Genomic DNA, 72089 nt, shown 5'->3' with positions numbered 1-72089 from the left:
AGAGAAAAATGAGACCTATCTGGAACGGAAAAGATTTTGACTTTAGAACACAATTGAATTTTAAGGGTTTAGACTGATATGCAGAAGCAGCAACATCTGTTATAGTAGCAAGAAGAAAAAAAAGGCAAGATAGGCTAGGGAGTATTATGGTCCCTTAATGGCTCGGCCACGACATAGGTGGTAGTATGCCTGTGAAATCTAGTTCCGAGATTTTACTATTATAACCTACGTATTCGTATTATTGAGATTTTATATTATTTTTCGAGAAATTATTTGAATTTAGATTTTAATTCAACTAGTTACGAAGTTTGAAGTTTGAAAATTAATTATCTGAAATTCGTAGACCTTTTGAGGTCACGATTTATATTTTTGAATTGAGCTCAACCCTATGAGTGTGTAGGCAAAAACCATTCGCGAATCGGAGTTGAAACGAATGAATTAGAGACGTTTTAATTGTTTAAAAAAAAGTAAAAAAAAAAAAGAGAAAAGACTAAAGGCTGCCAGATGGCAGCGGAAGAGAGGGGGAAAAGGAGAGAAGCAGGAGAGAAGAAATGGGAGAGGGCCAATCAGAAGGAAGGACAATGAGGGAAAGGAGGGAAGAGAGAATGAGAGGAACCCGGACCATCCCTTCGGCCCGTTTCCCTTTTCCAAACCGACTTGGTCCTCTTCATCACCTCCAGCGATTTTTCTTCAATTTTTCCGGCGAACCACGTTATCTAACCATCTGGAAAACATTCCACGACCTTCCCTCTATCAATCTCACCCAAAAATTAACAAAATTTGGCTCGACTTCACAAAGAATCGTATCGATGGGTGTAGTGGTACCACGCCAGTGATCGGGCATTTCCGAAGGCAATCACATCAATCTCCATCACCATTAAACTTTCATTGAGGCGGAGAACAAAGCCCAAACAAACTTGGAGGTGGCGGAGCATCGGAGAAATCGAATCGAAGCCACCCATTTCTAGGGTTTCCGGTAAGTTCGTGGCAATTTGAGGCCTTTCCCGGCCAAATTGACCTTAGTCATAGGTATGAAACTTGCTCCACTCATCGAGATCTTCAATTCTATAAAATTTGATAATTTTTAGACTTGGTTGAATTTTCCTGCGTGGGCCGAGGCACCCCCTGACATTCCTAGCTAAATTTGATACCCCAATTCCATATGTGAAGTCAAATTGATAAAATCTCATCGTTTGAACATAGTTTTGATAAAGACCGCCACTTAATCATTATATAAATTGACGATCCAACCATTGGATCGCCACCAAAATTTAATGTGTTATAGAGTGTAATATTTAAGGATATTAGGAACTGAAGGATTGGGAATCTGACGTACGGATCTTCCCGGATTGGATTTCTAAGTTTGTAAAATAAATTGTTGACCGCCACCTAATCCTAGTAATTGGTAGAGATCCGACAGTTGGATCACGATGAAATTTTAGTATGTTGTTCTTTAAGCACAATGTGAATCTTAGGAAGTTACGGGTCCAAAATACGATGTGTGGATCTTCCGGATTGAATTGCTAGGGTTGTGGACCCCACTGTTGACTGAGAGTTGACTTTTGGTCAACATGTCACGAACCATTTGAATTACTAAAATTAGTATTACTAGAAACTCAGTGAAGCTTTGCGAACTTGTCTCTAATTCATAGACCTTTCGAGGTCACGATTTATATTTTCGAATGGAGCTCAACCCTATGAGTGTGTAGGCGAAAACCATTCGCGAATCGGAGGTTAAACAAAGGAATTAGAGACGTTTTAATTGTTTAAAAAAAAAGTAAAAAAAAAATAAAAAAATATTAGAGGCTGCCAGATAGCAGCGGAAGAGAGGGGGGAAAATGAGAGAAGCAAGAGAGAAGAAATGGGAGAGGGCCAATCAAAAGGAAGGAAAATGAGGGAAAGGAGGGAAGAGAGAATGAGAGGAACCCGGACCCTCCCTTCGGCCCGTTTCCCTTTTCCAACCCGATTTGGTCCTCTTCATCACCTCCTCTTTAATTTTTCCGGCGAACCACGTTATCTAACCACCTGGAAAATGTTCCACAACCTTCCCTCTATCAATCTCACCCAAAAATTGACAAAATTTGGCTCGAGTTCACGAAGAACCGCATCGATGGGTGTAGTCGTACCACGCCAGTGATCGGGCATTTCCGAAGGCAATCACATCAATCTCCATCACCATTAGACTCTCATTGAGGCAGAGAACAAAGCCCAAACAAACTTGGAGGCGGTGGAGCACCGGAGAAGTCGAATCGAAGCCACCCATTTCTAGGGTTTCCGGTAAGTTCGTGGCAATTTGAGGCCTTTCCCGGCCAAATTGGCCTTAGTCATAGGTATGAAACTTGCTCCACTCATCGAGATCTTCAATTCTGTAAAATTTGATAATTTTTAGACTTAGTTGAATTTTCCTGTGTGGGCCGAGGCACCCCCTGACCTTCCTGGCTAAATTTGATACCCCAATTCCATATGTGAAGTCAAATTGACAAAATCTCATCGTTTGAACATAGTTTTGATAGAGACCGTCACTTAATCATTATATAAATTGACAATCCAACCATTGGATCGCCACCAAAATTTAATGTGTTATAGTGTAATATTTGAGGATATTAGGAATTGTTGGATTAGGAATCTGACGTACGGATCTTCCCGAATTGGATTTCTAAGTTTGTAAAATAAATTGTTGACCGCCACCTAATCCTAGTAATTGGCAGAGATCCGACAGTTGGATCACGATGAAATTTTAGTATGTTGTTCTTTGAGCACAATGTGAATCTTAGGAAGTTACGGGTCCAAAATACGATGTGTGGATCTTCCGAATTGAATTTCTAGGGTTGTGGACCCCACTGTTGACTGAGAGTTGACTTTTGGTCAACATGTCTTGAACCATTTGAATTACTAAAATTAGTATTACTAGAGACTCAGTGAAGCTTTGCGGACTTGTCTCGGAGAGTGACTTTAATATATGTGATATGGTTCTTACCCTGATTTCTTATATTGTATCCTTTGTGGATATGAGTTGGTTTTATAAATGTGTTTTATATCAAAATGTGATTTTTCTTCATTTGGCCATCAATCTATTTTTAATAAATGTGATTGGACTTATGGATTTGAAATATTTGTGAAATGTGATTTGAAGTGCATATAGAAATGTTTGATAAACGTGAGGGCTAGTAGAGGATCGTTACCTAGTGTCACGGGGTTAGGTGACACCGAGTCTGCACCATGTAGCAGTGGTATATTGATGGTCCTGCTTGGTTAATCTGCGTTGGGGGACCATACTTTTTATGGATTGCGCTTGGTTAATCTGCGTTGGGTGATCCTTATGGCCATGTATACTTAGGAGTGATCATGTTTGGTTAATCCGTGATGGGTGATCATTGCCTAATAGTTCTACAGGTGTAACTTTGCTTGGTTAATCCACGTTGAAGGGTCACTACCTACTTGGTTATCTTCGTCCTGTTTGGTTAATCCGCGTTGGGGAACCATACTATTTATGGATTGTGCTTGGTTAATCTACTTTGGGCAATCCTTATATTTTAGGTATGGCCATACACATTTAGGGGTGATCATACTTGGTTAATCTGCGTAGAGTGATCAATTCCTAACAGTTGTAGGAGTGACTCTGCTTGGTTACTCCGCGTTGGGAGTCACTGAAGGTTGGCTCTGCTTGGTTAATCTGTTTTGGGGGGCCACTTCCTGCTTGGTTACTTATGTAGGCTTCGGCCGAACCGCGTCCCTCTAGCCCTAGTTTTTAATATATATATATATATATATATATGAACGATGCTTTTTGAGAATCTTGTGGTTTGAATTAGAAAAGCCGTTGAATGTCTGGGTGACTCCTTCGTAGTTTTCAACGACTTGATTATGATTTCATAAATGATTTCATAAAGCATGATTTTATACTTGATGTTTATAGATTGTGATCAATGGTCTGTTGTTATTGAATATCACATACTTGTATTATTGTCACTCACCCGAGCTTCGTAGCTTATCAAAGTTCTGGTTTGCCTAGTACACCATTCCCATAATGTAGGCACTGATTATACATGTGATAGGTCTGGGTAGATTACGAGAAACCGCTTGAGATTTTGTTTCATTGAATGGTCTAGAACCCGTTGAGTGGTCCGGAATCCTTGCTCTTGCTCATTTCCATAAGGTTAGTCTAGAACAATAGATTCGATTGAGTGGGAACTACCCACAATAGACCTTGTGAATATAAATTAGAATTACCATGTTTATTATTTATAATTCAAATAGATAATTATGTACAGTTCCTTAATTGAATTTGGGAAATGATATGTTATCGCATTGATTGATTAACGTAGTTAAATGCTAAGATCATGCATCTTTCATTCATGAATTGATTAATTGACGGGGTTGTGGAATGACATTGGATATGATTTTATTCTTTTGATTATTTTAGTTGATCAATGTGGCTTGAGAATAATATTGTGCTTCGTTGGTTATTTGATATGTTACATGTTGTGGATGGAGGTATCATGTTGAAAACATAGTGATTTATGTGATGGATGAAGTGGAAATATTAATTGTCATGTGGGATTGTTATGTAGCCTGAACCTAGTAATTTCATACATGTCAAGTTCTAATAATTGATTGATGAGTGCTATGATTTTCCACTTAAAAGTACTATGATAAAAGTTGAGGGTAGTGTTTGGTGAACTACGAATGGCTTTATCCCTATTTAGGGTACGTAGGCAATATAACGAGGATGTTAGATGCAGCCATAAAGCATACGAAAATTACTACGAAATTGGGACTTGAGTTGTGTTTTGTTCATAGCCCGGAGGCGAGGTGCTATAGATATACGGATACTTGGTGACATCACATGTCGATCTGGACGTATGTCGGGATCGGAGCGTGACAATGCTCGCATGCCAAACAGGGTTGATTTTGCGGTTTTGGGTTTGGTTGGTTTGCGAGATCCCGTATTTTAAAAATGTGTTTAGTATTTATTATTTTACAAGAGCTGTTTTATATAATATTTATTTTATATTTATATATATGGTTATTTTCTATATATCTGTATTTTGTAAAAGCTTAGGTTTGCATGATTTGCATGAATTATGGCATGAGGTGGATTTAGTTTGGCTTTGGCATGTGCTAGGATTAGAGGAAGAAATAAGCTGGTTTTCGAACACTCTATTTGCTGAGTGTTGGCAGCTATGTTTTGTAGGTGGCATATATGTATATCACTACTAGAAATTTCCACTTTGCCGACAAAATTAGTTTGTCGGTAAAAGTCAAAATTCGTCGGCAAAGAGTCGTTCCCAATGAAAAATTTTGTCGGCAATTTTGTTGCTAAAAGCATGTCGCGCAAGATCTTTCTCGACGAATCTTTGATATTTCATCGGCTCATTTTTAAGGCGACAAATCTCAGCCGTCAAATTGTGCCCGTCACCAAAACAACATTGCGACAAAAAAATTTGTCAGCATAGGTTGTTTTTTTGCGATAAAGTTATTTGTTAGCTTAGTGATCTTGTCACGACAAAACCTTTTGTCGACTGAGTAATCTTGTCGCGACAAAATGGTTTTTCGGCTACGTAGTCCTATGCCAACAAATTGGTTTGTCGGCTCAAATTACTTGTGTAGACAAAATAATTAGTTGGTTGAATCTTTTGTGAACAAAAACATTTGTGGGCTAATTATTTTTGTGCCGACAAAACATGTCAAGTCCAATATTTTCTAATTTTTAATCGCATTTATTTTTAATAATATTTTTAACCATCACAAACAAGCAAGCTTAAGAGATCAAGAAGGGGCGTGAATGAAGAATTAATGTAAGAACAACACAAAATTCATGTAATATAAACTAATGTAAGGTTCACAATTCGGTTTAGTTACAAAATAAAAAAATATCTATGTTTTCATTTCGACATTACTATAATATAGATAAAATATCCTTAAGTATCACCATTCTCACTATAGTCCAGTATCAAACAACTGTAGAAGAAAAACAAATTAAAAAACTTGATTAGCAAACGTTAAGGGTGCTAAATATTATTGACATTAAGGAACGCAAGGCCACACTAGAGTGGTATTTCTAAACCAATAACTTATGAAACCATAAATGTGTAAACAACAAGATAAAGATATCTACTAATCAAATTAACTTACCAACGCCATGCAACATCACAACCTAGCAAAATTACATGTTTAATAGATACCAGGTAATAATCAAGTTAGCATCAACTACTTATATGTCATCCATCACTGTAAACAACAAGATAAACATTATAAACAGCAAGGCAACATGATTCTCACACTCTGTAAACAAGGCAGCATGATAAGTAGATGATATAAATCCTTGAATGGTCTATAATTTATATAAACATAACAATACCAATCACCTAGCTAAGTAGGTTATAACTCTAGAACATATGCACCTGGAAACATAAATAAACTATACTAAAGCATCCAAATTCATCACTGTTTATAATCTTTATCAGTGTAAACAAGAAGATATAGACATCTACTAATCAAGTTAATCCTCAAATATCAAAATTACCTAGCATGAATGATCCTCACATTGGTCTCCATGTCATGCTGATACTAGTTGTAAGCTATCTAGCCCATAATTCCACTTAGCCATAGACAACCTGCAAGTGTTATACAAAGGAAAAACAAATATGTCAAACCTAAACCACAATATTGAAAAATTACATTGGAAATCTAGAATTAAAGTCAAAGGACATTGTTTTCACCAATATTATACAAATGGATACCCAAATCAACCAAAAATTGGAAACCTAGATCATAAAACTCGAAACCAAATGAAATAGTTCAATTAAGAACATGTTTTTCATCCATATATGTGATTCAATCAAAGCAAATACAATTATTTCATTTTCCAATAAAAACATGGAAAACGAATACAAAAACAAACAAACAAGTTAGCAAATTAATGTGGTAAGGAAAATGCATATACAAAATGACGAAATTATTTAGACAAAAACACAATGAGCAAACTAAATACTGACTTACTAATAATCCAAATCACTATCGTCATCAGTAGTACTGCTTGAACTATCATCACCATGAGTACTATTTTCCTCATTGCTTATGTAGTCACCAGTATCTATACTACTTTCTTCATTATAATTGTAAATGAATTCATTTTCATCAATTCTAGGAAGAGCCCCAAGATCTATAATGATGGAGTCAATCTCAACTGCAACTGGAGGAACGTTTTCCAAGCAGTATGGAGTCAGAGTTTCATCAATGTGTTGTACTTTTGCCATATCGGGAATGTCTGATGAAGAGTTCTCTTGGTATGTCACATCATCATCACTACTATCACCCTCGGAGTTCCCCTTTTCCAGAATATCCCATACATTTCTATGTTGAATTCTTTGAATTACTTTCCAACCAGTACCTGCTTTAGGATCAGCCACATAAAACACTCACTTGAGTGGCAAGAATATAAGGATCATTATCATACCAACGAGTGTTTGTGTTGACTGATATTAAGCGTAGTCGCGCTTTATACTCCCTTGTCTAGAAGGGTCTGTATTGAACCAGTGGCACTTAAATAACACCACTTTATACCCCTGTCTATATAACAATTCAATGACACTAGTCAACTTTCCATAAAATTCTAGCTCTCTAGTATCAACATCTCCAGGCACATACACCCCACAAAATTCTAGTCATAAAAATGGCAAAAATTAAGCAGTCATAAAAATGGATCATGCTAGCAACTAAATTCTTAAAAAAAAAAAACAAAACCTTATATTTAGTCAAAAGTCCTTATCCCTCAAACCCAGAACGTATACGCCAAATTCTAATTTGCTACAAACATAGCATTAAAACATTCATTGCTTAACCTGTGTACACTCTTCCACTATGTATGCGAGTGAGCGTGAACCAACATGATGCTCATACTTCTTTTGGGCTCGATTTTTTTTGTTAGCCTCTAACTGTTTCTATATTTCACAACACAATAACAGTTTCTTAGCTAGTGCCATATACTTAACAAAAAATTAAGACTAAATGCATGCATGAATCAACTAAAACAATACTAGAAACTTCTCTGATTGAAAATGTTCGCATAAAAACTCCCACTGTCCAGGTTCCCCAGGTCTTGATTCCATCTCTATCGGAGGATTGGCCAACGCCTCCTCAGTCGAAGCCCACTCTAAAGGGTATGCATGTAACTCATACTTGAACTCCTTGTATCGTCTAGACATGAGTCTATCAACATAGTCATAATGTTCTTTAATATTGGTGTCCAAGTCGAATTTCACCTAAGATAATTAAAAATGAGTTGTGATTTATTCCAATAAATTCAAACCAAAACTAGAACAAAATACATTATGTTCAAGTCATTATAGAGATTATTATAAAATATATGTCTTAAATTAGTGGTTCTACTCACAGTGATCTCCAAGACGAGGTCTGACTTCAACTCGTCAGACATTCTTTTCCAATATGTTATGTTCATTGGGTAATGTTGGTGAACAATAGCCCTGGTATCATGTTCTAACAAGCTATGAACAACTTTATCAGTTGTTTGCCTATGCACTGGGTCTATGACGACCTTGATCTTTGCTAGTGTAATACGAACAAGACGATTGGTTTTAACCAACCGACATGCCCCGCACACTGGTCTTTCATCTGGTAAGTTTGGTACAAAACCATTAACACCTACAATAGAAAAGCAAAAAGGCATTAATATGCGATAAAGAAATGCTTAATTATGACTTGCCACAATATGTAATGCCAGAAACTCCATATTCGTATCTTCTGCATCAAAGAACTCAGTCCTTTCTGTCAGATTTATTCCATATTCGTATCTTCTGCAACAAAAAATAATCCTCGTAGTTATACTACTCCTTTAGTTTATGGATTACATGCAGCGATGTATAGATAAGGACTTTTAGTTTGTAGTTGGAATTAGAACCCCTATTCCATGTCGGACTCGGCTGAAACTTAAAGGGGTGTTTGATCATCATGGTATATAACATTAATTTTTTTTAAATTTCTTACTCCCGTGTCGACGACGAACTGCACTCCTCTTTCTAGCAGGTGCTTCAATAGGTAAATCGTTATGAGTATCATCAAGCTGGGATCCTGCTGCACCTTGGGATTGAGTGCGATGAAGAGAGGGCCCACTCGCACCACTCATGGTCTGGGAACAAGTACAGGGCGAAGAAGGTATGGTGTTTTCCTGCCAAGGTCGTAGAGGATCAATGTTTCTTGGCTCTAGCTAAGGAGCATCACTCCTGGTCGCACCACCTATAAAATGAGATTGTGTGCGAGAAAGATAAGTTTGCCTCAAAATATCAGGCCTATTCCTCTCTTGACGAAAAGTAGGAGGAGGAGCTCCAATAGCAAATGTAGACCGTGATTGGGATGACAGAGGCGGGATTCTTGTTGACACAACAGGTCGTTTCCTTTTTTGGCCAATCATTGGCATCTACAAAAAAACAAAAAAACAAAAAAAAAAACAAAGTTTAAGTTAAATGTAAATACATATATGTAGTGCATTAGAATTCGTTGGTAAGAATAAACCTGGTTGCTTGTGGTGCAGCTTCCGCAAAATTATGGAGACGATCGTGAGAGTGAGAAAAGGGAGAGAGATGATAGAGGCAGAGACGTGGATGAGAATCAATTAAGAGTGCAAGAACCCTAATAAATAAACCTAGGGATAGAAATCCTCAAAATTGTTTCTGAGCGGGAAAGACCCCGCTAAATTGTTACAAGATAAATAAGAATTCTTATCAAACTGAAATCGGATGGCGCGAGTGAAGAATATGGGAAGGAAGTCATGAGCAATTAGGATTAGCATGCAATTGGGAGGGAGATCATAAGGCGACAAAATAGGATTAGCATGCAATTGGGAGGGAGATCATGCAATTGGGGGATGTGAACCGACAATTGGAATAATAGAAATATTATGGGAGGGAAATCATGAAGCGGCAAAATAGGATTAGGCAGAAAATGGGAGGGAGATCATGCAATTGGGGGATGTGAACCGACAAAATAGGTTTGGATTGCCTTGGGAAATTTATAAGTTTGTTCTTATAATTATATGTTATGTTTTTAGAAAACTTGGCATGATTGTCGAATTAGAATGGATGATTACATACAACTGTATTCAAATTTACAAGTAATTGACTAATTGACTAATAATTGATCATAACCTAAACCAAGTTATCTATTGCTAGAAAGTAATTTGGAGTTATAATTGATAGGAAGAACTTTTTCAAACACTCACATATTATGAAATCAAATTGTCAATATAGATTATTGATGGCATAAAACTACAATACAGAAATATGAAATGCTAGATATCTCTTTATCTATGCTCCCGTTCGTATAGAGAAACAAGAAAGAGAGAATGAGAGCATAAATAGTCGCCAAGAGCTTTGATTGCATTCCCCGGAAAAAAATGGAAAGGTGCACTGGTGAAAACCTCTCATGTAGAGTTATTATTACCTTGCCGATGACATACTTTATTGCCTCTCTAATCAATTTGCCGATAAAATACTTTGTTGCCTCACATCATCGGCTAATATTTCAATACAACGGGAAAAGTTCCCGCCAAAGTTTACCTGTCAAAACAAAATTTGTCAGGGCATCGAATTTACGCCTACAAAATGATCGTCGGCTAACGTTTCAATTTTCTCAGCTAAGATAGGCACTTTAAATTGGTTCTAGCGTGAGTATTCAACCGACAAATTAAAATTTTCGTCGAGAATGGACTCTTGTGCCGACAAAATTTTGCTTTGTCGGCTTATAATTTGTCGGCAAAATTATAATTTCTAGTAGTGTGTGTATGTGTGTGTGTGTTGTGGAGCCAAAAAAATTCACAAGACGACAAGTGGATTTTTGGATAAAAGAAGACAAAAATATCCTTGAGGCATACCGGGATTCCTACACACGAGCAGCGGGCAATCATCCGTTAACCAAGTCAAAAATGCCCAAAGAAGGTAACAAATAAAAGTTATTTCATCCATATACTCCACAAGGTAACCATTCCAAACATTCCATTTAAATTAGATTAATTGGTGAGTTAATGGATTTATTTCCTAATTAATCCATTAAATCACCAATTAAATGACCCATTATGCCAATTAATCCCCCATTACATAACCCATTACCCAAAAAATCCCAAATGGCCGGCCACCCTAGTTGATCTCATCATATTCACCTATTTTATCACATTAGTTAGTTAGTTAATTTGGCAATAATTTTATTTGCTAAATTAATTAGTCAATTATTCCCATAACTCCTAAATTTAACCTAAATCAAGAACCCTATCCCTATAAATAGGCTCTTATTCTCACCAAAAACCAAATTCCAACACTTTGGCAAAAATCCCAAAATTCTCTAAACACTCTTTCTCTCTAAATTCTAACTTTGGCATCGGAGGTTCTTCAGCCAAAGCCCCCCCCCATTCATCGTGGGCGCGTAAGGCTCTTGGCCTTAACCTAAAGTGTTAATTGTTTTGTAGGTGCAAAATTGTCCAAGATCAAGGAGGAAGAAATTTGCATCCACAAATTGGTGCTTTCATTGAGAGTTGAAATCCATACTCGTAGAAGACTCTCGCACAAAAAGGTTTTTTCTTTATTTTCTAGTCCATTTGAATATTTTTCATACGTTCTTATTATTAGAATTTTTTACTTGCAAAGGTTCTTTGATAAAACGTATAAGCAAAATATAATGGCTAGAAATTTAGAAAATTCCACAAGTGAAAATTCTAATGTTCAAGAAATGGGATTGCGGAGATCCGTGAGGCTAAATGCGACAATAAGTGGAGCAGCACTACCACCACGAGTTTCCACCATGGGAACCACCACGGTGGCTACCTCGGTAGCCATCCGTGGCGAGGTCCATGGTGCCTTCACCACGGCTCGAGCCGTGCCATCCAAGGCTCACGGCACCAAAGCCACGGCCCAAGTCGTGCCATCCAAGTTTGCACGGGCCCGAGCCCAAGCCTCGCATTTGCTTGCATCACATACTAAGCAGCATGCTCCCGCCAAGCAACCTGCTCTCCCGGCCCAGCCTGCTCCCGCCAAGCAACCTGCTCTCGTGGCCCAGCCTGCTCCTGCCAAGCAGCCTGCTCTCGTGACCCAACCTGCTCCCAACGAGCAGCCTACTTCCGTGGCCCAGCCTACTCCTGCCAAGCAACCTGCTCTCGCGGCCCAGCCTGCTCCTGCCAAACAGCCTGCTCTTGTGACCAAGCCTGCTTCTGTCGAGCAGCCCACTCCCGTGGCCCAACCTGTTCCTGCCACCCAGCCTGCTCCTGCCAAGCAGCCTGCTCTTATGACCCAGCCTGCTCCAAACAAGCAGCCCACTCCCGTGGTCCAGCCTACTCCTGCTCTCGTGACCCAGCCTGCTCCCAACGAACAGCCTACTCCCTTGGTCCAGCCTGCTCCTGCCAAGCAGCCTGCTCTCATGACCTAGCCTGCTCCCCACAAGCAGCCAACTCCCGTGGCCCAGCCTGCTTCCGTCGAGCAGCCCACTCTCGTGGCCCAACCTGCTCCTGCAAAGCAGCCTGCTCTCGTTACCCAACCTGCTCCCGACGAGCAGCCCATTCCCGTGGTCCAGCCAGCTCCAGTCGAGCAGCCTGTTCTCGTGACCTAGCCTGCTCCCCACAAGCAGCCAACTTCCGTGGCCCAGCCTGCTTCCGTCGAGCAGCCCACTCTCGTGGCCCAACCTGCTCTTGCAAAGCAGCCTGCTCTCGTTACCCAACCTGCTCCCGACGAGCAGTCCATTCCCGTGGTCCAGCCAGCTCCAGTCGAGCAGCCCACTCCCGTGGCCCAGCCAGCTCCAGTCAAGCAGCCCACTCTCACGGCCTAGCTTGCTCTCGTGGCTTTCGAAGCAGCCCAAGTCGGCCCAAGACTATCTCAACCATCCGGACCTACCATCGAGCCGGGGGCATTCTCACCATATTTTTTCACGGATTTGACATTTCCCAACTCAAATCTCGCGCCCAGAGTCTACCACCCTTCCACTGCCCAATGAGGCGCATTCCTTCCAAGCTCTTCCAATCCAAATGGCGAACAACACTTGTCTCGACAAGTCATAAAGTTGACGAGCGCCCTTGCACAACAGACAACCTTGGTGAATCAACTTTTGCAACGCATCGGGATCCAACGTGCCCCGGACGAGGTATCCCGAAGTAGGACAATGGCAGACACCTTTCCAGCAGCGTCCCAGCAAGCAGCCACTCGACTAGTCACAAGCTGAACGTTCGGGAAGTGTACATTCCCGTCTTAGTGCACAGAGGAGTATGCACTCTCGACTAGGCCCACGGATGAGCATACATTCACGGTTGGGGTCATACTCTGATAGTCAACATGAGAAACCTTCCGGGTAAAGTGTCCATTCGTAGCTAAGCCCACAAAGAGCATCATCCACCTCACATCAGAGTAGGCAGCACGACGAACGGAGAGAAGTAGTCACTCAATCCAGCTCAAGTTCAACCAGCAGCCTGCGAAGAACTCGCTCGCCTGCTAGGAACACACCACATGCACTGCATCCGCGGCATAGAGGAGCCAAACACCTGGAAGAGCAGCCTAGACCAGCAAGTCATGGCTGGGAGCAACCGAGAGCTCAGCTACCTCAACAAAGGTAAATTCAAGAAGAAGTAGAGAGACTCTTGACCATGCGATTACATGATTTCCAACGTAACGAGGTCACCGACGAGGCACTTCAACCGAACATGACCAACATAAGAAAGTCACCCTTCACGGACGAGATCGAGCAGGCAGAGCCTCCACGCGAGTTAAGCATGCCACCTTTCACATCTTTCAAAAGGGATGAAGACCCGGAGAGACACATAAAGCGTTACCGAAGCGCAATGATCCTTTATCGAAACAACGACGATCTCATGTGCAAGATATTCGCCATTACTTTACAAGGCGAGGCACAAGATTGGTTTTACACCCTGCCGCCACAATTCATCTGGAATTTCTACGAACTTTCTTTGGTTTTCACCAAAGAATATTCATCCTATCGCTCGATCAAAAAGAAGTCTGACCATTTGTTCGACGTCAAGAAGAACCCAAAGGAGTCGCTTCGCGACTATGTGAGGGGATTCAAAGTAGAGAAGGCAAAAATAGTCGGATGCAATGACTCGATAGCTAGAGCAGCCTTCCAAAAAGGACTTCCAGCAGACCACCTGCTATTCAGAAAATTGATCATGAAAGAAGATCTAACTCTGGCAGACTCTTTTGCTTTGGCAGATAAACATGCACTTTGGAATGAAGCTCGCCAATGCATATTCAAGGACTTGAAGAAGTACCCGACATCACCTCCATAGAAGCAGCGGAGGACTTATTCACATGTTTAATGGTATCTAAAGTAGCAATAAGCTCTACCATCATGCGAGAAGAGATGAGGGCCCGACTACCTGTATTCTACAGTTCAAAAGCTCTCCTCGATGTTATTAAAAATTCAAAAGCTAACTTTGGCGATAGTTGTTGCAACCCGGAAGCACAAGTTTTACTTTCAAACGCATGCAGTCATCCTCATGACGTACTATTCTGCCCAATCTAAACGCGCGACGATAAAGGCATAGACCCCGGCGGATGTAAAGTTTTCTGATTAACACAACACTGGAAGGACACACTCAGAAGCAAGTTTTGTCCTCGTCACCCTAAAAGATTCTACATAGGAGCAACATGTACCGGCTGTTGAGTACCACTTCTTGCTGCACACCACACGGCCCTAGCCGACCCTTGTTCAATGATTCAACTCTAGAGTAGCCCAATACCGACAGTTGAGCATCTCCTGCTGCGTATGACATGGCCCCATCTCCACAGCTCCCTACTGCGCCTTCACGCCGAGCCTAGGTGACGCAACAGAGCGGCCCAACGATGCCTCAGAAGTAGCCAAGCACACTCTAGCCGCGCCTACTCCACCCGATGGAGACTTCTGGCATTTGCATGTCGACGGCGCAGAAAAGCCCTCATCACTGCCTGCAGAGAAGGATCCAAAAAGACGAATCTCATCTGGGAAAGTCTGTACAAGATCAGCAGAGTAGGCGGCAAGAGTAATTACACCATCGCCACCATGAAACGGTAAAAAGATCGAAAAGCAATGGATGGCCTACAATCTGAAGAAGTACCATGTGTGACCTCCCGCTACATCAAAACCCGAAGACTCAAGAAGCTCGACGGGCACCACCTCACAAGCTGAGGACTATCCAGTTGTTATGCAGTTCCTACCTTACAGCTAAAGTTCTCGTTCGTTTCACTCGTTTTTCAATGAGGAATTTAGAAGTAATCATAACTTGGTTTGGCTGCATGCTTACAACAACTAATCACTCATGCACTTCAAAAGAAGACTGCGCCCTTCTTAGGGACTCATCGCAGGAATTGCGCCCCCCGAGGGACCAACCATGTTCTCCAGTGCGAGAGGGTAAACCAATTCCCCGACACCCATATGGGTTAGCTCTCCAAGATGGGAGGATAAACTTTACACTCCGAATATCCAGACGTGGATGAGCCTGACTGCCCTAGTATAACTAGATGCACGATGGCTTGCGCCGGGATTCCTAGAAGTAGCCATAATGGTCTTTTCAAGGCTTAGCTAACTGAAGGGTTTTGGGTCTCTTGGCCTAATCCGTGGGAAACCGGGCCCTAGATACGAAGGGGGCACATTATGCAGTACGCCCTACAGACGGCTACCCTGGAACCCTAAAGCTGCTACCGAGTGCACTAAGGTAGCCTACGGATTCCGGAAGACTGCCTACAGCTTGCCCTTTGAGCAGTAAAGCCACACTAGACTTATACAGCCGCACATTCTTGTGAAAGGTTAAACAAGCTAGCACGCATATACGAAGTTTTATCCACTGCCGACATGCTACGTAGTCGATAAGCTTCACTTCTGCCAAGCGCGGAACAACCTACACCAAGTCCTAAAGTGTTGTGATACTTGCTACGCAATCTACGGAATTGGAGAAAGTCAAGTTAACAGCCTAGTGGTTACGCGGACTTGTCTGCTTCTGTAAGTAAGGCATCCGGCTGCCAACCCTATGGCTAACAACTTTGCAAAGTTTTACACCAACACCTACGGCTGCATAGGCTACGCGGGCTTGTCTTCTTATAAAAAAGTAGCATGCCTGCCACTGGTCTATCAAGTCTAAAGGTTAGGGTATGAACAAAAAAAGCGAAGATGAAGAAAAGTGAAGGAAAACATGTTTATAAACAACTAGCAAAGGCCGAAAGAGTTCAAGCAAAACAAGAGCTACAAGGAAAAACAAATAAAATCCTAAAGGCTACCTAGAAGACTATAGCAGCTTGGACATCCCACGACTACTCGGTCGTCACACCTTCAGCAGCCGCGACACTTTTAGCAGCGGTATCATCCGGCGTTTCACCCCCGGTTGCCCCAGCCTGGGTACTAACTTCTCCAACTACTTCACCAATGGAAGCCTCAAAAGTAAAATCAAGCAAGTCTTCCGGAGAAATAGAGAAGGTCTCGAAACCCCAAGCCCAGCCTTTTCACCTTTCAGCTGCTCATCCTCCTCGAGCAGACCAACATGGATGTTCTGCAGCTCATCCACTTCCTTCTTCAGACTTTCGTTGATCTTCAGTACGCCTTGAAGTTCCAACACTTGGGGTTCAAGCCTATCGATGATTCTCTTGAAGTGGATCACTTGGTTATAAACAGCAATCAACTCTTCATCCTTTGCAGCAAAACGAAGCTAAAAAATGACATGCTTAAGATCTTGAATCTAAGGTATGTGACATCCAATCTCCTTCTCTGCACTTTCATGCTTAACTTGGATCGCATCAAGCCTAGTCTTCAAGTCAACGATCTCTTGGCGACCGGTCTCAAGCTGCAAAAAAGTGGGGGCAGAAATATTAGACCCTTTCAAAGCAACGAGCTCAGAATCTGCCATAGTATTTGTCATCTCCTTAGCAGCCTTGCTATATCCGCATCATAGCAAGCAGAGCAGTTCCTCTATATTGGGTCGTATGCTTCGCAAACGAGCTTGGGCAAACAACCTTTCTGACGCCATCAACAAACTTGGCACAAACATCCATATTTTCAAGAGATCTGGTTTCAAAAGCACATAGATCTCAGCAGCTTCCCCAGAAGCAGGCTTAGTGGATTTCTCATAGCTGCCTACGCGAGCTGTCTCCTCATTCCCAGCAGACGAATCAGTCTCAGCAGCATAAGGAATGGGCCTTGGCACCACTTTAGCAACAGAGTCCACCTTATCGTTCTTCATAATAGCAAGCATCTCCAAAGGTGAATCGGACTTAGCTCCCAACAGACGTCTTGGTACAAAATTCGGCACTAGGGGCATGATAGGACCTTTATGCCGAACAATCCTATCAGCAATCATACTAGCCATTCTTGACATTACAGGCGCCACATGCTCAGATCTAGCAGCCTCATTTTTCGTCCCCTTGGAAAAAGTCAAGTCAATCACAAGCCTGAAGGCAGTCGGCGAACCTACGCGAGCAGTGAAATAAGTCTTTGGTTTTTTCTCAGCCGGCATCTCTTGAGCAGGCAGGGAAGATCCATTTTCCCACCTTCACTTGCAGCAGGATCCACAACAGTGATTGGACGAGCCAATGCATCCGCCTTGATCCTATTCACCTCATCTTTTAGGAGCAACCCACGTTTCTCCTGACGAAGAGAGTTAAAGTAGCCAACACCATTCGTGGTACCTAGCAGGGGAGTTTCAACCCAACATTCCAAAAGCTCATGAGGCCCGCAACCTCTTTATTTCTCTTAATCACCGGCCTAGCTCGCGTCATGTCCAAAAGCCTAAAAGGACATGAGCCATGTGACTCGCTTAGTATTGCGCCCCATCGCCACAATCCGCTACCCCAGCCTCACAAGCTGCCCTTGGTTCTAGCCAAGTCAAGCAGCTTAAAGCAGTGGTCCCTGCCACAATACCTCCTCGGCCCACGCCGAGCCGACTCCTGGCCCATGCTAGCCGACGTGCCACACCACCCCGACGGCTGCCCCACAGTAGCACCATCCAAGAAAAAGACAAGGAAAATTAATTTTTTCTTACCTCAGTGCGGCACGAAGAAGACAAAGAAAGCAACGAAAGACGGTCATTTGCACGGGCAAGATGTAGAAGATTGCTAGAGGAGGGGGAACAAATATCTTCTAAGCTATTTCTCTCTTGTAGGGTAGAATAAATCGCTCTCCAAAGTTGATTTAATAACCCACTTAAGGTGGACTTAAATAGGCTTTGAGAGAAATTTATTTCCCTTTTCTAGAATGACCTAATTTCCTATTAAAGAGAGAATCTACATCAAAATAGGAAGCAGTCCTACGTTTCCTAAAGCAAGATGATCTCTACACCTGCTGCCCTTTTCTGCGAGCAGCCCAACAGGTGTGGGGCATTTGTGGAGTCAAAAATATTCACAAGGCGACACGTGGATTTTTGGATAAAAGAAGACAAAAATATCCTTGAGGCATACCGGGATTCCTACACACGAGCAGCGGGCAATCATCCGTTAACCAAGTCAAAAATGCCCAAAGAAGGTAACAAATAAAAGTTATTTCATCCATATACTCCACAAGGTAACCATTCCAAACATTCCATTTAAATTAGATTAATTGGTGAGTTAATGGATTTATTTCCTAATTAATCCATTAAATCATCAATTAAATGACCCATTATGCCAATTAATCCCCCATTACATAACCCATTACCCAAAAAATCCCAAATGGTCGGCCACCCTAGTTGATCTCATCATATTCACCTATTTTATCACATTAGTTAGTTAGTTAATTTGGCAATAATTTTATTTGCTAAATTAATTAGTCAATTATTCCCATAACTCCTAAATTTAACCTAAATCAAGAACCATATCCCTATAAATAGGCTCTCATTCTCACCAAAAACCTAATTCCAACACTTTGGCAAAAATCCCAAAATTCTCTAAACACTCTTTCTCTCTAAATTCTAACTTTGGCATCGGAGGTTCTTCGGCCAAAGCCCCCCCATTCATCGTGGGCGCGTGAGGCTCTTGGCCTTAACCTAAGGTGTTAATTGTTTTGTAGGTGCAAAATTGTCCAAGATCAAGGAGGAAGAAATTTGCATCCACATGTGTGTATATGTATATGTATATGTATGGTTCATAGCTATCTCGTGGAGGTGCTTGTAAGCACTCTAGCTGGTGCATATTCTTTGAGGCTATAAATTTAATATAGGTTTGGGCTGCTTGTAAGCAGCCTAGCAGTTGGACGTATCTCCTCAATCCAAACCTTTCATGCAGGTGATGTTGCGAGTTATACATTAGTTAAAATGTAAATAGTAGTTTATTGTCCCACATTGGTGAAGTACATATGTAATACCAATTGTAACTCCTATATATACTCCACTTTGGAGATTAATATATATATAAGAAATTCCCAAATATTATCATATATTATTGGTATTTACCATGTTTAGTTCAATATGGCATCAGAGCAGTTCGCTCTTGGTGACCTGTGTGCTTTAAATTTTGTGCCCACATTTTTCGTGATTTCCTCCGCGTGAGAAAAAAAAAAAAAAAAAAAAAAAAAAAAAAAGAAAAAAAAAAGGGCCGCGCTACAGTGCCGTGAACAGTGGTCTTCTACATTACGTGAACAGTGATTGCTACAGTACCGTGAATGGTATTGCTACAGTGCCGTGAACAGTAATTGCTACAGTACTCTGGTAAATTGTTTTCATTCCGCTGCGTATCTTTTGTGCCTTTATTGTTCGTGATTTTGTTCAATGGCTCAATATAATCATAGTGTTGTTATGCATCTTGGTGGAACAAATAAATGGATAATTGATACTGGGGCCACTGATCATGTGACGAGTGACCCTAGAGTGTTTGATGAGTTATGTGATTATGTACGTGATCCGTATATTACTAGTGCAAATGGAGCACTTTCCCCTGTGAAGGGTGAAGGCACTATCTCTTTGACTCCAACCTTATCACTGGTCCGTGCTTTACTTGTTCCTGATGTTAAGTGCAATCTTTTGTCGGTAGGAAAACTTCTTGATACTTTATATTGTTCTGCTCACTTCTATCCTACGTATTGTTATTTTCGAGATATTCAAACTCAGAAGATAATTGGTTATGGTAAAATGATAGGGGGTTTGTACATCTTGACTATGGAGGATACTGTTGTTTCCGGTTCAAATAATCATCAAGTTTTAAGTGCTAAAGTGGATAACAGACATCAAATTTGGTTGTGGCATCGACGATTGGGACATCCATCATTCAGTTATATGAAGCATCTATTTCCTTCTTTGTTTCGCACTTGTAGTGATTCAGAGTTCAAGTGTGAAACATGTGTCATGGCTAAGAGTCATCGTGCTTCCTTTCCTGTAAGTGATTCTAAAGCTACTTTACCATTTGATTTGATACATTCTGATGTGTGGGGTCCTGCAAAAGTTACTTCTAATGGATTCCGTTGGTTTGTTACTTTTATTGATGATTGTACTCGGGTAACTTGGGTGTTCTTGATGAAAAATAAGAGTGATGTTCCGTTACTTCTTCAAGAATTTTGTACAATGGTATCTACTCAGTTTCAGACCAAAGTTAAGGTCTTCAGGTCTGATAACGGAGGAGAATATGTGAATCACACTTTGGCATGTTTTTTCCGTGATCATGGTATTATTCACCAGACGACTACTCCGTTTACACCCCAACAAAATGGTGTGTCCGAACGGAAGAATCGTCAAATAATGGAGGTTACTCGCTCCTTGATGTTAGATAAATGTGTTCCTAATCATTTGTGGGGTCATGCTGTTTTGGCTGCTGTGTATTTGATCAATCGTGTTCCAAGTCGGGTTCTTGATTTCCAGACACCGTTTGATGTGCTACAAAAACATGTTTCTCTTGTTTCTGTCTCAAAGCTTCCTCCGAAAGTGTTCGGGTGTATTGCGTATGTGCATGTCTACTCTCATCAGCGGAGTAAACTTGATGCATGTGCTCTCCGGTGTGTCTTTATTGGGTATGCTAACAATCAAAAAGGCTATAAGTGTTATCATCCTCCGACTCAAAAAACTTATATTACCATGGATGTCACCTTCCATGAGGAAGTTTCGTATTTTGTGAAGCCCTCTTCCGACTCTCCACTTCAGGGGGAGAGGGGGAGTGAAGTGCAGATTCGAAGAGATGATATGGATGATGTGTTACAGACAGAGTTGGGAACAGAACCTATTATTTTACGTGATACTAATCAGTCGGCTACAGATGATGATCGGTTGCCTGCTGCGGATATATCTGATGAATTACCTTCTGATGATCGGTTGCCTGCTGCTGATATGTCTAACGAGTTGCCTGATGATGGTTCGTCCAGTGATGATTCTTCTAACTGTTTGGTACAAGATGGTGGCATACATGAGGTAAATTCTGACGATTCTTCTACTTATCAGTTGCCTCCACGAGCTAATCGTGGAAAACCTAAAGTACAATATGAGCCTGATATGCATGCCAAAGCCAAATATCCTATCAACAATTATGTGTCTTCTCATCGTTTGTCCCAACCATATGCATCTTACATATGTCAGCTATCTAGTGTATCAATTCCAACAAAATTGCAGGATGCTTTGTCTGACCCTAAGTGGGTTAATGCTATGAAAGTTGAGATGGAAGCTTTGGAAAAGAATTCTACTTGGGATTTGATTCCGTTACCAAACGGGAAGAAAGCCGTTGGATGTAGATGGGTGTTTACTATTAAGCACAAAGCAGATGGTTCTATTGATCGGTATAAAGCCAGATTAGTTGCTAAGGGTTATACTCAAACCTATGGGGTGGACTATCAGGAGACCTTTGCTCCTGTTGCCAAACTTAATACTGTGCGTGTTCTTCTGTCCTTGGCAGCAAACCAGGATTGGCCTCTGTTGCAGTTTGATGTTAAGAATGCTTTCCTTCATGGTGATCTTAAGGAGGAAGTGTATATGGATCTCCCACCTGGTATTGGAACATCTCCCGGAAAAGGTATTGTATGCAGGTTACGAAAGGCCTTGTATGGTTTGAAATAATCTCCTAGAGCATGGTTTGGGAGGTTTACAAGTTCAATGAAGAAGTTTGGGTATATCCAGAGTCATTCAGATCATACTTTGTTTCTAAAGCGACAAAATGGTAAGCTAACTGCATTGATTATTTATGTTGATGACATGATAGTGACTGGTGATGATCAAAATGAGATACAGCACCTTCAAAAGTACCTAGCTACTGAGTTTGAGATGAAAGATTTGGGTGAATTGAAGTATTTTCTTGGAATCGAGGTTGCACGATCCAAGCATGGTATTTTTCTATCTCAAAGGAAGTATGTTCTTGATTTGTTAGCTGAAACAGGTATGTTAGATTGCAAACCTGTTGATACTCCGATTGAGCAGAATCATCGTCTGGGCTTATTTCCAGATCAAGTTCCAACTCATAAGGAACGGTATCAGAGGCTTGTGGGGAGATTAATTTATTTGTCTCACACTCGCCCTGACATTGCTTATGCAGTTAGTGTGGTAAGTCAATTTATGCACTCACCTAGTGAAGCTCATATGGATGCAGTAACTCGTATTTTGAGGTACTTGAAGATGGCTCCTGGCAGAGGCCTGATTTTCTCCAAGAATGATCATTTGAATGTCGAAGGGTACACAGATGCAGATTGGGCTGGTTCTATCACTGATCGACGATCTACATCTGGATACTTTATGTTTGTGGGTGGTAATTTAGTTACTTGGAGAAGCAAGAAACAAAAAGTGGTGGCTAGGTCAAGTGCAGAAGCTGAGTTTCGTGGTATGTCTCATGGTGTATGTGAGTTGTTGTGGTTGGAAAAATTGTTGAGAGATCTTGGGTTTAAACACAAAGGTGCTATGAAACTTCATTGTGATAACAAGGCTGCTATTGAGATTGCTCAGAATCCAGTGCAACATGATCGAACAAAACATGTGGAGATTGATCGACATTTCATTAAGGAAAAATTGGATGCTGGAATTATTATGTTTCCGTTTGTGAGATCTGAAGATCAACTGGCTGATGCTCTTACTAAGGCTGTGTCTAATAGTGCGTTTTCCGACTCGCTTGACAAGTTGGGCATGCGTGACATCTTTGCACCAACTTGAGGGGGAGTGTTGCGAGTTATACATTAGTTAAAATGTAAATAGTAGTTTATTGTCCCACATTGATGAAGTACATATGTAATACCAATTGTAACTCCTATATATACTCCACTTTGGAGATTAATATATATATAAGAAATTCCCAAATATTATCATATATTATTGGTATTTACCATGTTTAGTTCAATAGGTGACACTTCTTGCTTGCCCTCCATTAAACTAGAAGGTTTCACATAGATGCCATCTTCTCATGACACAGTAACATGCTAATTGACACTTCAAATGCCACCACCACCTAGCCGCAATTATCATCGAATTACAGATTTCATGTAGCCGCCTCATTCTTCTATAAATAGGAGCAATGCTCTTGTCTAAGAACGTCCTGCAAAAGAATTAGTTTGCATGAAGTGCCTGCATTGTGAGTTACGTAAATAAAGAGAGAGATGGTTGAAATCAAGGAGCTTCCTCAAGTTCTTGGAGCTTGGCACGTGGGATGGGATGGAACACACGTTAGGCTCTAACTTTGGCTAGTTTGATTATTGCTTTTGTATATGTCAATTTGGTGTGTGTGTGTGTGTATGTATATTGTTAGAGTAATGCTAGGGATACTAAATTTGTAGACTAAATTTTGTAAACTAAATGACATGGAAGTTAATGATTTGATTATTATTTAAACGTTGATAAACGTGCTCATTTCTTATTAGTGACACTGACACATCATTTAGTTTGCAAATTTAGTCTACAAATTTAATCTCCCTAGCATTACTCATATTATTATGAATGTGATTTGGTTTTGAGAATTGGTTTATTATGATTATAATTATCGTCTGAAGAAAAAAAAAAGTTTTGATAATTATTGATAATGTGAATTTTTTATTGCTATGTGGAAAAGGAAATAAAATCATTTGACAACTACATATCTCCTCAGATGAGAAGGAAAATCTGAAAATTATGGTAGTGGTTAGGATCTTTGTGTAGTTGTGCTTGAGGTAGGTATTAGGTCTCAGGTCAGTTCAAAATGCACATGGTCTTCATTGAGTACGTAATTCGAGACTGACGATAAAGAATCAAACAAAATGACTAATAAAAAAATGAAAACTTTGGATGACTAAGTAACGGGTGTTAATTTATATAATAAAACTTCTAAACCACCACTGCAGTGGTAAAATATATAGTATGAGACCTGCATATCTACTTGTTCTATTATATGAATTAATAGAAATAAAAAAAAGTTATGCATTGTATTCAAGACATTTTGGCTATGCTCTTAAATGAATTGTTTGTCAATTTAATTTATTTTGTAAGTCCATGTGAATATCAAGATCGGGATGTGTTACTCAGGGAATATTTATTTGTGATAAATCAAATTTCATCATATAATTGTATACTTTAAGATGTATAATCCAATTTATGAAATCCATCAATTAATGATCAAAATAATTTAATACTTTTTAATTGTTCAATCATAGCGGCTGTCAAATCAAAATTCTTTTAGTTTTCACGAATCATCGAATTGGCCGCTCTAATTCCACTTTCTTCTTCAGCATTCGTGCTTTATAGCATATTTCTACTTTAGAGAGTCACAATGATTATATCAATAATTAGCCAATAAGAATTATTTATTTAAAATAATATTAAAGCAATTAGCATTAATTATAAAAAGTCATTGGAGCTCATTTCTCGGTTCTTATTTAAGAGCTTCTACATGAATTCTTATCTTACGAGGTGGCTATGGAGCATGATTGGATTGTTTATTTTTATAAATCCTCCCAAAATCCTAGTTAGGAGGTCATTTAGGCCAACTCCAACTCATTGCCTAAAACTTATAATTTCCCTTCCATTCCTCTCCCCCTCCCCCCCAAAAAAAAAAAAAATCCATTCCAACCCAAGTTCTAACTGGGACCTAAAACCTTAAAATAAAATTAAAAAGCCATATTTAGGCCAAGATTAGTGGTGGAGCCCCCACCCACATGGGTATGTCTCTCACTTGTTTGCCAATAAAATTGAGATCAACAACTCTTTTGGTTGATCAACGACTCACGTTCAAATGGGTTATTGGTTATCCAACGGTTCACATTTAATTTAGTTAATATTTTTGTTTTGTATTTATAAATTTATTAAATCCAACGATTGAGACCGAATATGATCAAATCTAACAATAAAAAAATGATCTAAATGTTCAAATTTAAATTCAACGGTTAAAATCATTATAAAAAATTATTTAACTCAAAATTCACCCATAAAATATATATATGTTGAAACATCCATACAAAATTCGCTTTTCTCTTACAATTCTTCCAATTTTTCTTTCTACCATCTTCGAAAACCATGTGTTTGCTCATGTGTCTTGTGTTTATACACCTCTATCATGTGTTTCATATTCTTCTATAGTGTTTCACGATTTTTATGTGTCGATTTAGTGATTTTTCAATGTTTATCGGAATTTATATATTTTTAGGTTAAAATGTTCATAAAATTAATTTAGGATACTCTACATAATTATTTTTCAAAGTTAATTTTTAAAAAAAAATAGCCTAACATCATTCTTTACTAATCTGGAGCTAAAATTTTAGGCCAAAATGGTTAGAGTAGAAAAGTTATTTTTTGATTAAAACATAAATTTTATGGACTAAAAATTTTAAATTTTAGGCCAAGGGTTGGAGATAGTCTTAGATATTCAATTAAAGATGCTCTTAATGGGTCAACAGAAGCATGCCACGTTGAAGGAGAATTTTTTTTACATGTCATATAAACTTATAGACTTTTTTTTTAATTTATCAGATGAACTAAAATTTTAACCTATTTGTCATATCATTTTGCTGAAACCAATAGTTGTTATCTCAAAATAAGTCTTGTGTTCCGAATTATTTCAGACTTTTGAGCACCTTTCACAGTTGTTTTTGTTTATAGAAGATATATTTGCACCAGGGGGAAAATTAATGTATGTTGCAGTCCTATTAAATTAGGAATGTGATTATGTAAATCCTAGTGAATCTAGGAATATCTCTTATATTCCTATTAGAAGTTGATTACCTATTAAGAGTTGTAACCCTAAAAGGGTAAGGAATTAACATTCCCTACTACTATAAATGAAGGCACAATGGGATGGAGTAGAACACACCCACAATTGCACATCTCTTTCTTTCTCTCTTTATGCCGCACCTTTGCTCTCTCTCTAGCCTCCATAATTGTTCAGTAAATTATGCCTACAACAGGGTAGGACTTTTGACATTCTTGTTACAAATTTTTTTTTCTTTTGGTACGAATCAACAAATTTTGGTTGGTAAAATTAACATGCCTAGTTCGTTTCAAAATCTTATTGTTAACTACTAAAAAAGACATTAGACTTACTAACATGAATTTAACTAATTACTAATTTTGAGAATGTCGATAAAAACAAGAAAGTTGAAATATAATAACTTTTAGGGTAAATTACACAAAACTAGCTTAACTATTGGGCCAATCACAATTTCATACCTCATTTTTAAGTCAATGTCATACCTCATCTATGAATTTATTACAATTTCATACCTTCCGTCAGTTGTCTATCAATTCCTCCTTTAAATGCTGACGTGGCTTGAGGTGGGATCCGCTTTTTATTAAAAAAATTAATTAAATATTTAAAAAAAACCAAAAAACCTAACCCACCTTCTTCCTATCCCACTTCCCTTCACTCCAGAACCCCACCGCCGCCTTTCTTCCTCCATCTCCTCCTTCTCCAACCATCAAACCTCAAAATCACCATCAGAACCAAACCACTCCATCCCACCATCAGAACCAAACCACTCCATCCCACCATCAGAACCAAACTATCTCCTTCCCCATTCATCAACCGTTTGACGGCACCGATCCCATCAGACCTCAAACAAAAAATCAAACCCAATCCAAAATCAAATCTCATCATCCCACCCCCAGAACCCCAAAAATCAAATCCAAAACCAAAATTTCATCACCTCCAAACCCATCAAGAATCAAATCGCATCCCACTTTCCCGAGCAGTTGCCGTTCTGGGCTATCAACAAAACAAATCACATTTTGGGTCGTCAACGCTGACGTCGTCTACATCGCCCTCCTCGAACCCAAACCTGGTCGCGTCCGCATTGGCCTCTCGCTCTTCCATTCTTTGCTATGGGTGTGGAGAGTCGAAGAGGATAGAGAAGACTAGAATAGAAGGAGAGAGACCAAGAGAGAAAAGGGGAGAGGTGTGGGGAGGTTAGTGGAGGAGGAGATGGAGGAAGAAAGGCGGTGGTGGGGTTCTTGAGGAACGGTGGGTGGGGTTTTGGATTGAAGGAGGAAGGGTGGGGGGGGGGGGGACGGGTGGGATAGGAAGAAGGTGGGTTTGGTTTTTTTTATTTTAAATTTTTTTAAGTTAATATTTAATTAATTTTTTTAATAAAAAGTAGGTCTCACCTCAAGCCATATCAGCATTTAACGGAAGAATTGACAGACAACTGAAGGAATATATGAAATTGTAATAAATTTGTAGATGAGGTATGACATTGACATTTTTTAAAGGTATGAAACTGTGACTTGCCCAATAAATAAGGTAGTATTGTGTAATTTACCCTAACTTTTAACATTTCTGGAATAATCTTGAAGGAAGGAAGGTGGGGAATCAAAATGTTCAAATATAAGTTGATATTATTAGCAGTCAATTGTACGGAAATTGAATCAGATAAATAGAGAGTAGAATCATCTGAAAGAAAGAGAGAGCGAGATGGGAAGCGTACAACCAGCCCAGATACCGACGAGCTTCGGCCACGAGCTTAGGGCTTGCCTCCGTTGCCGCCTCGTCAAGACCTACGATCAGGTTAGGGTTTCGCTTTTTGCTTTCCCACGGATTCGATTTACGAATTTAAGAAACAAATGCAATTAAAGATACAAATACAAAGTACAAAATGTAGTTCAGAGAATCAGGATGCGAGAACTGCCCCTTCTTCAAGATGGAGGAAGATTTCGATCGTGTTGCCGATTGCACCACCCCCAATTTCAATGGGTTCGTCCTCCCTCCCTCCGTACTACGTTTCTCTCGCATTTTTCTGTTTAATCTTCTCTATTTTTTCTCTATTTCTTTAATTTGATCAATGCATTGCTTGGATTGCAGGATTATTTCAGTTACGGATCCAACTAGGAGTTGGGCTGCAAAATGGCTTCGACTTGGTATGTTTTTTTCCTTTCAGCTCCCATTTATGCATAAAAACTCGTTACGAAGTTATTTAGTTCTTTCTAAACTATTGGGTTCGTGTGAAATGTTGGGTTCATACAAATATTTTCTGCTCTCCTTTCGTTGCCCGTTTTACGTTTCTTTAGGTTCTGTTTTGTTTTTCATGGGCATATGTCATCTTGTTATGTCTCTTATTTGCTTTCTTTTAACACGATATCTGATTCACCCTTAAGCTTCTAAATCCGACTCCACTTTGTTTGCTTTTGAGCATTTTCAATGCTCTAGATTATGCATACAACTTGCCATTTTATATGTATTTGTCAGTAATTCGGTACGGATTTTAATCTTTTACAGGAAGATTTGTACCTGGTGTTTACACTCTTGCCGTTTCAGAGGTTCTTTCAGAGGATTTGCGGGTAATTCTATATCTTTCCGATGTTAATCATACAAAGTTCCATTATATTCCATAGTGGACAATCATACTTTTACAATTGCTATGTTAATTATATGGTCGATCAATAAATCTATGCCATTCAAAATTCGATCTATGATAGCTTTTGGGTTGGCATCCTGTCCAATAGCTAGTTAGCTACCATATCGTTCAAACGAATGTAAAAGTCTGCCATACAAGACATTAGGAGTAAGGGAATTGAAGTGTACTTAGCAAATCAGTCAAATACGACTAGCTTTTGTAATATGTTCTTTCAATCACTGGTTGAAGTTGAAAACATAGGAAAATAAAATACCCTGAAGAGACACTATGATTTGGGTTTTGGACATTGAGCTGTTGTTCGAGCTCACGTTTGTTCTTTTATTTGGCAGTCTGTGGGTCTTAAAGCATATAAAAAAGGCTCTCTTTTGTTCTCTGTTTTTTAATATCATGGATTCTCTGCAGTTTATACTCAATGGCCCCATTCATAGTGATGGTTTCATTGATAGAATTACCAATAAAGCAGAATTGGGGTAACCCTAGGACATAAGATCATATAAGTAGTGTAGTGGAAGATATAAATCCTTCTCTAGTTCCTTCCAATCTCGTTACTTTGGGAATAGGAGCTTCAACGGAATAACTGCTGATTCTTATCATTTTTTGCCTATGTGTTATGGTTCCTTTCTGCCTGTTCTTTTTCATTGATCAATCACATTATGTCTCAGCTGATTTGATTAATTTTTCTTTTCTCGTTATGCAGAATTTATGCGAAGATGAACAGGTGCAATACGTACCACCCAAACGTGTATGAATTTGACCAAAAGAAAAGAAGGTGCATGCGTGTTCTTTTGTCAGACCAAAACGAAGCTGTGGAAAAATATGTAGAAGCATATACCTTGGTATGAAAACTGTTGGTGGTTTAAAGTGAAAGTTTCGTACGAATTTCTGTTATAGTATTGAAGCAGCTTGCAACATATTGTTAGCATAAGAAATTATAATTTAGTCCCAAATTTTCAACATTTCTCTTCTTTTTTTGGTATGTGATCAAGGTCCTTAGTAAGTAGGGTAAATATGTTTCTGGTTATTGTATTTTGACTTAAAATCGTTTTCTGTTCACCATGATTCCCAATCACCCTTCTCTTACCCTCTCCTCCATCTGTTGCACCACTGTCGCCACACTGGCTGACCAGCCACCAATAGTTATTAGCTTCAACCACCACCAGCCACGGGTTACCTAAGCTCTCGCTGCCCTTCCTTTTAACATGTCATAGTGTGTTTTGGTCGTTTTTTTATATTATTTCTTAGTATTATACTGGAGAGAGGACCATGAAGAAATAGTGTGGCAGACAGATCCAGTGGCTGTTTGATTGCCCAGCTTGTTGCTGTTGGTGATCTTCGGTTCATATATGATGTTTGCCTTACTCATCTGAGTGTCCTTGTTACAGAGTTGTTTTTTAGGCAGTGAGAAAACAAACATGGGTAAACGATTGACAAATATTTTTGGGAAATTAGCTATAATGGAAAATTTTCAAGCTTTGGTTGTTGAAATAGAAAGAACGATGTGAAAGACACTAATGACGGGCGAAAGGATGAAAATGCCGAAGTACACATGTGAGAAATGTTAGATATTGTTGATACGTGTGGATAGACGATTGAGATAGTGTAGATATTATTGATACGATGTTCATATTGATGTCTGTATAGATATAATATTAAGATATCGTAGATATTGAGTATGTGTTCTCGGTGTTCTAACAATATTGTTGATATTGTTGTAATATAGCTAAAGATAGATGTCATTATGGGTTGGTTATGTCGTAGATAATTTCCCTTTATCTTCTCATCTTCACACTCATCTCTGCAACCAAAATGAAAATCCAGTTTCCCAACATATTTTCTTGGAACAGATCTTCACCCTTTGAAACGCAGGGTTGTATGTATGCCTGGCCAATGACATGAGTTGTCCAGTTATGGTGTCGGGATTGAAATGGAGAAGATAAAGGTTGATACTTTGGTCCCCATAAATATTTCGGCAAACAAAGAAGACACAAGCATATATAAGTTATAACAGAGACCAACTCGCCACTTAGTATTATGGTCTAACCAACTTGCCTCTTAGTATTCCGATCTAGAGTTGTATTTCTCTTCATTTATAAGTAAGATGTCTTAGGTTAGATTCTTGCTAAAGGCAAATTTAAACTACATTATTGCTAACTCATTGTTAAAAAACAAAAACAAACAAACAAATAGAGACCAACTCATGTTGTCTAGAGCGTCATTTTATAAAAGTTTATATTTAGGTTTGAATCTTGTAATGGCGAGTTCAATATTGCTTTATTCTTCTCACTCATTAGTGTAAATATATTGAAATGGTGATTCGAAATTATGTGTAGGAGGAGGACTGTGGCCAACTTGACTATATTTAGATCTACAACTCACGCCTATACTTACACTTTAAGCCGGCGTAGCAGGCATCCTGTTTGAAGACCTGAATTTGCTCTAATTACTTGCATATATTGATTTAGTTGTTTGGGAATTTTAACGAAAAACTTTCGTTACTATTCACTTTAACGAAAAACCATATTTTTACATTAAAAAAATCAATCATAGTACTATTCACTTTACTCTTTATTTTTTCATTATCGTTAAAACTCAAAGTTTTCACGTTATTTTCATTAGTTTTTCTTTAATTTTAATCATGTCTTAGACTGTCTACATAGCTACCGAGTCCCAACTACGATAGGCCAGATCATGGTCCAAACTGCACTTACAAAACTACGAGCCACCCGCAGCCACAGGAAACAAGTGGTCCAGCTATGCACTGTATTTATAGTTGTTATAGGTCAATTTATTACGACAGAATCTTTCATTCTTAATGTAAATATATAATTGTATTAATAAAAAAAGGAAATATTTTTCGACATCAGAAAGATTACTAACAGATGAATAAAAGGTAGTTGATGGGTTTATTGATGCATGTTTGGACGAGTTTTTATAATGACTAAAAATATTTTTAGTGAAAGTGTTTTTAAGTTCTAAAAGTACTTCAACTGCATTTGAGAAGAAGCATCAATTATATACTTCTTGCATGAAGTACTTCAAGGTCTTTTCCAGAATTCTTTTGTATTTTAACCAGGAATTGGTTCTAAAAATCCTTCGTTAAAAGTGCACTCAATCATTTTTGAAGTACTTAAAAACACACTCTTATACACTTGGAGCATCTCCAATCATTTTTTTTTATATACATTTTAGTTAAAAAAAATAATAATAACATGTTTTAGGAGCTCTTTATAAACCACTTGAAGATGCCCTTGTATATCAGTCATTATTGTTAGGAGCTTTTAAGAATATCCATCGTGCAAAACTTATATTCTTAGAATATCCATATTGTCCTTTTATATTAGTCATTATTGTTATAGACCCAAAATGGTAAATAATCATGGCTTACAACTAGTTGTCTTTTTTTTAAAAAAGGAAATACCACCCATCTAAGTTCGCTCCACCACATAATCTTAATTTTGTCTTAATGTTTCATTGTGTGAAAAGACAACATAGAACATATTATTTCAACTTTTCAACTTATGATAATATTTTTATTGAAAACTAGATTATAATCCTTAAATAAGATGAAGTTTAGAAAAATGTCTTATACAAGATTAAAAATTGATTTTAGTCCCTAGACTCTATTTAATGTCAGCATATGTATTAAATGTCTCTCTTTTTTATTTATAATTTTATGGTGTTCAAATTAAATTTTATGAAAATATTATAAATTTTAATTCTTATTATGGTAAGTAACTTGTACAAGAAAATATTCTCGTAGAGATTTTTCGGTACACTTATGTTTTTGCATATTTTCTTATGCGCCACTAATTCATTACAATATATTTAGGTACAAACATTTTGGTACACTAAGCTAGTATAATTACGGACATTTCGGTATACTAGTTTAGTATAATATATTTAGGTATCGACATTTCGGTACACTATTTTAATATCATATATTTAGGTATGGAATTTTTCGGTACACTTATGTTTTTGCATATTTTCTTATTTGCCACTAATTCACTAGAAGATATTTAGGTACGGACATTTCGGTACACTAATTCCTGTTTTTAGAATTGCATTTAGCATGGATGCATTGGTGGGAGCAATAACTTTCTAGAAAGAAAAAAAAATACACTTGAAAACGCTTGCTTGTAGTGTTGAATCAAATTTAAAACAATTAGATTTCAAGTTAAAGTTTAGGGTTTGTGGGTGTGGCGTGTTGGTGTTTAAGGGCATTTGGGTAACAAATGTGTTGTTCTCAGAAAAAGTTAAAATTCAAAGTTTTTAACTAAGTGTAAATAAAATTTGGGGCGAACTAAAGTAAATTATGGTGTTTAAATAGAAAAATTCAAAAGCGTGGTGGCTTTGACCATTTTGGTGTGATTATTTGTATTGGAGAAAAAACAATTGGAGTCAAAACTCGAATGTTGAGTTTTGACAATTTGTCATGTGCATTGGCTTGTTGGAGTAAACTCTCAAATCTTATTGTTGAATAACAGTTTATATAAATCAAAGAAATGGGGATGTTTATGATATGTGTTGATGCACAAAATTGATATCTTCAGTGACTCCCAATTAGTGGTCAACCAAGTCACGAACAACTTTGATGCTAAGGATAGCTCTATGGCAGCATATCTTGCGCAAACACGACTTTTGCTCAAGCACTTCCACTACCAGATCACCCAAGTTCCTCGAGCGGCAAACAGTCATGCAGACGCTTTGGCTCGCCTCGCCTCAACAGTGGAAGACAAGATTGGGAGAAAAATTCATGTCGAATTGTTGGCAGCACCAAGCACCATGGTCGCGGAGGTGTGTAATTTACAACAAGGAGATAGTTGGATCACCCCAATTTATAAATTCCTTGCCCATGGCACCCTCCCAAATGACAAAGTCCAAGCTAAGCAGATTCGATACAAGTCTGCCCGCTACCTGATCATTAATGACCAACTCTACAAGCGCGGTTTTACCCTGCCATACCTAAGATGCCTTACACCTGCGGAGGCGGAAATTGTCCTTCGGGAAATACATGAAGGAGTATGCGGAGATCATGCTGGGTCTCGATCCCTAGCACACAAGACTTTTCGCCAAGGATACTATTGGCCAACACTCCACCAAGATGCCATCAGAATATCTCGCTCATGTGATAAGTGTCAACGCTACGCAACTATCCCTCACTCCCCTCCCGAGCCGCTCACTCCTATGATCAGCCCTTGGCCCTTCGCCCAATGGGGACTTGATTTGATCGGCCCAATGCCTGCAGGGAAGGGCAAGGTCCGCTATGCAATCGTTGCAGTTGACTACTTCACAAAGTGGGCTGAAGGAGAACCCTTGACAACCATTACTGAGGCAAAAATAGAAGACTTCGTATGGAAGAACATCCTCTGCAGATTCGGCATTCCCAATGCGATAGTCACGGACAATGGGCGGCAGTTCGACAACAAGAACTTCAGGATGTTTTGCTCTAAGTTCAACATCAACTTATGTTTTGCCTCTCCAACCCATCCCCAGTCTAATGGACAAGTCGAGGCCGTTAACAAAATAATCAAGCGCACTCTGAAAACTAGCTTGGACAAAGCTAAAGATTGTTGGCCAGAATTCGTACCCCAAGTTCTTTGGTCATACCGCACTTCATATCGGACTTTCACAGGAGAAACTCCATTCTCACTTGCTTTTGGTACAGAAGCAGTTGTCCCGGTTGAGCTTGAGCAAGCAACATACCGAATCCAGAACTACATGCTGAGTGAAAATGACAAACAACTCACCCTCAACCTGGATCTAGTCGAGGAACACATAAATCAGGCTCACCTGAGGAATGTCGCCTACAAGCAGCGCATCTCCAACTACTACGACTCAAGGGTCAAACCTCGCTCCTTCAAAGTGGGAGACTGGGTACTGAAGAAAAGATTACTCTGTGATAGAGTCCCGAGTGAAGGAACACTCAGTCCTAACTGGGATGGACCGTTCGAGGTCGTCGGCATCAGCCGCCTTGGCTCCTACAAGCTCAGAAGCTCCGACGGCAAGACCCTTGGCCATCCATGGAATGCTGACCACTTGAAGTACTATTACAAATAGACTCACATTGTACAAGTGTTAAGCTACAGCCGTTCGGCATCCTATGTAACAAAGACCATTTGGTATGAATTCAATAAAGAGGTGATTTAGCCAACTCGGCCCTAAACTCTTTTACATTCTGAGCAATGAAACACTCAAGTGTTGAAGCTTCAACGCAAATGTTTCCAATACAAAACAAAATCTAAGTATGTGTCAACAAGACTATACAAAAGATCTACATCATACATTCCAACACATTCATACATAAACATCATACATTCCAACACATTCATACATAAACATCATACATTCCAATACATTCATACATAAACATCATACATTCCAACACATTCATACATAAACATCATACATTCCAACACATCCATACATAAGCCAACTGTGCTTCGAAAGGGTTCAACACACTTTGTGTCATTCGACATTTGCCACAATGTGCCTCGACACCTTGCCCTTATTCTCACCAACTAGGTGATGAAGGAACTCACCTTCGTGCCACCAACTAGGTGATGAAATGTACAACCCGTACTCAAATATTATTTGGAAACTTGCCACCCTTATCACCAATCAGGTGAAGAAGGAACTCATCTTCATGCCACCAACCAGGTGATACAATGTACAACGCGTACTCTCTTTCATGCCACCAACCAGGTGATGAAATGTACAACGCGTACTCTCTTTCATGTCACCAACCAGGTGATGAAATGTGATGAAAGGTGATTAAGGAATTCACATTCGTACCACCAACCAAGTGATGAAAGCAACCCACCATTCATTCCACTAACCAGAAGACGAGTGGTACAACTTGTACATGTGAACTCCTAGCATTCACAAATAATAAAAAACCCTCAAGCTTTACAACTCAACTAGGGGAGCACGTATGCCTAACAAGAGTTATAGTCACCAACAAAGTCTTATTGCAAGCCAACAATGGCTTCAGTGCATGGTATATGAAGATCAAGCTCTTCAGCCCTCTTGCATCTGCTTCAGACATTTCTCCTCTGTAACAATGCAAACACTACAACTCATAGAAAGCTTCACATGCTCTTGATCAAGACTGTTCGAAGCAAATTCAATTTATATGGTTCATCCAAACCTTCGACTACTACAAGATGTGGCTTGCATCACAATCTCTCGCTCAACAGTGTGGAAGCAAAATTTGTATACGTTGTCTCTCCCACATTTTCAAATTTCTAGTTTTCCCAAAAAAAAAAAAAAAAAAAAAAGAGGAAATTGGAAATTGGGAAATTCAACAAAGCTTCATCAATGGAACACAACTACAATCCTCAAAAGCTTCGCACTATCTTCATCAAGATAGTGTGAAGCAAAATCAATTTATGGTGCCAACAAAAGCTTCATCAATGGAGGACAAATATCAACTCAAAAGCTTCGCACTATCTTCATCAAGATAGTGTGAAGCAAGATCAATTTATGATGCCAACAAAAGCTTCACCTATAAAGCTTCAACCCCAAAGCTTCACCTATAAAGCTTTAACACCAAAAGCTTCACCTATAAAGCTTCAACCCTTCAACACCAAAGCTTCACCTATAAAGCTTTAACACCAAAGTTTCACATATAAAGCTTCAACACCAAAGCTTCACCTATAAAGCTTCAACACCAAAGCTTCACCTACAATACAAAATTTCAACACCAAAACATATAAAAGCTTCACACACTCTTCATCAAGATAGTGTGAAGCAAAATCAATTCATGGTGCCCAACAAAGGTTCAACCTCAAAGCTTCACCTACAAAGTTTCAACACCAAAGCTTCACCTACAAAGCTTTAAAATATATATATATTTTTTTTTTTTTTTTTTTTTTTCTTTCGGAAATTCGAAAATTCAAAAATCCGAAAATTTGAAAATTCGAAAAAAAAAAATATTTGCCTAGGCCTCCTCTTCTTTGGGGCTAACAACTTTCATAACAAATATATATGAAGAAGGAGTTTTGGGCTACCACTTAGAAAGGAAATGCCTCATTCGTCAACTCCCTCGACCAGAGACTTGGGGGACTCCTACCATATGTTACTGCACCTTGATACTCGGAAGTCTCACGACCACTCAGTGACTTGGATTTTTCAAGTCTCCAAACGAGAAGTTTTCCTCACTCGGGAAATTAAGGGAGCACTACCTCAACCTACATGCTTCACTCACAAAGTTTCAACATACAAGCTTCAACAAAAGGAAAAATTCAAAGAACTTAGTGAAGAAGGCCTTGGTGTATTTAACACAATACGTTGAAATGAAGCAAATCTTGTTTATTAATATTTCCGATAAGTTACAAATATGTACATATACATGAATCAAAATAAACAAACAAGAGGGAGCCTTCACAAAGGTTGCTCAGGGGAAGTCTCAGCAGTCGGTAGAGCCCCAGAAAGAGAAAGCACCGGAGGGTGGTTATCCGGAGCCTCAGTACTGGACAGAACCCCAGAAGGATGAGGCATCAGAGGTTGATCATTTGGAGCTTCATTACGCGGTACAGCCCTAGAAGACGACGGCAATAAATGTCTTTGGAACAAACCCACAAACCGCTGATGATTAAGTTAAACCTGACCATCAGATTCCTTCATCTGGTCAAGCTTCCTCTTCATGTTTGTAGCATAGTCATGTGTGAGCCGGTGCAACTGTTTATTCTCATGCTTGAGCCCTCTAATATCCTGTTTGAGACTCATCACTTCAGCAGCCAATGATTCAACTTGGCGGGTTCTAGCAAATAGGCGTTGGGCCATATTAGACACAGAACCTGCACACTGAACACTAAGAGCCAGAGAATCCTTAACAGCCAACTCATCAGACCGTTTGGAAAGTAGTATGTTATCTTTGGGAGTGAGAAGGTTCCTGGCCACCACCGCAGTGGTCATATCATTCTTCATCACAGAATCCCCAACGGTAAGAGAACCAGTAGGGGATATGAAGGATGGGCGCCATATGTTGTCTGGAGAAGGAGTGGCTGTCTCTTCTCCAAGGTTCAAGTCAAAACGACGGTCGGAGGGGCCAGACATTTTCAAAGGTGTTGAAGAGGGAAGAGGTCAGACAAATCAAGATCTTAGAAGTGCAAGAATGGAGCTTCTACTGGTGGAGATTCAAGTGTGCTGTGGAACTTAATGCCAACCTCTATAAAAATCTGCACTTGACGGAGCTTCAGAAATCGAAGAGGCGTTTGCTTTCTCAAAAGCTGAGCTGCTCAGAGACCAAGAGGGCCGATCTCAGAAATCGAAGAAGCACCTGCTTTTTCAGCCTCGTCAACACCTGTCACATGCACACTCAGCTTTGCGGAAATTACGGGCAATCTATCGAATATTTCTGGTGAAGTAGAAAGCACGTGAATCTTAATGTTCAATCACCACTCTCCACACGCACCATCAACTCCTCGGGTACCACATATAACTTTGCCAAAGATCTCTGACAAAGTTTAGGCACGAGAATTTCGAAGTTCCAGCTACCCTACTATTACCCATAAGGGTAAAGGAACAGCACCACTGCTTAACAACTGGAAAGTCCCTATGCGTGTCGACCTCCGTGTTCCGTGGCAAGACAGGCTGGCAAGAACGTCCAACCTTTACTCACATTCGAGAAAAGACTCTCAACATAATTACTTTCTCAAAAATCGAAGCGGCACCGCTTTCCGAATCTCGAGAGCCAGATCCCCGACGGGATTGCTTGTTCGAAAACCGAAGAGGCACAGCTCTCAGAACTTCGAGAGCCAGATTTCCTTAGATAAAGCTTGTCTGTAATCTTCACACGCAACATCAGCTTTCCATATACCACATACCACTTTTTCAAAGTGCTCTGACAAAGTTAAAACACGTGAAGCTGGCAGCTCCCAGTACATTGCTGTAACCAGGAAGGGTAAAGGAATAGCATTACTACTTGCTATTGGGAAATCCCTATATACGTCGACAAAAATGCTCAACCCTTTCTCGCATTCGAGAAGACACCCTCAACATAACCTCTCGAAATACTCAGCTTTATTTCCCCCCGATAATACCTCAGCAAATAAGCCACGCCAAGAACAAGAGTATCTCATATCATCAGGGTCGAAAGCAAGAGTATCCCATATCATGTTTTCTCCTTGTCCTTGTCTTTGTCCTTGTCCACACCTGCAGGACAAGGAGAAAGAGAGTAGTCAGTCGGAACCTGAAATCAAACCTCCAATCTGGAACTGACTGCCTGAAACCTTTGCCTGGTTGCTTACTTAGCATTGTTCTCGAGTACTCATCCTCAACTGCTGTCAAGGTCATGAATTCCACCGACAAATACCTCATGGCAGTTGATCAGATATTGGCTCTTTACACTGAAGCTGCCAAGCGTGGATGAGTCACTATGAAGGAATGTTCTGAAGGACCATTTAAATGCAAAGGTTGCACACCACTTATGCCATGCAAAAGATTGAAGCAGGAGGTTCAACGGTGAGCTGAAACAGATCACTACAGCACGACACCTTTCCATACCACATTCACTATTCCGTCAACAGCAAAAGTATCCCATATCATCAAGGTCGAACGTACTCTAGATTTGATGGACTTGTTTTGACCCTCAAATTCTGGAGTCGACCTTATACTCTGGAGGGAACCAGAAAACCCTCCAGCACAGTTCAAGAATAAGCTTGTGGAAAGTTACTTCTTCAAAAGCAAAAGTATCTCATATCATCTCTTCTCCATTTGCTTCTCCTTATCCTGGCAGCTGAATGAGAGACAAGGAGAAGGAGAACAATCAACCGGAAGCCGAAGTCGAACCTCCGATCCTGGGTTGCTTGCTTGGAAGTTTGATTGCTTACCTTGTCTGTCACCTCTTTCGGCAGATCTCCTAGCTCGGCGACTTGGGGGACTCCTACTATAGGGTTTGTATCGCACTTGACCAAGCCCGAAACTACAAGTAAGCTTCAAGTGAAATTGATACATTACCTTGTGCATCTTCATCGGTTAAAGATATCACCCCTGGATGGATGAAAAGTACTTCCAGAGAAGATGCCACATCTACATATGAGACAAATAAGGTAAGTGAAAATGATACCACACTTCGATACTTAGAAGTTTCGTGATTACTCGATGGCTTGGATCTTGCAAGTCCCCAACCGAGGAGCTTCCCTCACTCGAGAACTTAAGGGAGCACTGTTTGTACCATACTTGACCAATCCTGAAACTACTGAGCACCGGTCAACGTTATACCGTCAAAGACCCAGAAGAGCTTCCCTTCAACCAGGAGGCCAATCACAATGCGACACGTGTCAACATCAGAAGCCAATCACAGCGCGACACGTGTCAGCATCAGAAGCCAATCACAACACGACACGTGTCAATGTTAGAACAAAACTAGAAACTCTCTTCTATAAATAGGGATCATTCTCCCACAATAATCTCTAATGTCATTTTGTACTAAACTATTCACTAGAACTCACAAAATGAGAGCTTGAACCTATGTATTTGTGTAAACCCTTCACAATTAATGAGAACTCCTCTACTCCGTGGACGTAGCCGATCTGGGTGAACCACGTACATCTTGTGTTTGCTTCCCTGTCCCTATTCATTTACGTACTTATCTTCACTAGTGATCGAAGCAACCAAGCGAAGGTCACAAACCTGACACTTTCTGTTGTACCAAAGTCCTCGCTGATTTTGTGCATCAACAATATGAATTAATTGCAATGGAATGGTTGATTCTCAGGCATAAAAAGAATTAATTATAGGATTACATTTCAATTAGATCATATCTGAAAGTGGCCAACCTTCTGAGCACTATGATCTTTATTTTTGTAATTTATTTGGTGGACTACGCAACAGGAGGTAGCCCTCTCCTTAATTATTCCACGGGGCTTGGAATTTATTCGTATTCTTTTAGGGTGCATTATTTATTCGTTCGAAGCATACAATTAAGCTAATAATTATAATTATAATTTAGCAAGAGAGATTAGTGCCAGGATCAACACCAAACTGGGAGCAATAATCAGTGTAATAGTTGACGCGGGCTTGAACTTGGTCAGGCTTCTTACCATCACATTCCACAGCACCATTAATGGCTCGAATTGTGGCTCCAAATCCTTGACTTATAACAGGACGGACATTGGTTATCCAAAACCACAATGCAGTCTTGAATGCAAGGACGGGATCGGAGGCCACGGATTCAGGTGAGTTTAAGCCGTCAAAACCAATGCTGTTTCCAGCAGCTCCATAGTTGTAGTTCCATGTTAGTTGGAGAGGTCCACGTCCGTAGTACTGTTTGTTAGGGTTGCATGGATAATCTGTTCGACTTGTATCGCAGTATGTGTCACGATTTATCTCTTCTATGTAGCAGAAGTCTGATAATATTTAAAGAAGAATACAAAACAAAGATTTAGTATAATTGCACGTTAATTAGGACGTTAACTACTTAATTAATTCAACTGTATCTTTTTTGTTTTGCTTTTATAAATATTATATAGTTGGAGGTAAAAAGAATAAATAGGAATATCTTACGGCCAGTCTCATGGGTGACATGAGCAAAGAAAGCTGCAATTTCACGTTTGGAGTCATCCGCCGAACCGGTACTGCCAAAGTCGGAATACGAGTTCACAGCATCAAGAAAAGATTGCCGTGTGTAGAAGCTCTTGCCAGCACAATCTGCAGCAGCCTGGTTGATGATCCCATCGAAGAATGCCTGAGTGACAATATCACTCACAGAAGTTTGCGCTGTTACACTTGTGGGCAACAGGGCTCCTGCTGCTACAAATGCCACTGCAATGAGGCTTGGGAGGTAATTGTTTCTAGGATAGATAGCCATTTTTTCTGTAAGGAACTAAGGACCAATGAAGAAGCGAGCGATGATATGATAAATGAAAGTTGAGATAGTTGGACATATTTATAGGCAATGAAATTTGCAGCTAGGGTTTCTAGAAATTCATATTGTACTATAAATGATTCTCTTGAGGACACGTATGGTTTGAAATTTCAATGGACCGCCATGGTCATGATTTCCAAATTGGCTTCTGTTCTGATGATCGTAAACCACTATTATCTTATCTGGTTAGGTATTTTAATCCTAAGTTTTTGACTTTGTTAAAATGAATTAAAGACTATATGATGACAAAAAGGCTTTTTTAACCTTAATCTACCTACAAAGGGTACGATTATCTGGTACTATAGAAAGAAGTATCTGTAGTAGATAATCGTGTACAATACAATATAATTATATCAAGAGTACTGTATTTAGTGGTGGAGTCAGCATGTGATCATTGGTTGTTCATGATCCCCCAACAACTTCAAAAACCTACTAATTACAACCTCCTCCTCCTATTGTGCACATTAATTAAATGCTTGATGAAATTCCTCAATTGACAAGTCTTGACAATCTTTAACATTACCATACAGTTTCCTGTAGCCACCCTTGAGAAGTTTCGACATATTTTAGTAGTTGTTGACATATAGCAAGAATTGGTATGTTCCTATATAATGTTCATCGAAATGGTCCAAAGAAGTTTTTTTAGTTGGAATTACGTGAGACTGAGCCCTTCTAGAATATACTTGGCTAACACCTTGGCAAACTGGACAACCCTTTGTCGAAAGCTGAGTTTGGCTTCAATTTCAATACTCATTAATACGTACTATGAGAGCCTTTGGATAAATCAAGAAGTTGAAAGCAGAGATTCGCTCCATAAGTAACGTATCATTGAGGAAAGTGCTTTTGGAGACAATCACACATCCCTTGGAAGTATCACATGAGCCATCAACAAACTTCCCAAGATCATGACCCGGGTTTAATCTGACAAAGCTGGAGAAGATAGTTGGATTCAATAAGTTCGATAATGTTCAAATATAAAATTTAGAAGCACTTATGCATGTATGGGTGTAAGTTGGATTGGAATTTTCAATTAAGCCGTTTAAATTTTAACTCCAAATTGGATCATTTTCGGAAAAAATTGGATGCAATTTAGAATGCATTTTGAGATTTTGAATTTCGATCTGATTTTTTCTGAAATGTTCTAATTTTTTATAGTTATTTACTAAACTTATGTACCTTTGTATTTTTATCATGTTCATTTTTAGTTAATTTATAGGTTTTAGTCATTGTTTTTATATTGATTATACATTTGTATATTAAAAATGGTAAACATATTATTATACTAAAAATGAATTGGATTTATACACAAGTATATACCAAATGTACGAATGAACAGTAAATTACATATTTATCCCTATAATAGACAGTGAGTGAATAGGACTCACACGCTTTGAATGTGTTAGAATGAAGATGTATAATAGTTGACTTTTTTTTTATAAGCATATACAAAGTTCTTAACGTTCCACGTCTTGTTGTAGAGGAGTTGGATTTTCTCTTTTTCAAATTCTCCTTCACTCCAGCCTCTTTTTATTTGAACGATCATTATTAAATCACGTCAACATCTTGTATTCATATATTTATAAAAAAAGAGGAAAGTAAAGAGTCCAAATGCCTTTTTTTGTTGCGTCCTAATGCCCTTTTTTTATAACCGTTAATAACGGAATACAGCTCCTTAATCTATGTTTTTTTTTTTTTTTTTTTTTTGACAAACTTCTTTAGCTATTAAACTTAACGAAACGGTGAAAAGTAGTTCCACATAATATTCTAATAGTTAAAGGTATTGAACTGGCATATAATTATGAAAAGAGTGAGGATCCTCGCCGGATCCTTTTTGTGAGGATCTTGGGGATTCTCAAATCACATTCCTTTATCGTACATTGTGTAATCAGAAATCATTGTAAATTTTTTTATTTAAAATTGAATATAAACAATACCTGACGAAAACTGACCGCAAGATACACGATAAATGGATGTGATTGGAGGATCCCAAGATCCTCACAACCAGATCCTCTCTCTTATGAAAATTTCAAACAGGTGTAGTTTTGTAATATTTAAAGATGATGCTAACCACACCTTCCTTTTTATTAGTTCGGTCGGAAATTAAAAATTTGTGCGGGAAGTAAATAGAGTATTTAAATAGCACCACCCAATTTAAATTATCTTTCTCTTATTAGATTTCAGAAAGTAACAAAAAAAATTTTAAAAATTTCACGTAGTAAGAATGTTAATGATCACGAGATTATTTTTCAAAATATCTAAAGTTAAAAAAATAATAAAACAAAGTAAATCGTCACACGGCTACGTGTATAGTAAGAGGCTAATTATTTTATAACATAACATATGAAGTTAAGATTTGTTGTGTATCTATTAAGGTTCACGACCTAATAAATTTGGACATTTGTATTAAGCTTGGCGGCACCACTAATTAAGGAGCAAACAAGTTGTCCATATCAAGTGTATTCCATTGAGTGCCTAACTTTTAAAGTTATCAATGCATGCATTCTTCCCTTTCCTTCATGATGAAATCGGTCCATGTGTATCAAATACGTCGTGCCGTCGAGGAGAAGAAAGACAGCTTAGTGAAATGGTCAATCATCATGACCAGCACACAGAATGTACCAAATTTTATAACTTAGGAAAGTAGAATTTATTAATGTTTGATTTATTTTCAGCTACGCTTTATTAGGTCTCACTTTATTTTATGTGTTTCTTTTTTGTATTTCATTTTTTTCATTCCGCTAACGCAGTTACTGATGTGATGTGATATGTGGTCTGGAGGATTGTTTGCCCTCCCACTTCCAATGCCCTTCCATGCCCTCCTGTTTATGTGGTCACGGTTAAGCCATATCAACATTTTATATTACTATTCATTTTTTATTTTATTATCTCTATAAAAAAAACAATATAAAATGTTAACGTAGCTTAACCGTGACCACACAAAACAGGAGGGCACCGGAAATGGGAGGGCAGACAATCCTTGTCCATCAACTTATATGTGAGAGGTTCATTTCTCAATACATAGTCACTTACTTCTCGGAACTATCTCAAGTTCGTAGTTTCTACTTTTTTTTTAATTAAGCATCAAAGTCCTTTTGAGGACACCCTCCTCTTTTTTCAGTGTTCATGAATAGGTTAGCAGATGTTTCTGCTTAATGTAGGTAGAATTTTGTCAATTCAACTATGTACTTAATTTTCATCCACGCTTATGTTTTAATATAACGAACAAAATTATTGTTTATTATTCTTTATTATTAACATGTGATAATAGATTTGGGAATGCAACTTAAGTAAGTTAGGTTGATTTTGTCAATTCAACTGCACACAAAACATTTAGTACTACAGTCTAATGGTATTCCTCTTAACTTATACATCAGAGGTCTTAGGCTCGATTCTCACCAAAGACAAATTTGAACCACATTATTGCTAGCCCATAATGAGACTAAGCCTATCATCTCTCCCTTAGTGTAAATAATATTGTTTGTTCGAGAAAAAAAATATTGTGTACACTATTTGTATCGACACTTTTGTTTTAAGGGTTTTAATCACAAATGGTTCTTGAAATTGATTTCTTATTAAGACGTTCTCTGAAATTGAAAATCCTCAATGCGGTGCCAGTGTCGCAGATCAACGTGGTTCTTCTGATACAATTCTGTCAAAAATTCTGTTATATACTAATGTGATACAAAACTGAGTCTCACAAGTCCAATTAAATATTGCCCTATAAGTTAAAAAGATTTAATAATAAAAATAAATTTTAGTTTTGTATAATTAATAACTTCAAAAAAAAAAAAAAAAAAATATGAACAGTTCATCTTCTTCCTCCCGCTCCCATCCGAGCAACCGTTACAGCCCCAACTCCACCCACCCAGTCGCACATGTAACCGCAGCCAATAAGAAGGCATTTGGGCTTTCGAGAAAAGCACTTGTGGCAGAAGCTTAAGCTAAAAGCCGTCGTCTTTAAGTATCAGAAATCTCAGATTTCTACAGATAGTGGAAGGGGAAGCAGCTGCGTCGTTTTTTCGGTCGCTTTGATCTGAATTTCCTTGGAATCAAAATTCAAACATGTTGAATTTTTCTTATGGTCAATGACTCGAAAAAAAAAACAACTAATACTTGGAAATAATAATAATAATCCTGCGAATTGAAAACAAAATCAGCTGATTAGGAGATGACCAAATGGGAGACTTTTGAGGTTATCGATCGTCGGTGGTGTTGGAGATGTTTTTAGGAAGGAGGACCAAGAAAGTTAAAAGATGTCGACAGAAGTTAGGATACGCCGTGTGCGTAGGAGGACTTGAGTTGAGTTTGAGGGGCTGAGGAGAGGAGGACTTTGTCAATGGATTTGACAAGGCTAGGATACGCAGTTGTCGGGTCGGATGGGAACAGATATATATATATATATATATTTTTTTTTTTTAAGTTTTTAATTAAACTTGAGGGACTCGGTTACGTGCCATATCAGGATACCCAGAATTTTTGACAAATTATGATAGAATGATCATATTAATTTTGCGACACTTATTTTTCGGAACCACATTGATCGATTTTCAATTTCAATTATCATCTCGATATGGTGAGTCAAATGCAGACCTTGTTTTAGTATAATGAACAAAATTGTTGTTTATTATTCTTTATTACTAACATGTGAAAATAATTTGGGAATGCAACCTAAATAAGATAATAAGATAGGTTGATGAGATCATTTCCGAATAATACGTTATAAACGTTCTTAATTATAGAATCGTCGTCAATTGGGCATCAATTCTGCAAAAACTAGTATGTAAGTATTGTGTTTATAACGCCACGTCTCTAATCATTGTGTTAATAATTATTAGTTCATAGCTGCTAGAAGAAAATTTATAGTCAGGCATCTTTGCTTTTTTAAATCGCGACTGCATTGCTGAGTCTTTCCTGACCGTTCCATGCCAAAATTGTGTCATAAGTGTAGGGTCATTGGTTGGTGTTTGGTTAAATCAAAGTGTAAAGTCATTGGTTGATGTTTGATTAAATCAAACGTCTGTAACATCAAAATAAATGGTATGCGTCGAAAATGATCACTGGATCCTGATAACCAGCAAGGTGGAGCTCATGGACATGACCGGTTAAATTATCACAGGCAACACCAGTCCAGTTGCAACAACAATCGCCTTCACCAACCCAAGAGGAAAGCATATTTGAAGAATCAATAAGATCTTGTTGAGAATTAAGCTGCATACTAAGCTTAAATCAACTTGCAGATGACAATCCTGCAGGTTGAAAGTGAAGAGAATGAAGAATTCGAAAAGATGAAGAACTGCTATTTTTAGAAATAGCCATTAGCTTTTTAAACTTGTAACGGCTAGTTTTAATTCTTGTTTTAGAAACCTTACAGCTGTTATTCTTATCTGTCTTGGGATGTACTGTGTTACCCGATCCTTCTCCAAGTGGAAGGATCGTGGCCTCCGATGGTATGTATGGCTGGAGATGAGTCCTTGCTACCTGAAAAATAGGATCTTAGCATTTGACTGATTAAAGGAATATAAGATTGTATTCTCTGCTTTTTCAGATATATAGAAAAATATACAGAAACATTCTCTTACTCTCTGTGCTCTTCCTTCTTAGATTTTCTGGTTTTAAAGCTTCAATCTTTGTGTATTAATCAACCTAAAGTATAAAGCCTGATACCATTTTAACATGGTATCAGAGCACTAGGTCTGATTCCAGAGAGGGGCGTGAAACTGTGAGAGAGGTTCTTCCTGAAAAATTCCCAAAAGGGGATAAAGGTGGTTCCTTTATTGTTGGTTCACTGGTATTCACCAAGAAAATGGTGGGATCAGGTTCTTCAGGTGGAGATTTACGAACTCCACAGTTTGATGGTGCAAACTATGATTTTTGGGCAGTCAAAATGGAGACTATCCTCATAGCGCATGACCTATGGGATGTAGTAGAGATTGGAGTACAACCACAGCCGATTCTCGAGGAGGAAGAAGATTCTGGAGATGAAGGTAGTGAGGCTGAGCAAGTTCCAGTGGAAGCACCTACCATCTCTAGAGAAGACAGAATAAAGAATGCCAAGGCGCTGAGTCTCATACAAAGAGCCATAACCGATGAGCTTTTCCCTCGCATCAGAAATGAGAAGACTGCAAAAGGGGCATGGGACATTCTGAGAAGAGAGTTCAGAGGAGATAAAAAGGTAAGAGCTGTAAAACTTCAAGCAGTTAAGGCTGATTTTGAGTATATGAGAATGATAGATAGTGAAAACCTAGATGACTATTTGGGTAGGTTTTTTGGAATTGTGAACAATCTGAAATCCCTTGGTGAAGATGTGACTGAACAAAGAATTGTGCAGAAATTGTTAATGAGTCTAAGTAGGCGGTATAAATCCATTGTGTCCATTATCGAGGAAACTCGAGACCTAGATGCTATTAGAGTTGAAGAAGTCATTGCATCTGTCAAAGTCTATGATAAAAGGGAAGATCTGCATGATGAAAGGGATAAATTGATAGGAACTGAGAGAGCCTTTAGTAGCCTAAGAGTTGGAAATAACCAAGCTTCGGGTACCTACAAGGGGTCACAGAGTAGACCAAATCAAAAGTGGCAGGGACAATACAAAAAGGGATCAAATTGGTCTCAAAGTGGAAACTTGAGCAACAACAATGGCTCAAACTGGAACAACAATTCTGGAGGAAATTGGAACAATAGATTCAACTCTCAGAACAAGCAAGGAAGTAGTAGTCAAAGTTGTGTGAAACCACAGTGTCAAGTTTGTCAGAAATACCATTTCGGTGTGTGCAGATACAAAGGAAAAGCCAAGTGTGGAAAATGCAACCGATTTGGACATATTGCAAAAGACTGTGATAGTCACAAGCAAGTAGCTAACTGTGCAAAAGAAGAAGAGGTAACCATAGGAACCATGTTCTATGCTTGTCACTCTTCAATTATGCAAGATAGAAGTGTATGGTTTGTGGACAGTGCCTGCAGTAATCACATGACATCTCAAGAGTCTGTGTTAATCAACATTGACAGATCTGTATCTTGTAAAGTCAAAATGGGCACTGGAGACCTTGTACAAGCAACTGGAAAAGGCACTCTGGTGGTTGAAACACAGCATGGGAAAAGATACATAAATGAAGTATTGCTGGTTCCAGGTTTGGATGAGAATTTACTAAGTGTAGGCCAGATGATGGAGCATGGATACTATGTTCTATTTGGAGGTAATATGGCAGTTATCTTTGATGATAGGAGCCTCAACAATGTTGTAGCAAAGGTGATCATGACAGGAAATCGATGTTTCCCTCTGTCACTAGAATCTATGACACCTGCAGCAAGAAAAGCATCAGTAATTGAAGACTCTTGGACCTGGCACAGAAGGTTTGGACACTTGAACTTTGCTAGCATGAAGAAGATGCAACAGAAGGAAATGGTACTTGGATTACCTGCTTTGACAGAAATGGAAGATTTGTGTGAAGGTTGTGTTTCAGGGAAACATCACAGAGAGTCATTTGACAAAGGAAAAGTGTGGAGAGCAAGCTATCCACTTGAGTTGGTACACACAGATTTGTGTGGACCAATGCAAAATGAGTCCATTGGAGGGAATAGGTATTTCATCACATTCATTGATGATTTCTCAAGAATGTGTTGGGTTTACTTTCTCAGAAATAAATCTGATACCTTCAATGTGTTCAAAAAATTCAAAGCTTTTGTTGAACTGCAAAGTGGCTTTAGTTTGAAGAAATTAAGGAGTGATAGAGGTGGTGAATACACCTCACATGAGTTCCTGGATTACTGTACAAGCATGGGAATGGAGAGACAACTAACCATTGCCTATTCTCCTCAGCAAAATGGAGTTGCTGAGAGAAGGAACAGAACAATTTGTGAGATGGCAAGATCTATGATGACTGAGAAAGGAGTCCCTGTGATTTTCTGGGCAGAAGCTGTGAGTACAGCTGTATATCTCCAAAATAGATGCTTCACAACATCTGTGATAGATAAAACACCTTTCGAAGCTTTCACAGGTAGGAAGCCTGGAATTAAGCATCTGAAAGTATTTGGTTGTATCTGTTATACTCATGTCCCATCACCCTTGAGGCAGAAATTTGATGACAAAACCAGAAAGGGGATCTTCATGGGATATGGAAGCTGTGAAAAGGGATATAGAGTGTATGATCTGCAATCTAAGAAAATTGTACTCTCAAGGAGTGTGATTTTCAGTGAAGACAAATCATGGAAGTGGGAAAGTAACCAAGGGGAGTCTATCTCAATACCTTTCAATCTTGAAGGGAATGGAGCAGAAAATGAAGTTAGTGAAGAACAAACTGATGTAAATCAGTTTAATAATGCTGGAGATACTCATTCAAACACCACTGTTAATGAATCAGTTGAGGAGATGAGTGGAAGTCACAGCCAAGGCTCAACACCTAGCTCCACTCCAGTAAAGATCAGAACTCTGGAAGATATATATGCAAGATGTCACATGTGTATTATAGAACCAGAGAACTACCAAGAAGCAGTAGGTGATAAAGCCTGGCAAGAAGCTATGAATGCAGAGTTGGAGATGATTGAAAAGAACAATACTTGGGAACTTGTTGAGAGACCAGTTGATAAACCAGTTATAGGTGTGAAATGGGTGTTTAAAACTAAGCTTAACTTGGATGGAACGGTTCAAAAACACAAGGCTAGGCTTGTAGCAAAAGGGTATGCACAGAAACCTGGGATTGACTACAATGAAACCTTTGCACCAGTGGCAAGGTTAGACACAATTCGAACTCTCATTGCTCTTGCAGCACAAAAAGGTTGGAAGTTATTTCAGTTGGATGTTAAGTCAGCATTTTTAAATGGTGTACTTGAGGAAGAAGTGTATGTTGAGCAGCCTGAGGGCTTTGAGTTGGCAAATGCAGGTCACAAGGTCTATAAGTTAAGGAAGGCCTTATATGGACTTAAACAGGCACCTAGAGCCTGGTACAGTGAGATTGATGCATATCTCTCACTGTGCAAGTTCAAAAGGAGCAAAAGTGAAGCCACACTATATACAAGATCTGATGATGAAGGAGGATTGATAATTGTGTCAATCTATGTTGATGACATTATATATACTGGAAGTAGTGACAAGATGCTCAGTGAATTCAAAAAGGAAATGATGGAAAGATATGAAATGTCTGATCTCGGCCTTCTACATCACTTCTTAGGCATGGGAATATTGCAAACTGATCAAGGTGTGTTCATACACCAAAGTAAGTATGCTAAGTCCTTACTTGTGAAATTTGGGCTCGAAGATTGCAAACCAGTGTCTATTCCTTTGCCTACTGGTGAAAAGCTAAAGAAAGTGGATGGGAGTGAATTAGCTGATGAAGGACTTTACAGGAAAATAGTGGGAAGTCTATTGTATTTGACAGCAACTAGACCTGACCTGATGTATGCTGCAAGTTTGTTATCAAGGTTCATGAATAGTCCCACCAAGAAGCATTTGGGAATTGCACGAAGAGTACTAAGATACGTGCAAGGAACCCTTAACTATGGCATTGAGTATGTGAAGGACAAATCTGCAATTCTCATTGGATTTTGTGATGCAGATTGGGCAAGAAGTGAAGATGATAGCAGAAGCACCTCTGGTTATGCATTTAGTTTTGGCAGTGGAGTGTTTTCTTGGGCATCTGTAAAACAAAACACAGTTGCTCTATCAACTGCTGAAGCTGAGTATGTCTCAGCATCTGAGGCAACAGCACAGTCCATTTGGTTAAGGTTTGTTCTTGATGATTTTGGAGAGATGCAAACTGAGGCAACACCTTTGTTCTGTGATAATATGTCGGCTATATCTATGGCAAAGAACCCTGTTTTTCATCAGAGGACTAGACATATCAACAGAAGGTATCACTTCATAAGAGAAACCCTGCAAGAAGGTGTGATTGATTTGAAATTCTGCAGAAGTGAAGAACAACTTGCAGACATTTTTACAAAGGCTTTGCCAAAAGACAGGTTTAATCATTTGAGATTGAGGCTTGGAGTTAAGCCAGTAAGCAGCTTAGGAGAGGCTGTTGAGAATTAAGTTGCATACTAAGCTTAAATCAACTTGCAGATGACAATCCTGCAGGTTGAAAGTGAAGAGAATGAAGAATTCGAAAAGATGAAGAACTGCTATTTTTAGAAATAGCCATTAGCTTTTTAAACTTGTAACGGCTAGTTTTAATTCTTGTTTTAGAAACCTTACAGCTGTTATTCTTATCTGTCTTGGGATGTACTGTGTTACCCGATCCTTCTCCAAGTGGAAGGATCGTGGCCTCCGATGGTATGTATGGCTGGAGATGAGTCCTTGCTACCTGAAAAATAGGATCTTAGCATTTGACTGATTAGAGGAATATAAGATTGTATTCTCTGCTTTTTCAGATATATAGAAAAATATACAGAAACATTCTCTTACTCTCTGTGCTCTTCCTTCTTAGATTTTCTGGTTTTAAAGCTTCAATCTTTGTGTATTAATCAACCTAAAGTATAAAGCCTGATACCATTTTAACAGATCTTTCTTGAACAGAAGAAGTGCTTGTCTCTCATTTTCTTTGCAAGGTACATTCAGGCTTCCATTGCATAAGCTAACTGTAATAGACGCAATGCATAGAAGAAAGCTGATTGGTGAAACAACTCTCATGACTCTCGCCATATAGATATCAAGTAGGTGATGGATGTGAAGAACGAGTAATTTAGAGTGCTATATATTCACACATTAGTAAAGAGTACAGGTCCAATCAAAAATAGCATAACTGGTTGAATCTGCCAACAAATTGCAATCATTTTTCTACATCCTAACCTACAAATACGGTAGTCAAAGTCATTATGTAAATATTTCTCACTTTCAATAGATATAAGACAAAACAATTACAGGCAGTGAGAGTTCAACTTCATCCCCAAAGAAACGTCAAGCACATCAGCAATAATTTCTCTACTTAATTAGTTTTAAAAATCATTTTCCAGAAGAGAATTGAAATATATATTGACTGACAAACCATCCCGAGATCGAAGGACTTATTTGTTTCCAGCAGACAGAATTATCTTGATAGTAAAAGGTTTAAACTGGAAGAAATGTCTATTCTATATAAAGCAACATAAAAGAAGAAGAAAAGGGCACTCTACTCACAACTCAAAAAGACTTTGAAGCCGTGCAGCCTACTTTCTTTCAAATTCCTTTTGTAATCTAGCATCTTTGTACTTGTATTTATGTTTAACGCTCTGCTGCATTGCATGTAAGATTGATTCCCTGTAAGAAAAATTCTTTTCAAATCACTTCAACGACCTGCACGAAGTTGCCCAACTAGCAAGCAAGTTTGCCCGAATGGGTTTAAACTTGCCCGATCTCTTGTATTTTGCATTTCTTTCAAGTTATTACTTCGTAGTTGGATTTTTCTAAGTATTTAACGTCATTTCCTTTCTGTTCTTTCATTTTCGTATAGTGTTTCATACATTTCTATAAACAAATCCATGTGAGAATTGCAAACTGAGTTGAACTAAGAGCTAATCAGTTTGTGGTTATCGTTTGTCATACATAAAGAAAATATTTGAAGTACTTTGTAAAACAAGGCATATAAAAGAACTTAACATGGATCATAACCCCATCTATGGAACAATCTTTTGATCAGAATCTCAGTTTACTTGTGATGCAAACTTACACGTCACTAACAATATTATTCAACTTTCAGCTGGTGTTAACGAACAGTAGCATGCTTGATATAACGAATAATTCACTTAAAAGAGCTTGATAACTCCTTAAGGTGTTTAAAGGCATTTTACACCGACAAGAGTTACAAACACTCACAGGGAGAATTGTTTCACCAACAAAAGAAGACGTTAATGGGTACGTACGAGGGTGACTTTTCTTAACACAACATACGAGTTCATCATTTGTCACAATTTAAATTAAAGGAAAACTAATGAAAAAGACTTGAAAACTTTGAGTTTTAATGATAAAGACAAAATAAAGGGTAAAATGAAGGGAACTTTAACGAAAAGCACCTGGTACTGTTCACTTTAACGAAAAACCACATTTTTACACTAAAAAGTCAATCCTGGTACTATTCATTTTACCCTTTATTTTGTCCTTATCATTAAAACTCAAAGTTTTCAAGCCCTTTTCATTAGTTTTCCTTAAAATGAATAGTACCAGTTTGACTTTTTAGTGTAAAAATGTGGTTTTTCGTTAAAGTGAACAATACCGCGGACTTTTTGTTAAAACTCCCTTAAATTAAATCTTACCCAAACTCTTGACAGCAAGTCATACTCGCCGGAAAGTGCCGAGAAGGCCAAAACCAACCCTACTTAACGGAAAATTTCGAACTTCAATCAATGGGCAATAATAATCAATTTTCATTATTTGATTCATAACAATAATTGACAACTCAACATTAGTCTTACATAATATTCTATAGCTCTTTTTTTTTTCTTTTTTTTTTTCCATAAGATGGTTTTTTTTTTTTCCAATGAAACATATAATTGGAGGAGAAGTTTTAGCTCAGCCTTGGAATCTTATGAAGAGCTTCCGTTTTCTACATCCAACCCCACAAAGACGTTTGACAAAGTCGTTATGGAAAAATTTATCAGTCATTCAAACAGAAATAAGACAAAAGTGATGGTCAATCCCCAAAATAAATTCCGGGCAGTGATGGTTCAAACTTGATCCCCAAAGAAAAGTCATGTGGTTGCAATCAGGCATGCAGTTAGCAACACTTGTCCTACTTGAGTGGGCTAAGAAACCCAAACAATAACTCTGTTTCTAATATTTCATTGAAGAACATACCTTGATCCATCCAAACCATAACAAATGAGACCAAAACTTAGATAAGGTTCTCTGGAATACACCCAAATTCCTTTACATAGCGGATGGTAATTTGAGAGGCGCTTAGTAACCTGAGAAACACAACAACTTTGATAAGGTTCTCTGAAATACACTTGCGATGAATGAGTAGTCATCTAAAAGATAAATTATGTATCAAAGAAAAGAGAGCCTACCCTTTGTTGATCAAAGAGAAAGGCCCTACCCATCAAGGCAATCCACCACTTGCATATATAATTATATATCTCACTAGGAATAATATTCTATAGGTCTTAAGATGTTTTTTGTTTCCAGTAAAAAATATAATTGGAGGAGATTTTGCTCAACCTTTGAAATTTATTAAAACAGCTTCAATCTTCTACATCCAACGCCACAAAGACGGTAGACAAAGTCGTTGTGGAAAAATTTACAAGTCAATCAAGAGATAAAAGACAAAAATGACGGTACATCCCCTAAACTAATTCCAGGCAGTGATGGTTCAACTTCATCCTCAAAAAAAAGTCATCAGAGACATTTAGTAACCTGTGAAATAAAACAACTCGGATAAAGTTCATTGAAATAAGCATTTTGTGTGATGTATGAGTAGTCTAGAAGACATATTATATATTAAAGAAAAGAAGGGTCCAAATTGGAGTCTAGACCTAACAATTCTTACATGGCCTATTAATTTGATCTAAAACGACACGAAATAACGAGTTTCGGGTCAATACATTAACTAATCGGGTCATTATTGGGTCACACCTTAGAACCCCGTTAATCTCACATAGTATTTGCCCGCAGCTAACCCTTTACAACCGATAAGAAAAATGTTAGTTTGATAATTTTAAACTACTAAAAAACCTTACTACAATAGCCATATTATTTAATCTTACGTAAGAAAGGTTCAAATTAATGATTTATTTTTACCAAATAAATAAATAATAATTTATCTCATTTTAATTAAAAACAATTTTATATATGTTATTAACCATGAATACCGTTGAACACCAACGCAAATTGCGGAAGCATAATAATCAATTTTCATAATTCGATTCATAACAATAATTGACAACTCAACATTAGTCTTACATAATATTCTATAGCTCTTGTTTTTTTCTTTTTTCTTTTTTTTTTTCTGGTCTTAAGATGGTTTTTTTTTTTCCAATGAAACATATAATTGGAGGAGAAGTTTTAGCTCATCCTTGGAATCTTATGAAGAGCTTCCTTTTTCTACATCCAGCCCCGCAAAGATGTTTGACAAAGTCGTTACGGAAAAATTTATCAGTCAGAAGAAATAAGACAAAAATGATGGTCCGTCCCCAAAACAAATTCCGGGTAGTGATGGATCAAACTTGATCCCCAAAGAAAAGTCATGTGGTTGCAATCAGGCATGCAGATAGCAACACTTGTTCTACTTGAGTGGGCTAAGAAACCCAAACAATAACTCTATTTCTAATATTTCATTGAAGAACATACCTTGATCCAAACCATAACAAATGAGACAAAAACTTCGACAAGCTTTTCTGGAATACACCCAGATTCCTTTACATAGCGGATGGTAATTCGAGAGGCACTTATGGCTGGTTTGATATTGCTGTGCTTTGAAAAAAAACTGTTGTGAGAATAAGCGGCTGTGAAATAAATCAGCAGAGTGTTTGGTAAACTTTTTTGTAAAAGTGCTTTTGGAAAAAAAAAAAAAAGCAGTCTGATAGTGGGTCTTTTCATTAAAGAAGCATTGTAGCTCCGTGTGCTTTTAAAAAAAAGCCAGTTTTCCAAAGCAGCAAATAGGTGCTTCAGCTTTTCCTTTGGATTTCAGCTTATTCTCACAGCAGCTTCCAAAATAAGCCCTTTTTTTTTAGTTTACCAAACACCTAAAACCCTCACAGCTTTTTTTCATGAGTGCTTTTTTTTTAAGCACCTCACTCCCAAACCACCCCTTAGTAACTTGAGAAATACAACAACTTCGATAAGGTTCTCTGAAATACACTTGCGATGAATGAGTAGTCATCTAGAAGATAAATTATGTATCAGAGAAAAGAGAGCCTACTCTTTGTTGATCAAGAGAAATGCCCTACCCATCAAGGCAATCCACCACTTGCATATATAATTATATGTCTCACTAGGAATAATATTCTATAGGTCTTATTTCTTTTTATGTCTTAAGATGTTTTTTGTTTCCAATAAAAAAATATAATTGGAGGAGAATTTGCTCAACCTTTGAAATTTATGAAAACAACTTCATTCTTCTACATCCGATGCCACAAAGACGGGAGACAAAGTCGTTGTGGAAAAATTTACAAGTCAGTCGAGAGATAAAAGACAAAAATGATGGTACATCCCCTAAACTAATTCCAGGCAGTAATGGTTCAACTTCATCCCCAAAAATAAGTCATCAGAGACATTTAGTAACCTGCGAAATAAAACAGCTCCGATAAAGTTCATTGAAATAAGCGTTTTGTGTGATGTATGAGCAGTCTAGAAGACATATTATGTATTAAATTGGAGTCTAGATCTAACAATTCTTACATGGCCTGTTAATTTGATCTAAAACGACACGAAATAACGAGTTTTAGGTCAATACATTAATTAATCGATCGTTATCGGGTCACACGTTAGAAACCCCGTTAATCTCACATAGTATTTGCCCACATGTGACCCTTTACAACCGAGAAGAAAAATGTTTGTTTGATAATTTTAAACAACTAAAAAACCTTACTACAATAGCCATATTATTTAATCTTACGTGAGAAAGGTTCAAATTAATGATTTATTTTTACCAAATAAATAAATAATAATTTATCTCATTTTAATTAAAAACAATTTTATATATGTTATTAACCATGAAAACCATTTAACACCAACGCAAATTGCGGAAGAATAATAATCAATTTTCATAATTCAATTCATAACAATAATTGACAACTCAGCATTAGTCTTACATAATATTCTATAGCTCTTGATTTTTTTTTTTCCAATGAAACATATAATTGGAGGAGAAATTTTAGCTCAGCCTTGGAATCTTATGAAGAGGTTCCTTTTTCTAGATCAAACCCCACAAAGACGTTTGACAAAGTCGTTACGGAAAAATTTATCAGTCACTCAAACAGAAATAAGACAAAAGTGATGGTCCATCCCCAAAACAAATTTTTGGCAGTGATGTTTCAAACATGATCCCCAAAGAAAAGTCATGTGGTTGCAATCAGGCATGCAGATAGCAACACTTGTTCTACTTGAGTGGGCTAAGAAACCCAAACAATAACTATGTTTCTAATATTTCATTGAAGAACATACCTTGATCCAAACCATAACAAATGAGACAAAAACTTCGATAAGCTTCTTTGGAATACACCTAGATTCCTTTACATAGCGGATGGTAATTCGAGAGGCGCTTAGTAACGACTTCGATAAGGTTCTCTGAAATACACGTGCGATGAATGAGTAGTCATCTAGAAGATAAATTATGTATCAGAGAAAAGAGAGCCTACTCTTTGTTGATCAAAGAGAAAGGCCCTACCCATCAAGGCAATCCACCACTTGCATATATCATTATATCTCTCACTAGGAATAATATTCTATAGGTCTTATTTCTTTTTATGTCTTAAGGTGTTTTTTGTTTCCAGTAAAAAATATAATTGGAGGAGATTTTGCTCAACCTTTGAAATTTATGAAAACAGCTTCATTCTTCTACATCCGGCGCCACAAAGACGGTAGACAAAGTCGTTGTGGAAAAATTTACAAGTCAATCGAGAGATAAAAGACAAAAATGACGGTACATCCCCTAAACTAATTTCAGCATATTTCTACTTTAGAGAGTCACAATGATTATATCAATAATTAGCCAATAGGAATTATTTATTTAAAATAATATTAAAACAGTTAGCATTAATTATAAAGTGTCACTGGAGCTCATTTCTCGGTTCTTATTTAGGAGCTTCTACATGAATTCCTATCTTACGAGGTGGCTATGGAGCATGATTGAATTTTATTTTTTTTTTTATTATTTTTTTTATAAATCCTCCCAAAATTCTAGTTAGGAGGTCATTTAGGCCAACTCCAACTCATGGCCTAAAACATATAATTCCCCTTCTCGTTATCAGCACGTTATCCCCATCTTTCTCTGGCCTCCATAATTGTTTAGTAAATTATGTCTACAACACGTTATCAATATGCTCTTGACGCTGCGCTAAAGAGAGTATGATCTTCAATCTGGGGAGTATTACGTTTTAATCATTTGTTTATGATTAATTTATTATTTTATTGAATTGATATACATGTTATTGATTCTTTTTTTTTTTTGTGTTGAACATGATACAACACATTGGAGATGCAATTCAAAGACTTTTATTGTTTTCTGTCAATCAGGTACGCTTAAAATAAAGGAAAATATTTGAAACGACCTTGCAGCATGAAAACATTCTCCATGATGCATAAACCCCCCTATGTTTATATTTTCTTTTCAATATATATTGTATACATTCATATATTTGTTTCATGCATTACGCAATTTTTGCTATGTGGAATTTGTGAGTCAAAGAAACAAAATAAAATAGAAGCACAATTATTTTTGGGTTCTGAAAACCCTAATAATCTGAACCAAAAAAATCGAAGAAATGAAAAAAGGGGAACTAACCGCGCCACTGTGAGATAGCAGCCCTTTTTGGGCTTTACTGCGCCTGTGACAAACTAGGTCGGACACCTGGGTTATTATCACTGGGCTTGCAGCACCTCCAGCCCACGCTTAAGACTCTAATAGCTGACTAGGCTTGTCCCTTTATTCTCCCTCAGCCCGCGTTGCAGCAGCAAGCCTGCTGCTTTACTTGCTATGGCATACCGAGCCCTTGCCTAAAATAATGGGCTCATCCTATCAGCCTGAAGCTATGATCCCCTACTCTTTGGGCCGCATACTTTTCTTTCTTTTTCTCGGCCTGTGACTGCAGCAAGCCTACAAGTTTTTTTTTTTTTTCAGGTTGTTGGGCTGTTTGCAAGAGCCACTCACAAGCCCAACCAACAAGCCTGTAGCTGATGGGTTTTTTGCATATTTAACAGGAGCCAGCAATCCAATGCTAGGCTGCCCCCCTTTTGTTCTCGGCCCAAAGCCATTTTTTGGCTTGTTTTTTTAGTCGCACCAATATATTTTTGGTGCCAAATTTCACGGCCTTAACCAATTTTTGGGTTTTTTCTTTTGAATGGCCCGCAGCCATCTAGCCCAAAATATGGCATGAAACTTTGTATTATTTTGCTTCTACGATCGACCCAAAATGGTCCCGATCTATTGAATTAATTAAAAGTGACATGTAGTCCATTAATCTGATAATTAATCTAAAATTATTGACATGAATATCACTTTTGGACATTATCGATTCAATAATTTATTTGAACCGTTGACTCACTTTCGTGGTCCCAAAGCACTCACACTTGAGTTCCTGAAACAACTCAAATCCACTACACTCAAATCAGAATATTGCATTCTATGTTCTTGCAGGAACCTTTCTTTTATGAACTAAATGTTCATAAACTAAATTGAACCTGTAGTTTCAAATTTAATGTCTTTGAAACCCAAAGTTTTCATAAAACAAATACACCCATGAAAACCCGACGTTTTTCATGAAATCCATGTCTTACAACTTGAATGTTCTAACTTTGATGCTTATGGATGATTCATTCCCATAGCACCAATCACAATCTTGTTCCCTCTAATTCAATGGATTGTCGAACCGTCATAAGTTCAATTTCCTAATTTGGATGTTTCTTATAGAAACCACTTTATGTGGGGTACAATACGTGAATCTCCACTTGACTATCAAGAAGATGAGAAGCCATTGTAGCCAACAATGGCAAGGAAGAGCTGAATAAGCCTCCACCATGATCTTCATTCGAAGATTTATGCCCGAAGCATTACAAATGGAAATACCTCCCGAACGAGGATTCCATGGCTCTTTGGCTTGCTCTTATCGATCGTCTAATCATGAAAGACATTGCCTAAAACACACCATGATTACGTCCATGAATGAGTACAATTCTGAAGTTTATAAATCTGATTGAATTTTGACTGGGGAATACTTTTCTCGTCCTTCCATGTTTCTAACTCACCCCTGAAGCAACAATGTAAAAAGCGGAAGTTTACCAAATTCTCGGATCTGATTACTACCACAAACGTGAGAGAAAGGTATGAACCCAATTCGGTTGAAGTTTACTGAATGGCTCGACCTAGTTCGATCAACGTTTATCGAACGGTGATGCATTGCTTCGGTAGGGATGCATAAAAGGGCATGCTTTGCTTCGGCAGAGATGCACCGAAAGGTATTGCTCTGCTTCAGCAGAGGCCCATGTAATTATGTAAATCCTAGTGAATCTAGGAATATTTCTTATATTCCTATTAGGAGTTGATTATCTATTAAGAGTTGTAATCCTAAAAGAGTAAGGAATTAATCTTCCCTACTACTATAAATAAAGGCACAATGAGATGGAATAGAACACACCCACAATTACACATCTCTTTCTTTCTCTCTTTATGCCCCACATTCCCTCTCTCTCTGGCCTCCATAATTGTTCAATAAATTATGCCTACAAAAGTGTAGGACTTTTGACATTCTTGTTACAAATTTTTTTTTCTTTTGGTACGAATCAACAAATTTTGGTTGGTAAAATTAACATGCCTAGTTCGTTTCAAAATCTTATTGTTAACTACTAAAAAAGACATTAGACTTACTAACATGAATTTAACTAATTACAAATTTTGAGAATGTCATTCATGTCGATAAAAACAAGAAAGTTGAAATATAATAACTTTTAGGGTAAATTACACAAAACTATCTTAACTATTGGGACAATCACAATAGTTAAAGGGATGTAGGGTGGGGAAGGGGGGATGAGTGGGATAGGAAGATGATGGGTTTGGTTTTTTTTTGGTTTTTTTATTTTTTAGGGTAAAGTACAAAAAACTAACTCAACTATTGGTGTCACGACACTTTCATACCTCATTTTTTTTAAATTGACAATGTCATACCTCATCTTTAGAATTTGTGCCAATGTTATACCTTCTGTTAGCTTGGTCGTTTATTTCTCAAATAAATGCTGACGTGGCTTGATCCGGGACCCATTTTCTATTAAAAATTATTAAAAACAAAAAAAATTATTTAATATTTTTTAAATAATAAAACAAAAGTTTAAAAAAAATTAAAAAAAAAAAAAAAAACCCTCACGTCCCCTTTCCCAACCCCCCTTCTCTCTCTTCTCCCCCGTCTTCATCTTCTTCCCCTTCCAGCGCCCTTCCTGCAACCCAGAAAAAAAGAAGAAGAAGAAGAAAAAAAAAACCAATTTATCTTCCCCCCCCCACCCCCACTCGTGATTTTCCTCGACCCCCCTTCCTTTCTTCCCCCCTCCCTTCTTCCCTAAACCCGCACTCACCCTCCCACCCACTACCTGCAACCCAAAAAAAAAAACCAAGAAAAAACCCAGATCCCGTTGAGGTGGAGTCGGGAAACCTTCGTGATAGGGTGGGAGTGATGGATTTGGGGTTGGCAGGGGGTTGGGTTTTGGAGGGAGGAACTGGGTTTGGTTTAGGTTTTTTATATTTTATATTTTATATTTTTGTCTTCATTCTTCTTCCTCCTTCTTCTTTCTGGGTTGCAGGGGGTTGGGTTTGTTTGGGTGGGGGTGGGGGTGGGGGTGGGGTTGGGGGGGGGGGGGAGTGGGGGACGAACTGCGTTTGGTTTGAAATTTTTTTTCCCTTATTCCTATTCTTTTTCTTTCTGGGTTGCGTTTTTTTTTTTGTTCTTCTTCTTCTTTTTCGGGGGGGGGGGGGGTTGATGGGTTTTCAAATATATATATATATTTTTTTGTTGAAGATTAAGCAGGAAGATGAAGATGAGGGAGAAGAGAGAAAAGGGGGGGGGGGAAGGGACGAAGTGAGGGCTTTTTTTTTAATATTTAAATAATTTTAAATAATTTTTTTTTAATTTTTAATAATTTTTTTTAATTTTTTTAATAGAAAGTGGACTCCGAATCAAGTCCCGTCAGCATTTAACTGAGAAATAAACAGCCAAGTTAACGGAAGGTATAACATTGGCACAAATTCTAAAGATGAGGTATGACATTGTCAATTTTAAAAGATGATGTATGGAAGTGTCGTGACACCAATAGTTAAGGTAGTTTTTTGTACTTTACCCTATTTTTTATTTTTTAAAGTTAATATTTAATTAATTTTTTAATAAAAAGTGGGTCTCACCTCAAGCCATATCAACATTTAACGGAAGAATTGACAGACAACTGAAGATTGTAATAAATTTGTAGATGAGGTATGACATTGACATTTTTTAAAGATGGAGTATGAAACTGTAACTGGCCCAATAATTAAAGTAGTTTTGTGTAATTTACCCTAACCCTAACTTTTAACATTTCTGAAATAATCTTGAAGGAAGGTGGGGAATCAAAATGTTCAAATATAAGTTGATATTATTAGTAATGACCAAAAAAAAAAAAAGTTGATATTAGTAGCAGTCAATTGTACGGAAATTGAATCAGATAAATAGAGAGCAGAATCATGTGAAAGAAAGAGAGAGAGATGGGAAGCGTACAACCAGCCCAGATACCGACGAGCTTCGGCCACGAGCTTAGGGCTCCGTTGCCGCCTCGTCAAGACCTACGATCAGGTTAGGGTTTCGCTTTTTGCTTTCCCACAGATTCGATTTACGAATTTAAGAAACAAATGCAATTAAAGATACAAATACAAAATACAAAATGCAGTTCAGAGAATCAGGATGCGAGAACTGCCCCTTCTTCAAGATGGAGGAAGATTTCGATCGTGTTGCCGATTGCACCACCCCCAATTTCAATGGGTTCGTCCTCCCTCCCTCCGTACTACGTTTCTCTCGCATTTTTCTGTTTAATCTTCTCTATTTTTTCTCTATTTCTTTAATTTGATCAATGCATTGCTTGGATTGCAGGATTATTTCAGTTACGGATCCAACTAGGAGTTGGGCTGCAAAATGGCTTCGACTTGGTATGGTTTTTTCCTTCCAGCTCCCATTTATGCATAAAAACTCGTTACAAAGTTATTTAGTTCTTTCTAAACTATTGGGTTCGTGTGAAATGTTGGGTTCATACAAATATTTTCTGCTCTCCTTTCGTTGCCCGTTTTACGTTTCTTTAGGTTCTGTTTTGTTTTTCATGGGCATATGTCATCTTGTTATGTCTCTTATTTGCTTTCTTTTAACACGATATCTGATTCACCCTTAAGCTTCTAAATCCGACTCCACTTTGTTTGCTTTTGAGCATTTTCAATGCTCTAGATTATGCATACAACTTGCCATTTTATATGTATTTGTCAGTAATTCGATATGGATTTTAATCTTTTACAGGAAGATTTGTACCTGGTGTTTACACTCTTGCCGTTTCAGAGGTTCTTTCAGAGGATTTGCGGGTAATTCAATATCTTTCGGATGTTAATCATACAAAGTTCCATTATATTCCATAGTGGACAATCATACTTTTACAATTGCTATGTTAATTATATGGTCGATCAATAAATCTATGCCATTCGAAATTCGATCTATGATAGCTTTTGGGTTGGCATCCTGCCCAATAGCTAGTTAGCTACCATATCGTTCAAACGAATGTAAAAGTCTGCCATACAAGACATTAGGAGTAAGGAAATTGAAGTGCACTTGCAAATCAGTCAAATACGACTAGCTTTTGTAATATGTTCTTTCTATCACTGGTTGAAGTTGAAAACATAGGAAAATAAAATACCCTGAAGAGACACTATGATTTGGGTTTTGGACATTGAGCTGTTGTTCGAGCTCACGTTTGTTCTTTTATTTGCCAGTCTGTGGGTCGTAAAGCATATAAAAAAGGCTCTCTTTTGTTCTCTGTTTTTTAATACCATGGATTCTCTGCAGTTTATACTCAATGGCCCCATTCATAGTGATGGTTTCATTGATAGAATTACCAATAAAGCAGAATTGGTGTAACTCTAGGACATAAGATCATATAAGTAGTGTAGTGGAAGATATAAATCCTTCTCTGGTTCCTTCCAATCTCGTTACTTCGGGAATAGGAGCTTCAACGGAATTACTGCTGATTCTTATCATTTTTTGCCTATGGGTTATGATTCCTTTTTGCCTTTTCTTTTTCATTGATCAATCACATTATGTCTCAGCTGATTTGAATAATTTTTCTTTTCTCGTTTTGCAGAATTTGTGTGAAGATGAGCAGGTGCAATATGTACCACCCAAACGTGTATGAATTTGACGAAAAGAAAAGAAGGTGCATGCGTGTTCTTTTGTCAGACCAAAACGAAGCTGTGGAAAAATATGTAGAAGCAAATACCTTGGTATGAAAACTGTTGGTGGTTTAAAGTGAAAGTTTCGTACGAATTTCTGTTATAGTATTGAAGCAGCTTGTAACATATTGTTAGCATAAGAAGTTATAATTTAGTCTCAAATTTTCAACATTTCTCTTCTTTTTTGGGTATGCAATCAAGGTCCTTAGTAAATAGGGTAAGTACATTTCTGGTTATTGTATTTTGACTTAAAATCGTCTTCTGTTCATCATGATTCCCAATCCCCTTTATCTTACCCTCTCCTCCCTCTGTTGCACCACTGTCGCCACACCGGATGACCAGCCACCAACAGTTATTAGCCTCAACCACCTCCAGCTGCGGGTTACCTAAGCTCTCGCTGCCCTCCCTTTTGACATGTCATAGTGTGTTTTGGGCCTACTGACGCTCCGATTAGAAGATGCGACTATGGGACAGAGGTTCAGGGCCGAAGGGGTAGAGGAAGACCTAGGAAAACTTTGGAAGAGACTCTAAGAAAAGACTTAGAGTACTTGGATCTAACGAAGGACATGACACAGGATCGAGCACAATGGCGTTCTAAGATTCATATAGCCGATCCCACTCAGTGACTTGGATTTTCCAAGTCTCCAACCGAGAAGTTTTCCTCACTCGGAAAATTAAGGGAACACTACACCAACCTACATGCTCCACTCAGAAAGCTTCAACATACAAGCTTCAACAAAAGAAAATTCAAAGAACTTAGCGAAGAAGGCTTTGGTGTTTTTAACACAGTACGTTGAAATGAAGGAAAGCTTATTTATTGATATCCCCAATAAGCTACAAATATGTACATATACATGAGTCAAAATAAACACACAAGAGGGAGCCTTCATAAAGGTTGCTTAGGAGAAGTCTCAGCAGTCGGTAGAGCCCCAGAAAGAGAAGGCACCGGAGGGGGATCATTTGGAGCCTCAGTACTGGACAGAACCCTAGAAGGAGGAGGCATCAGAGGTTGATCATTTGGAGCTTCATTACGCGGTACAGCCCCAGAAGACAAAGGCAATAAATGCCTTTGGAACAAACCCACAAATCTCTGATGATCAAGTAAAACCTGACCATCAGTTTCCTTCATCTGGTCAAGCTTCCTCTTCATGTTTGTAGCATAGTCATGTGCGAGCCGGTGCAACTGTTTATTCTCATGCTTGAGCCCTCTAATCTCCTGTTTGAGACTCATCACTTCAGCCGCCAATGATTCAACTTGGCGGGTTCGAGCAAATAGGCGTTGGGCCATATTAGACACAGAACCTGCACACTGAACACTGAGAGCCAGCGAATCCTTAACAGCTAACTCATCAGACCGTTTGGAAAGTAGTCTGTTATCTTTGGGAGTGAGAAGGTTCCTGGACACCACCGCAGCGGTCATATCATTCTTCATCACGGAATCCCCAACGGTAAGAGGACCAGTAGGGGAGACGAAGGATGGGCGCCATATGTTGTCTGGAGAAGGCGGGGCTGCCTCTTCAACAAGGTTCAAGTCAAAACGACGGTCGGAGGGGCCAGACATTTTCAAAGTTGTTGAAGAGAGAAGAGGTCGGACAAATCAAGATCTTAGAAGTGCAAGAATGAAGCTTCTACTGGTGGAGATTCAAGTGTGCTTTGGAACTTAATGCCAGCCCCTATAAAAATCTGCACTCGACGGAGCTTCAGAAATCGAAGAGTCACCTGCTCAGAAATCGAAGAGGCGTTTGCTTTCTCAAAAGCTGGGCTGCTTAGAGATCACGAGGGTTGATCTCAGAAATCGAAGAGGCGTTTGCTTTCTCAAAAGTTGGGCTGCTCAAAGACCACGAAGGCCGATCTCAGAAATCGAAGAGGCGCTCGCTTTCTCAAAAGCTGGGCTACCCAGAGACCACGAGGGCCGATCTCAGAAATCGAAGAGGCACCTACTTTTCCAGCCTTGTCAGCACCTGTCACACGCACACTCAGCTTTGCGGAAATTATGGGCATTCTGTCGAAGACTTCTGGGGAAGTAGAAAACACATGAATCTTACTGTTCAATCACCCCACTTCCCACACGCAACAATAGCTCATGGGTACCACAGATAACTTTGCCAAAGTTGAGCACGTGAAGCTTGCAGCTCCCACTACATCGCTCTGACCAAGAAGGGTAAAAGAATAGCAAAGAAACAGCACTAACAAAGTTTAGACCCATAAATTTTGAAGGTCTAGCTACCATATTATTACCCACAAGGGTAAAGGAACAGTACCACTGCTGGATAATTGGAAAGTCCTTGTGTGTCAACCTCTGTGCTTCGTGGCAAGGTAGACTAGCAAACATGCCCAACCTTTACTCACATTCGAGAAAACACTCCCAATAAGATTGCTTGCTCCAAAATCGAAGAGGCACCGTCCTCCGAATCTCGAGAGCCAGACTCCCAACATGACTACTTTCTTAAAAATCGAAGAGAGGGTAAAGGAACAGTACCATTGCTGGATAATTGGAAAGTCCCTGTGTGTCAACCTCTGTGCTTCGTGGCAAGGTAGACTAGCAAACATGCCCAACCTTTACGCACATTCGAGAAAACACTCCCAACAAGATTGCTTGCTCCAAAATCGAAGAGGCACCGCCCTCCGAATCTCGAGAGCCAGACTCCCAACATGATTACTTTCTCAAAAATCGAAGAGACTGCTCCCCGAATCTTCGAGAGCCAGACCCCCAGCATGATTGCTTTCTCAAAAATCGATGAGGCATCGTTCTCCGAATCAATCGAAGAGGCGCTCGCTTTCTCAAAAGCTGGGCTGCTCAGAGACCACGAGGGCCGATCTCAGAAATCGAAGAGGCACCTACTTTTCTAGCCTTGTCAGCACCTGTCACACGCACACTCAGCTTTGCAGAAATTATGGGCATTCTGTCGAAGACTTCTGGTGAAGTAGAAAGCACATGAATCTTACTGTTCAATCACCCACTTCCCACACGCAACAATAGCTCATGGGTACCACAGATAACTTTGCCAAAGTTCTCTGCCAAAGTTGAGCACGTGAAGCTTGCAGCTCCCACTACATCGCTCTGACCAAGAAAGGTAAAAGAATAGCAAAGATACAGCACTAACAAAGTTTAGACACATAAATTTTGAAGGTCTAGCTACCATATTATTACCCACAAGGGTAAATGAACAGTACCACTGCTGGATAATTGGAAAGTCCCTGTGTGTCAACCTCTGTGCTTCGTGGCAAGGTAGACTAGCAAACATGCCCAACCTTTACTCACATTCGAGAAAACACTCCCAACAAGATTGCTTGCTCCAAAATCGAAGAGGCACCGTCCTCCGAATCTCGAGAGCCAGACTCCTAACATGACTACTTTCTCAAAATCGAAGGGAGGGTAAAGGAACAGTACCATTGCTGGATAATTGGAAAGTCCCTGTGTGTCAACCTTTGTGCTTCGTGGCAAGGTAGACTAGCAAACATGCCCAACCTTTACTCACATTCGAGACAACACTCCCAACAAGATTGCTTGCTCCAAAATCGAAGAGGCACCGCCCTCCGAATCTCGAGAGCCAGACTCCCAACATGATTACTTCCTCAAAAATCGAAGAGACACTGCTCTCCGAATCTCGAGAGCCAGACCCCCAGCATGATTGCTTTCTCAAAAATCGAAGAGGCATCGTTCTCCGAATCTCGAGAGCCAGATACCACAGACCACTTTTTTCAAAGTGCTCTGACAGAGTTAAAACATGTGAAACTGGCAGCTCCCACTACCGTGCTATGACCAAGCAGGGTAAAGGAATAGCATTACTACTTGTTGTTAGGGAGACTCCTATATATGTCGACCTCCATCCCCAACGGACAGGCAGACCTGCAAAAATGCTCAACCCTTCATCATATCTGAGAGGGCACTCCCAACGAAGCCTTTCGAAATATTCAGCTTTCTTTCCCCCCCGATAATACCTCTGCAAACAAGCTATACTAGAGCAAGAATATCTCATATCATCAGGGTTAAAAGCAAGAGTATCCCATATCATGCTTTTTCCCTGTCTTTTCCTTTGGCCTTGTTTTTACCTGCAAGACAAGGAGAAAGAGAGCAATCAGTCAGCACTTGGAATCAAGCTTCCAGCCAGGAACTGACTGCCTGGAACCCCTTACCTGATTACTTACCTGGCATTGCTCTCGAGTACTCATCTTCAACATCTTATGTTTCCAGGGAAGATTCCGCATCTGCTTGAGGAACAGATAGGGCAAGTGCGAAGGATACAAGGAAGCATGTGGAGACAAGCGTAACAGCACACGTGCCGATACATCCATTACTCTGTCAAAAGCAAAAGTATCCCATATCAGCAGGGTGGAACGTACTCTAGATTTGATGGACTTGTTTTGACCCTCAAATTCTCCAGTCGGCCTTATACTCTGGAGGAAACCAGAAAACCCTTCAGCTCAGTTCAAGAATAAGCCTGTGGAAAGTTACTTCTTCAAAAGCAAAAGTATCTCATATCATCTCTTCTCATTTTTCTTCTCTTTATCCTTCATGCTGCTGCAAGATGGGGAGAAGGTGAACAATCAGTCGGAGCTCTGATTGCTTACCTTGTCTGTCACCTCTTTCAGCAGACCCCCTAGCTCGGCGACTTGGGGGACTCCTACTACATAGTTTGTATCGCGCTTGACCAAGCCTGAAACTACAAGTAAGCTTCAAGTGAAATTGATACATTACCTTGTGCATCTCCACCAGTTAAAGATACCACCCCTGGATGAAGGAAGAGTACTTCCAGAGAAGATGCCACATCTACCTATGAGACAGATAAGGCAAGTCAAGACGACACCACACTCCGATACTTAGAAGTTTCGTGATTACGAGATCATTCTCCCATAATATTTCCTAATGTCATTTGTAATAAATCATTCACTTGTACTCACTAAAGGAGAGCTTGAACCTATGTACTTGTGTAAACCCTTCACAATTAATGAGAACTCTTCTATTCCGTGGACGTAGCCAATCTGGGTGAACCACGTACATCTTGTGTTTGCTTTCCTATCTCTATCCATTTATATACTTATCCACACTAATGACCGGAGCAATCTAGCGAAGATCACAAAAAGCGACCGTTTTCGCTACCTAGGATCTATCTTGCAAGAGAACGGAGAATTAGATGGAGATCTCAACCATAGAATACGAGCTGGATGGATGAAGTGTAAGAGTGCATCCGGCGTGTTGTGTGACCGTCGTAGGCCACTGAAGCTCAAGGGAAAATTTTATAGGACGGCAATAAGACCAGCGATGTTGTATGGCACAGAATGTTGGGCGGTGAAGCATCAACACGTACACAAAATGGGTGTAGCGGAGATGAGGATGCTTCGTGGGATGTGTGGGCACACGAGAAATGATAAGATTGGGAATGAGGATATCCGAGGTAAAGTAGGAGTAGCCGAAATTGTAGGAAAGATGAGAGAAAATCGGCTCCGGTGATTTGGACATGTGCAAAGAAGGCCGACTGACGCTCCGGTTCGAAGATGTGACTATGGGACAGAGGTTCAGAGCCGAAGGGGTAGAGGAAGACCTAGGAAAACTTTGGAAGAGACTCTAAGAAAAGACTTAGAGTACTTGGATCTAACGGAGGACATGACACAAAACCGAGCGTAATGGCGTTCTAGGATTCATATAGCCGACCCCACTTAGTGGGAAAAGGCTTTGTTGTTGTTGTTGTTGTTGTATTAGTATTATACTGGAGAGAGGACCATGAAGAAATAGTGTGGCAGGCAGATCCAGTGGCTGTTTGATTGCCCAGCTTGTTGCTGTTGGTGATCTTCGGTTCATATATGATGTTTGCCTTACTCATCTGAGCGTCCTTGTTACAGAGTTGTTTTTTAGGCAGTGAGAAAACCAACATGGGTAAACGATTGACACATTTTTGGGAATTTTTCAAGCTTTAGTTGTTGAATTAAAAAGAAGGATGTGAAAGACACTAATGACGGGTTGAAGGATGAAAATGCCTAAAGATAATTTCCCTTTATCTTCTCATCTTCACACTCATCTCTGCAACCACAATGAAAATCCAGTGTCTCAACATATTTTCTTGGAACAGATCTTCACCCTTTGAAACGCAGGGTTGTTTGTATGCCTGGCCAATGGCATGAGTTGTCCAGTTATGGTGTCGGGATTGAAATGGAGAAGATAAAGGTTGATACTTTGGTCCCCATAAATATTTCGGCAAACAAAGAAGACAAGCATATATAAGTTATAATAGATAACAACTCGCCATTTAGTACTATGGTCTAATCAACTTGCCTCTTAGTATTCCAATCTAGATTTGTATTTCTCTTCATTTATAAGTGAGAGGTCTTAGATTTTATTCTTGCCAAAGGCAAATTTGAACTACATTATTGCTAGCTCATTATGAAGCTTAGCTTACTCCCTCATTCCCTTAGTGTAGATATATCGTTTGTTAAAAAACAGAAAAATAAAAAACAACAAACAAACAGAGACCAACTCATGTTGTCTAGAGCGTCATTTTATAAAAGTTTCTATATAGGTTTGAATCTTGTAATGGTGAGTTCAATACCGCTTTATTCTTCTCACTCATTAGTGTAAATATATTGAAATGGTGATTTGAAATTATGTGTAGGACTGTGGTCAACTTGACTATATTTAGATCTACAACTCACGCCTATACTTACACTTTAAGCCGGCGTAGCAGGCATCCTGTTTGAAGACCTGAATTTTCTCTAATTACTTGCATATATTGATTTAGTTGTTTGGGAATTTTAACGAAAAGTTTCTGGTACTGTTCACTTTAACGAAAAACCATATTTTTACATTAAAAAAATCAATCCTGGTACTATGCACTTTACCATTTAATTTGTCATTATCGTTAAAACTCAAAGCTTTCAAGTCATTTTAATTAGTTTTTTTTTAATTTTAATCATGTCTTAGACTATCTACATAGCTACCGAGTCCCAACTACGATAGACCAGATCATGGTCCAAACTGCAATTGCAAGACCAGATCATGGTCCAAACTACACTTACAAAACTACGAGCCACCCGCAGCCACAGGAAACAAGTGGTCCAGCTACTGTATTTATAGTTGTTATATGTCAATTTATCATGACAGAATCTTTCATTCTTATTGTAAATATATAATTGTATTAATAAAAAAAGGAAATATTTTTCGACATCAGAAAGATTACTAACAGATGAATAAAAGGTAGTTGATGGGTTTATCGATGCATGTTTGGACGTGTTTTTATAATGACTGAAAACATTTTTAGTGAAAGTGTTTTTAAGTTCCAAAAGCACTTCAACTGCATTTGACAAGAAGCATCAATTTATACTTCTTGCATGAAGTACTTCAAGGTCTTTTCCATAATTCTTTTGTATTTTAACCAAGACTTGGTTTTAAAAATCCTTTCATTAAAAGTGCACTCGGTCATTTTTGAAGTACTTAAAAACACACTCATACACTTGGAGCATGTCCAATC

General features: G+C 38.7%; 3 protein-coding genes, 2 long non-coding RNA genes and 1 pseudogene across 7 annotated transcripts; 3 read left to right on the top strand and 3 right to left on the bottom strand.

Moving 5' to 3' along the window:
• Window positions 1-7664: 7664 nt before the first annotated feature.
• On the bottom strand, window positions 7665-9254 carry LOC126619357 (uncharacterized). 2 transcript variants are annotated; one of them, XM_050287713.1, is made up of 4 exons: window positions 9007-9254; window positions 8396-8664; window positions 8029-8264; window positions 7665-7933 (listed from the first exon to the last, which is right to left on the bottom strand). In XM_050287713.1, coding segments are annotated over exons 1-4 (645 nt in total). In that variant the 5' UTR covers window positions 9146-9254; the 3' UTR covers window positions 7665-7932. The 2 variants fall into 2 exon arrangements, with proteins under 2 accessions (XP_050143670.1, XP_050143669.1); XM_050287712.1 differs by having other exon boundaries at window positions 7667-7943; window positions 8040-8264.
• A 13067-nt stretch (window positions 9255-22321) lies between these two features.
• On the top strand, window positions 22322-64797 carry LOC126619364 (transcription elongation factor SPT4 homolog 2-like; annotated as a pseudogene).
• LOC126619363 (transcription elongation factor SPT4 homolog 2-like) lies at window positions 27689-64797 on the top strand. The gene is made up of 6 exons (XM_050287721.1): window positions 27689-27857; window positions 27952-28043; window positions 28152-28207; window positions 28566-28627; window positions 29402-29473; window positions 64611-64797. The coding sequence occupies exons 1-5, from the start codon at window positions 27765-27767 to the stop codon at window positions 29450-29452; spliced, it is 354 nt and encodes a 117-aa protein (XP_050143678.1). The 5' UTR covers window positions 27689-27764; the 3' UTR covers window positions 29453-29473; window positions 64611-64797.
• Window positions 40467-41580, bottom strand: LOC126619360 (endochitinase EP3-like). The gene is made up of 2 exons (XM_050287717.1): window positions 41212-41580; window positions 40467-41054 (listed from the first exon to the last, which is right to left on the bottom strand). Exons 1-2 carry the CDS (start codon window positions 41513-41515, stop codon window positions 40654-40656), a joined length of 705 nt encoding a protein of 234 aa, XP_050143674.1. The 5' UTR covers window positions 41516-41580; the 3' UTR covers window positions 40467-40653.
• LOC126619369 (uncharacterized) lies at window positions 46548-52233 on the bottom strand. Of its 2 annotated transcripts, none has more exons than XR_007622034.1 (3): window positions 51756-52233; window positions 46942-47050; window positions 46548-46818 (listed from the first exon to the last, which is right to left on the bottom strand). It is a non-coding gene; the product is annotated as an uncharacterized LOC126619369 (long non-coding RNA). The 2 variants fall into 2 exon arrangements; XR_007622033.1 differs by having other exon boundaries at window positions 46548-47050; window positions 51756-51864; window positions 51966-52227.
• A 262-nt stretch (window positions 64798-65059) lies between the features above and the next one.
• Window positions 65060-70517, top strand: LOC126619370 (uncharacterized). The gene is made up of 2 exons (XR_007622035.1): window positions 65060-65102; window positions 70142-70517. It is a non-coding gene; the product is annotated as an uncharacterized LOC126619370 (long non-coding RNA).
• The last annotated feature ends 1572 nt before the right edge of the window (window positions 70518-72089 follow it).

The sequence above is a fragment of the Malus sylvestris genome, chromosome 4 (genome assembly GCF_916048215.2).
Source record: "Malus sylvestris chromosome 4, drMalSylv7.2, whole genome shotgun sequence".
NCBI classification, from domain to species: domain Eukaryota; kingdom Viridiplantae; phylum Streptophyta; class Magnoliopsida; order Rosales; family Rosaceae; genus Malus; species Malus sylvestris.
The sequence above is the reverse complement of the archived record's forward strand: the minus strand, read 5'-3'. Positions and strand labels throughout refer to the sequence as shown.

Bases quoted from the DNA above. Each gene is read 5' to 3' on its own strand.
- LOC126619357 (XM_050287712.1), bottom strand. From the start codon at position 9,145: ATGAGTGGTGCGAGTGGGCCCTCTCTTCATCGCACTCAATCCCAAGGT. The intron at 8,665-9,006 runs GTAAGAAATTTA...TTTCTATTGTAG, and splicing joins AGTTCGTCGTCGACACGGGA to GTGTTAATGGTTTTGTACCA. The intron at 7,944-8,039 runs GTATTGTTTTAG...TGTGAAATATAG, and splicing joins TTCAATCAGAGAAGTTTCTA to AAACAGTTAGAGGCTAACAA.
- LOC126619360 (XM_050287717.1), bottom strand. From the start codon at position 41,515: ATGGCTATCTATCCTAGAAACAATTACCTCCCAAGCCTCATTGCAGTG. The intron at 41,055-41,211 runs GTAAGATATTCC...AAATATTATCAG, and splicing joins TGTCACCCATGAGACTGGCC to ACTTCTGCTACATAGAAGAG.
- LOC126619363 (XM_050287721.1), top strand. From the start codon at position 27,765: ATGGGAAGCGTACAACCAGCCCAGATACCGACGAGCTTCGGCCACGAG. The intron at 27,858-27,951 runs GTTAGGGTTTCG...TACAAAATGTAG, and splicing joins TCGTCAAGACCTACGATCAG to TTCAGAGAATCAGGATGCGA. The intron at 28,044-28,151 runs GTTCGTCCTCCC...CTTGGATTGCAG, and splicing joins ACCACCCCCAATTTCAATGG to GATTATTTCAGTTACGGATC.